The following is a 71,640-nucleotide window of genomic DNA, read 5'->3' as shown; positions in this document are numbered from 1 at the left end:
TTATACGTGTCTAGATTTTGATTTCATATGTATGTGTATGGGAGGCATGGATACGTTACGAAATCAGCTGGTAATTCCTCTTCATCACCTCTCTCTCACTTTCTTTGGTTTTCCATTGCGAGGGGATGGTTCTTTTCCTTCTGCCTTCAGTTACTTTTGCCCGAGGCCCTTAACACGTGGAGACTTAAAATAGGGTTGACGTTCAGGGAAGAGAGGAATGTTGACACGTGGGAAGTCCGTGTTCACAAGGGAAGGCGTCCGGTAAAGACGCTGCCCGACCGACGCTTTGCCGCACAGGCCAGTCGGCAGAGGGGGGCCCGCGACGCGGCACAGCTCTGCGGGCGGGCGCCGGGTCCCTTGTTTTTTCCGCCGTGAAGGTCAGAAAAGTCAATGAAACCACTTCAAAAACTTAAATATATTGTTTGGGTTGAACTCAGTAAATAGCTTTTTTATTACATGCTTAAAAATAATGCCAATGGCAGATGAACAGCTCATACTTCAAAAGTGTCACAAAAGGCCAAATTTAAAAAAGAAAAGTCATCACTATAACTGTCAAGCCTTTCCTAAGAGAAATGGCAGCCCCTCCCCGTCCCCCCCGCCCCCCCGCCCAACCTCGTACCAGTTTCCTACGGAGGCAACACAGTCCGACACCAAAGGGACTCCTTTGAGACGAGACTGGAAATCCCCTGTGGCCCTCCGGTCGCCTCTGGAGCTCCAGAGCGGGTCCTTCCTCACCACGCGTCCGTGCCACACTTCACAGAGAAAAAGCCCTGCACCTTGTTGTCGCTCTGTTTGTCTTGCTTCAGCTATTAAAAGGCACATAGTTTCAAACTTACTCTTTGCTCAACTTTGTTTATATGCTTAAAAGAATTACTATTTCTCTTTAATATTTAACATTTCTCTTTTTTTTTTTTAAAAAAAAACACTATTTCTGAATAACTTCCTATAGTAAGGAGTAAGGGATACCCCAACTTGGCCCTATAAGTCCCACCTACGCCAGAAGTTTCCTGACAGCCCTTAGCCGACCGGGTCTGTACCTCCTCACAGGAGCCCGTGTGAGATCACCCGTTCCCGTGTTCAGCTCTGCACTGCCCTGAGGGACATTGAAAGTGGGGACGGTCTCCTCAAGTGTGTCTTCATTTTAGGTATAGCACGTTAAAGCACTTGCTAGGTCTCTTCAGACTCAGAAGCGAGTGTTGACCAAAATGTGAGACACGTGGGTCGCAGAGCAGCCTTTGGGGGTCGACCCAAAAGACACAACTTCAGCACATGTAAGAAAGCCAGCTGCTATTTTATGCTTTCTCCGATGGTTCTCCTCTTCTTTTTCTCCTTTCTTCAGTTTTTCCAAGGTGTACAGTGTTCCATACTTGCTCTTAAAAAGTCATGTGGCATTCACACGTGTTGTGTTAGATGGGTTTTGTGTGCAGATGCAGTAAGAATTCCTTGTTCACTCACCAGGCTTTTTTCCGACCCTTCCCTCCCCTTAGGTCGCTTGATATACATACACCTCTTAAAAAAATGACACAGTAACAAACCTGGTATTTAGATCACACAGAACATAAACATTTTTCCTTAATTGCTATGAACGTGTGTTTGAGTGGGGAGGATGCAGGTCGACCCACGTGACTGACTAGCTGACCCCCATTGCTGTAATGTCATGTCGTTTATAGATTCTGCTGATGGACAGGAATGGATGAAGGCAGTTACTGTCAGCACAAAGCCTTAAAACCTGCTGACTTTAAATGAACCTGCGTGGCCCTGTGCCGGCCCGAGCCACTGAGGGGACTGACTGGCTGCCGTGGTGGGGGCAGTGCAGGGGCACTGGCCGGAACAGCCACCAACCAGCCAACACATGGCCCGGCTCGCGCTGCCCCCCACAACGCACGCAGAGCCATTCGATCCCAGTTGTTCTTGTCCCAGCTGGCTGCAGGGGGCGGGGGTGGGGGTAGGGTCAGGGGGACGTTCAGATAATCATTACTTTGGAATAAAATGCGAACCAAAAGAAAAAAATCCCATCGCACAAAGTAGGGAAGCCGCCTCAACCCTCGGTCCCACTCCTTTGCCTCGCCTCTTGAGAAGGAGTGCGACCCTCACTGTCCCGTCAAACACCACTAGGTCCTGGCTGTTCCGCGGAACTCGCACCAACTTTGCGCTGCCATTTGCAGAGTCAAGGGCAAAACCGTAGCGCATCCACCTGTGTAGTTAGATTGCTAGAATCTTCTGGAGCTGGGGCAAATTCAGTGTGGATTCCAGACTGACTTGGATTTTTAGTACCATTCTCCCTGCCTTTCTAATTTAAATGGACAAATTAAGCAAAAGGGTATGCTCACGACCGAGTGCAGATGCACTTATCAAGGATCATATCCTCTGAGCGTTCACTGAGGCATGGAAATTATTTCGGAGTAGAAATTTGCAACAGGAGGACAAATTCACCTCATTGTTCTGAAAAGAGAACTAGATCACTTTGGTTTTAGGTGATGTTTTCCCACTTTTACGATCGTGAAATCTTGTGCCTCCAAGGGCATTGGAAAATGACAAAAGCCTGTCTCTCAAAAGTCCTGGGTAACAGTTCGTTGGTTGTTTCTTTCAGATCACTCTCTTCCAACTCTTGTCGCAACTCTCACCAAGTGCAAATTGGCTGCTTGGGAGGAAGTTAACTTGCTCTGGTGGGAGGGCAGAGGATGAGGGGCAGTTGGCATAGGGGAAAAAAGTCTCAAGTCCAAGCTGAAATACCACATTATCACTTACTCTCTGCTAAATTGTTTTTGCATTTACACTTGAGGTTATAGTCTGTGCCTAGACCTAAAATGCACCAGCGGGGGGATTTTTTTTAAATCCTTCAAAATACCAGTTTTTTCCCACAAGTACAATTGTTCTTGTGCCTTCTGTGGCTCTCAATTCCATCTTTTTGACTTTATTTCCAATTACTACAGCTGCAATAAACACTAGATTTTTTTTTTCTGGCTGTTTGACATAATGTTGATAGCTATGCATATTTTGTGTCTTTTTAAAACAAAGCGGGAGAATACGTTTTTGAAGAAGAGAATTTTTAGAACAGTTTGATACCGCAAATTATTTTTTCCTCAATTGTTTGAGCAGCATTCGAGTTTTGAAAATTCTTGTAGAAGCCAATTTTTTGTAACTGTGGTGCAAATCTTGTGTTTTCTTAGCCTAATGAAAAGTAGTATAGAAGCAATATTTCATACCATGTGCTATGTATGTGTGTGCAGATGTGTGAACACAAAAGCACATACACACATATACACACATGTAAAATTATACATATATATGCGTGTGAAGTGGAAAGCTTACCTTTTCCTATCTAGAACTAAGGACCTATTTTAGACATTTGTTATGTTTTGTGAAAAGAATGTTCTATTTGCAACAACGAAACACTTAATTCTTACTGTATCTCTGGCTGTTTAATGAGGACGTTTCACATTAAATGGTAAAACAATGTGGAAGATGGTAGAAGGTAGTAATTATTTAAGGAAACGTTCACCCACATTTTCCTGAAGTTTGCTTTGTGCCTCCGAGTATTATTTAATTAAAGTGTTTTATGTTTGCAGAATCTTTGTTGCTGTGCTAGGGATGTGGGTGAATATCATTTTTAAGAATTTTAAAAACAAAAAAAAGCAAAACAAAAACACTAAAGCAAGAGGGGAACTTTTATAAAGCAATGTAAATATTTAACCTCATGGCTGCCGTTACGTAAGACATGAGATTTTAATAAATAACTACATTCTCACAACATCTGTTGAATTTATTACGAACATTACAGGGGCTGTGCAGACAGTTGAAAGCATTCTTGAAAATCCTGCTCTCTACTTTTAAAAGATAACAGTCTCTTTCATCAGATGTCAAGGGCAAGGGCAGTGCAGTTTCTGTAAATTTAGGAAATTTATTTTCTATGTACATGAAGACATATAGTAAGCAACCCCCCTCCCCCTACACACTCATACACACGTACAGGTTTATGGTCACTCATAAAGCTGAAGATTTGGGGGCTTTAAAAATAGAACACCCCCCTCCCCCGCAAAGCAATCAAATAAATTTATCAAAGAAAAAGCGGTTTACAGACTTCCCCGAAAGGAGTGGTGTACATGCGAGGACAGAGCCGACCTCTTTGCCGTGTATATTATAGAGTATTCATTGGTGTGAATAGTACAAATGTTTCCTTCTGGTACAAACTCTGTGTTTGCAAATGACAAGAAACATTGTTTTCAAAAAGCTCCCCTTAAAAGAATGTGACTGGTTGATAGGAGTAAGCAGTTACTGTATTGCACTTAAATGTTATGTTGAAGGAAATGCAGCTTTGTTTTCTGTAGATCTGTTGGTTGTAAACCATCTCTAAAAGTAAAGCTAAAATGCTCGTAGTCAGAGCTGGGATCAAAACTGGTATTTAACCTTTGCATCTTCTTATAATTATCCTTCTAGGAATATAACGGAATCTCGCCGCACCTGGGCTCTTTGAGTCTTTCAGCTGAGCCCTCTTGCAAATCTGACTCCCCCGCCCCCAAAATGCACAAACATGAGCGGACAAGGCAAACAGACTGGCCTTCTTTGGTGAAAATGTGTTCATTCTGTATTTTTAAAATACTGTAATCCACCACACCGCAGCGCGGGGAGTGGGAGAGTATTTTAAAACTGTATATTAACACGTCTAAATGAGAATTCGAGAAACAGATGCGTTTGGCCTTGGTCTCAGCGCTACCTAGAAGAATCAAAGTCGTGGTTTTCCCAATACTGTCCCAGCCATTTCTCATGTGTATATAGTATAAACCGTGACAAAACACTGCCTTTATATTATTTAGCAATATGTTGTAAATAGCATTATTAAGCTCTTTTTTTTGTAATAAAGATCCTTTGATTTGAATATAGTACAATAACTGAACTGATAAAGTCAATTATTTTTTTTTTAGCTAGAGGCAATTTCAATTGTGGATTTTTGTTGTTGTCTATTGTTCTGAAGACTTTGCATAATTTATTGGTTTAATTTATCCTAATTTATTTGATGAAGGTGTACAATTTTGTATTACCAAGGATGTACTGTAATATTAATTGATATGATTTTAAAAAATGAGACTCCCTGTCCATATTAAAAAGAAAATAAAAAGGTGCAGTAGACAATTGATTTTAAAGTAAAAGTAAAAAATTTAGTTTGGCAGCTACTAAATTTTAAAACAGGAAATAAAAGGTTGTTGGGGGGAGGGGGGAAAGGGGGTTTTACTTTGTGTGTTTTAAGCTTTTGTATACTCTCCAAACTTTTACCTTTTTCTTTGTACCACTTAAAGGATACAGTAGTCCAATTGCCTTGTGTGCCTTCCATCTTCTCTTAAACTGAATGTATGTGCAGTATATATGCAAGCTTGTGCAAAATAAAATATACATTACAAGCTCAGCGCCGTTTGATTTTTTTTGCAAAGCCTGACATTTAATTTTTGAACCTGGGTTGGATTGTAGGGCAACAGGCTAGTTGCAACTGTAAGATCAAGTATGGACTTTCCCTTTTATTACAGTTCTTAATTATACAAACCTAACATCGATGCACGCAGCTCCTAGGAATGATCTTTTCTTTATTTTGGGCACTTGCAGTGATTGGTTACATGCCCCTCTGAAACCTCTTCCCACAGACTTAACTTTAGCACTCAAAATTTAAAAACAATAAACGCTTTGGCTCAAAGCAATGTTGTGAGCTAAAGGCAGTTCAATCGCTAATGTCCAGTGATTTGAAAAACAAGGGAAGATGTTCCTAAAAGTCACAGCATGGCAAATGTGTTGCTTGAAACATGGGGAGGGAGAGCTTGTATTGTTTCTCTGCTCTGGTTGAACTCAGAAATAAGCACTAGTATAAAATTTCAAAACCTTTCTACAGTGTTCCTTTAGACATGATTGGCAACTTGTCTCATACCAAGAACATCGGTTGTATGGTTATTAAAAAAGTCCTGTGTCTCATCCCTGGCTGGCATAGCTCAGTGGATTGAGCGTGGGCTGCAAACCAAAGTGTCGCAGGTTCGATTCCCAGTCAGGGTACATGCCTAGGTTGCAGGCCATGACCCCCAGCAACCGCACATTGATGTTTCTCTCTCTTTCTCCCTCCCTTCCTTCTCTAAAAAAATAAATAAATAAAATCTTTAAAAAAAAAGAAATAAAAAAATGTCCTGTGTCTCTTTTGCTGTGGTTTAAAGTCAAATCAGAAACATGAAAAATTAGCAGGCATCATTGTGTCCTTGTGGTCGACACTGTTAATGCACCATCCACAGCTGTTCTTCCCTGTCTCCCGCATCACTGTGAACCGGGCCTTAAGCTCTCAGACTCCTCCTTTTGCTTTCACCTAAAGGGCAGAAGCTTTACATTTTGGCCCTGTTGGCATGAGGTTGCTTGGAGTCTTTGCAAAATCAAAACTTTAATGATAACAGCACTTTTTCAATTTCTGCTCTTCTCCTATCTAAAAGCTCAAGTTTAAATTCCAGTCTTCCTAATCAAATTATTCAAGAGAGTATGCCTGTGTCCCTCTATGCCAAAACATTTATTCCCTGATTGGAGAAAAAGAATAAATCCCCTCCCCAACCTGCTCTTGAAAGGGAGAAGGCATTTGCAGCAGTGTACTGACCCATCTTCTTGTACTTATTTAATACTGACCTGCTTTAAAACAGAATGGGCAATCCAGGCAGCGACCAAGTCACTGAGAAGTTACAGCAGGTGGTACTGTTTCTGCTAAGGGGCTTATTAAAAATGTAGCTTCGGGTCACTACTTGTGGGACTAAATTTCATGACGGCATTGGTGTGTGCACCACCATTCTCAATGCTGAGCTGAACCTGGATCACACAGCTCGTTCCATACGTCTGTCTCCACATCTGTCGGGTGTTTGTTACTCCTGAAAGGATTGCCTTCACAGGCTAATAATGAAGAGAAGGCTGGTTTTACTCACTCTTCTCTTCACTTTTCATCATAAATGCTTTACAAGTTTTTCTGGAAGACTGACAATTATAAATTATTGCATTTTCACAATTAATTTACTAATACATGTTGAGGTGATGGATAGAGGCACCTGAATAAAAATCAGAGGAAAATATCAAATATTTGCATTGTATCACCAGGTTTGGGGGTCTAGGCACACTCTTGTATTTTAAGAGACACAAAATACCAAGGAACTGTATGTAAAGGAAAACAGCTGATTTTGGAAAACAGACATTTTTGGAAATGGCTGATTTTGAAAGATTATTGAGGGAAGAAATGGTGCCACACCTCCCTTCACCGACGACAGTGTAACTCTTGCAGGGGGAGGGTCAAGACACTGGGGTGAAGAGAGCACTCGTACGCTCTTCCCGGGTTCTTCCTGGGTTTGGGAATGCTGGCTGCAATCAGTCCATTTCTAAAATCCTCATGGGGCTCAGCCAGGGAAACCAAGGTAAGTCACTTAACCCTTGAGCATCCAGGGGAATCAAAAGAATTACAAAGGGCTCAAGGATTCTTAGAATCATTTGAGCCACCATGTTGGTTTTGAAAGAGTCCTACATGGGGGAAAAAAAGACACGTTTATTAAAATGTTTATGCTCCTTCTAAGAAAGGCCGTTGAAGTTGCAGGACCAGGCCAGCACAAAATGCTGAAGTTGACCAAACGTGACTTTGGATCCTTTCCTCTCTGGGACCCTGCCCTGTTCAGTAAGCATCTCTGCCCTTTGACAAATGGTAGTGCTCTTGGGACGCGCCGGTCCTCCCTCTGGTCTCACGGATGAGCCACCTAGTAGAGACAACATCAGGACACCACTGTCTGTGTGTTTCTCTTCCAGTGGCAGATGCATAAAACAGGTACGTGGTGCACAGGGATACACTTTATGTGTCCGTACATTGCATCCAAGGACACCAAATGCGAGTGATGGGGGGCTGGAGGCCTTCCCCACCGAGTGATTAGAACTAAAGAAATTTTGGTGATAATCGAACACAGTGGGTTTCATTTTCTTCATCCCTCACAGGGGTGTCCAAGCTTTTGGCGTCTCTGGGCCACACATTAATTAAATACACAAACACTAACAAAAACTGATGAGCAAAAAACAAAAAAGGTCTTAAGTAAAGGCCTTAAGGTTTAAGGTTTTAAGGTGCTGGGCCATCTCCGTAGCCATCCTGGGCCACGTGCAGCCCACAGGCCCCAGGTTGAACACCCCTGTGGGTAATGTGGTATTATCTCAAGGGCCACCAGACTGGGACTTCTTTAACCAAAGGAGCTTCCTCTTCACATTGGAATGCAATAAAATGTTCATTTAAAAGGAGCAGTGCTTTGCTTAAAACAGCAACGATCTCATTGGGTGTGATAAAACAGGTCTCTAAGTATGAAAGTGGGTACTCAACAACAAGTTCTGCCAAAACTTCATTTAAAGAAAGGGGTATTCTGCTGAACAACCCAACAGTCATTGGGTAGAGTGAGGGATCTTTAAGGATGAATGTAAAAACTAAAATAAATGCTAGCTTAAGTGAGTTCTATCAAACCTTCAAAAAAGAGATTATTTTTATACTATATAAACAGTGCAAAGCCTGGCACATGGGTTTGGGGTGAATCACTGTTCGTTCCCTTTCTTCTCCAGTCACTGGCTTTTGTTATCATGCCATGCTTTCTTAAGCTGTGACCAAAGAATTACTACACCCAGACCCATCACCACTTCCTAGGACATTCATGTTTGGAGAACACAGAAATTCTTCAGGAAACAAAAGCTTCTGCCCAACATTTACCATTTCCCTAGGCCCTCGCCCTCAGCCTCAGACTTAGAGCTTCTGTGGCCATACCTCCAGCCAGCCATGCTTGGGTAGGCCCCAGAATAGGAGTGGAGCAGCTTAGGAAGATTAAGGTGCCACAGGAGACTGAAACAGAATCACTCAGGCTGCCTCTACCCTGGCAAAGGGGAGGGTATTATTTGCAAAGCCCCCTGCTGAGTGGCCCAGGTGCTAGCTAGACAGGCTCAGGAGATAGTTTGGCAGCCACCCTGGAAAAAATGCCTGTGTCTCTGCAAATAAATCCGCTGGTAGAGAAAGCCTGGGTTTTCCCCAGTGCTTGAGCAAATAGTACTCTGTGCTTCGCTGGTACTGGAAATGCCTTGGTGTGTGCAGCTCTAGACCATGCAAATGGGAGCTATGGATTTCTTGTCGTTGTTGTTACTCTTGGTCTGTTGGGAAATAATTCCAAAAACCAATGGCTTTATTTCCAATTATTCACAGCTGGGAAATCTTTGGTAACCAGAGAAATGTTTTCCCTGATTTCCCTTCACAGCTCGGCAACTGATGTAAGGTTGAGCAGGGAAGTCTTGAAGTCTGACACAGAGAAGGATGCATGATGAGGCACCCAAGCACAATGTGGGCATGAGACACGTTGGTGTCTGCATTCTCTAAATACTCATGAATAATGACATATTACCAGCTGAGTGTTGTTTACATCTTTTCTTCACTTGATACCCAAGAATTTGTAAAATGAACATTATGGCTAGATGTGTGAATAATCTCAGCAAAAATGGATGCATTTCTAAACAAAAAGAAAAGTAAAATTTTTTTCTGGAAGTGAAAAATAAATGTTAAGGAACCAAGGATGTAAAAAATATTGAAAACACTGTAAAAAAACAGAATAAAATAAAAACAAAAAAATATTCCTCTCTTTCTCCAAAGGCACCTGGCCTTTATAGTTTTATGTGTGAATTACATCAAATATCCAAAAACAGATATTGGATAAACAGAAAAATTACACACATTTATAGAAATTACCCAGTTTGTTTCATGAAGCTCACATTTATTAATTCAATGCAAAAAAATCCTAGGTAAAATATAAGCAAATCCAGTTAATCAGTATAGTTTTAAAAAATACTATACTACAAACAAGCAGGGCTCATTACTAATAACAAGCTGGGATGAAAGAAGATCTAGATTTCTGGGTAAAAAGCAGGGAAAGTTTTCTTCATATGTTGATTTGTTTTTTCTGCCTCCTAGCAAAAATGGAACTCAACCGCTATGTGCTACTGCCTCCTACTCCCTCCTTTTACTGGAGCCAAGTAGCCTTTGCTCCTTCAGCCATTTCAGTTTGCCAGGTTGCCTAATTCAGACGTCATGTCTCATTTAAATCTGTCTTCTTGGAACTCTGACTATTTGAAAAAGCCAGATTCATCTAACAGGGCTTAAAGATTCTCCTTAGTAATTAAAAGAAAAGAAAGAAAGGTGGAAAAGTAATGTAAATTAAAAATAGGCTTTTCATTCTACGTAAAAGGAATCATGAAAATTTCATTTTTCTGGATGACTGACTTAAAATAAAAACCTATTTGTTTATATCCTAGGAAGAGAGGACAAGGTCTCAGGCTCTAAACAGTGTTGACCTGGGCAGCATTGATCCCAGGCATTCTGGTGACACTGAGGAGAATTTCATTATAAGCAACAGGACATTGAAGAGAAACTTGGCAACATCTGGAACATTTAAAATGTGCATGCTTTTGTCTTACCAATCTACCTCTAGCAGCCAACTTTTTAGAAATATCTACACTTAGGAGCATGTAGCATCACAAAGCCACGTATTTGGTTTGGTTAAATGTGTGATTTTTTTTTCCTGCAATGAAGCATAATCTCTCCCTCAAGCTCCATCTTTGTCCGGTGACAGAAAACAATCTAGTCACTTTCAGACTAGCTCCCACCCCTTTCTGCTCCTTCCCTTAGGGTGGCATCTAAGTTTCTGGGTGTTAGTGAGGCGGCTTCTGGTTCTTGGCTCATGTTTGACAATGCTGTCCCCTCTGGTCCTTGAGCAGGAGTCCCGAGCCACCTGATTCCAAGCTATTCCAAGCTGTCATCCGGGTGCTGCGCCCGGTTTGCTAAAATAGCTGTCACTCTATTGGGCTTCTGGGGTTCCCACCACTTTCCACTGAGGCACCCACAGGCCATCCCTGGACCACTTTCTTCCCAATCATATTTCTTCCAGCGGCCTGACCCCATGAATGTTGGACTCTTGTCTCAAGCCACTCTGAATCTGAGGTCCTCTGTTCCCAGCACTCGTCAAATCTGCACCTTTCTGCAGCCGTAGCGTTTTTGTGCAAGGCATTTCTGCATTGCTACTGTATTGTAGGTCCCAGATAGGACATGGATACAAATCTCTTCTTCTAGACACTCTCTTCTGTCACCTCCACCCAAGTCCCAGACTCAGCCCAGGACATAAGGAGCAGGTCCTGTTGAAGGGGTAGGGTCTGATGAAGTCTCTCTTCCCTTAGCTATGTGCCTCCCCGTCCAAGAGAACGTCCAGCCAGTGAGGATGAGCAAGGCTGGCAGCTTCCTTGTTGCCTCTCTGTTCTTTGTTGTAGATGAGGCTTTCTGCCTTGATTCTTTTGAAATCAAAAGGAGTCTTTTGAAATCAAAAGGAGTCTTTTCTATCAAAAAAAAAAAAAGCTAGACTCTGGCAAAGTCTTGTCTTCCAAGACTCTTGTCTTCACGTTGAGTTTGAAGACCCTATTTTAAAAATTCAAGTCAAAACCTTGATTTTTATTTTCCGCATTTGCTCCCTGAAACCCTTCTAGAAGCAATGGTCACCCTTGACTGCACAAGGCAGAGACACAGGCACCGGTCTGAAGCGGGGACGACCTCAGTTAAGGTGTCTACATCCTGTGTGGCAAGTTCAAGGGTAGGCATCATGGGGTTATATGACTAATGGAAAATGGTAGGCAAACTAAATGTTCTTGACTAGATGAACTATTTTTAAAAATTCTGTTTCTTTATACCTCTTTAAGGTAAATTGGACTCCAGTAAAACTGACTTCAAAAATAACTGTTTCTCTGTTGCATTCCCATAGCCACACACACAAAATCTTTTATTTTTTTTACATTTGATGTGTGCTTTTAGTTGTAAGATTTGTATTTTAATTCCATGGCCTGTGGAATATTACACACCCATTAAAAGTTTGAGGCTGAGCTATAGCTGTGTAGTGAAATGGAAAGTTATCTGTGATATGTTGTTAACTTTAAAAGTAAGTACAGGAATATATTTGTATAATATAACTCTAGGGTTTTTTAAAAAGACTTGGTATATCTTTGTATCTACCATGTGCATACATGTGCGTGTAGACACACAGAATTTGGAGAACACACCACCACCACAGTAACCATTTTGCATGTTTGGGTGAAGACAAGACAGGAAGCATTTAGGTGAGCTGGTCATTTTCACATTTGCTTTTACATTTCTGAAGTGTTGAATCTTTCTCAACCAGCAAGCACAACTTTTTTTGGTAAGAGGCGAACCTACTGGGAGACAAAAGCACAGAGGGAGCGTGTGGCCTCCACCAGGGAAAGGAACGAGGTCTTGACCTGGATCGATGCTTCTGCGGTCCTGTTTGTGTTCTGCGGGGGGTGTCTGCAGCGCCGCTCAGCCCCCCTGGCGGGACTCGTGGCGAGGGCAGGAGGCACAGAGCCAGACAGACCTGCGAGCAAAGCCCCATCCATGGCTTGTTAGGTTTTTCGTCTTTTCGAGTCGTTGTTTGTTCTTTGCTAAGACTTACCTCTCAAACTTAGGGGTCAATGAGATGAGCTCTGTGATATGCACGGTGTAGAGTGTGCGCAGTGAGTGGCAGGAGGAAGGCGAAGTCAGAGGAAGAATGATTGTTAACCATGGGGAATGGGGACCATGGTCACCCCCACAGGGTGGTCCCCGACATTTTAAATATCACCACTGGTGCCTTATTGCCTTTTCTCTCCTTTCCTCAAGTGGACAGCCCACATCAATGCTGGCCGAGCACCTGGCAAAAGAAGCGACCTGGAGAGAGCTGCACACCCTGTCTTCGAAGGAGTATGCTCCAAGTGGCGTGTACCCGTGTGTGTTGTCGAGGAAAGGGGGGCATCAAATACGCAGAAGGCACATGCTGTCTATTTTCTCGGGTCAGTGTGATAATGGGTTTGCAGGTCCCCACCACAGGTAAGACAGGAGTGGGGAAAGAGGCAGAACACTTCATTTGGGAAGAGTGGAGTTCAGGGTGAGAGATCAGAAAAGAAAGTAACTTGAGAATCAGATGGCAGAAAAATCATGCGGTAAGCCTGGGTGGAGGGCAACGTGGGGAAGAGAGGGAGTGGGGAAGAAGGCACGCTCAGGTGCTGACACTTGTCTGCGCTTGGAGATCGAATGTGCGCCCTGCTGGGGATTGGGGTCTCGGGCAGGGGGTGTATGGAGGCAGAGCTGGGAGGCAGAGGGAATCTAAACCACACATACCCCCACCTGCCCTGACCTCTCACCCTGAAGCCTCAGGAAAAGGAAAATCAATGGGCTCCCCAAGTGCCCCGGGGTCTGTGGCTGGAATTTGACCCATGCGGAGTGTTTGCTGATCCAGAGCCGGATATGTCCAAATGAGCTCATCTTTACCTTGAGAGGAAATTATGGAGCCCGGACCAAGACAAAGCCATGTTTTATTCAATGAAAATTCACCCCCACACAGTGCACAAAACATCCCATAAACATCCACCTGAGCAACCTCCTCTCCAAAGGTCAATTCTGAAAGATCAACAAATAGGAAATTATGACCTTGCAGAACACCAAAAGGGTTATTCCAGAATATCTTACATTACCTCTCCGGCTGATCTGTAGACTCTTCCCCCACCTCTACCCCACCCCCACTTTGCAAATATTGACTAAGGTCAAGGGCAGTGGTAGAAGGTCTAACTTCAGAGTTAGCATGAGGTAAAATACTTAAGATGGTGCAATCCTGTCCTAATGAAGAACATATTTGATCCCAAGGTTGGTTATGGTCAGTTCTTGTCCCTTGACCCAGCTGATATTTGTTTTATCAAGTCAGGGACTATTTTTGTCATCATTGTTAATCTCCCTCTTGCCAGATCTGTTTTGGCCGAGGGCATGCACTTGAGGTATGCTAGAAGAATGGAGTGCACTATTGTGGGAAAGAATTATCACTAATTCTGCCTGCCTACAGCTTCCTCGGCCCTGTTCATCTGCTCTGGACACACGAAGCAAAATCGTAGCTGGGAAGTCCACGACCGGCTTCCAAGGAGCGGATTTAGGAGCTGAAAGAGCAAGACAGCAACGTTCTTGTAATGGCAGTAGGTCTTTATTCTGTTGGAAAGAATTTTGATTTACCCAACAGGAGACAGCTTGACAGAATATTTTGCTAGTAGAGAAACCCACTGCTGAGTGGAGAGGTCAAACTCATTTAGATTCAGCTTTGACCTCAATATTATACAAATCCTGTCTCGAGGATTTCTGGCGACCTGGCTCAAAAGCTCTGGAACACAGAATGAACTGGCACTTCTGACCCATGGATTTTGGAGTTAAATGGACCCGGGTTCAAATCTTAATTTCTCTGAGCCTCAGTTTCTTCCTGTGTGAAAACAGTCATAACAATACTCTTGCCAGGTTGCCCTGGGGGTTCAATGTGGTATTGTATCTGAAAGCATTTAACACAGTGCCTGTCGCTTAAGATGGGATTAATATGTTTTAGTCTCCTTCCTTCCGCTCAGCTCCTCCAGCTGCTGGTATATCCCCTTTCTCTGCTTCGTACATCTGACATCGTGGAACCAGGCCAGTGACACTTGAGGGGACACCACTGGCATGAGAGTGACTAGAGAAAAGAAAAGGTTAAACCATGTTCAGAACATCAATATTCGTTTTTAAGTGATTGGAATGTTAATTGAGTGAACTCCACTGACATTGGAAAAAAATGCAAATATATACATAAAGTTGTGGTTGTGCGACCACTTCCTAAATCTGGATACAGCCAACCAAGGTCTCCACGTGGGGAAATTTTTTATCTAAACACCATAGAGCCCATCACAGTCTTCTTGGGATATTAATGCTGTGTCTCGGTTACCCAGGGAGCTGATGACCCCCCTGAGCAGTTTGCTCCAAGGACAGGTGGTAGTCTTTCAGACTCACAGCAGCCTCAGCTGCAATGTTCTACCCAGAGGTCCATAGACTACCTCTTGTTTGAAAGTACTGTATCTCAAAACTCGAGTGGATATGTAGCCCTCAGCCACTTCTCCTCTTGGCATCATGGGAAAGGCTGGAGCCCTTTAAATTCCATCCCCTTGTGGGCATCCTGGTTCTCCCAGGTCTCTCATAACAAACTTGTTTCCTAACCTCTAGCCAAAATGGCTATTTGCAAAGTAGGTAGTCGAGTGTGTATTTTGTATAAGCCAGTATTCGAAGATTCACATGGAAAGAATTACTTCCATATGCAAGATTGTCAATTCTCTAATGCATCCATCTTGGGCAGAGGGAAGATTAATGTGAACAACAGAGCACTGAAAGTGTATTTAGGTTTGACTTTGGAGTGATAACACCTCAGCCTTGAGAGGAAGTCACGCAGTAACTCCTGAACTTGGTCTCCATTTCTTCCCTCTTGATGCTTCCCAATGTCATCGGAGCTGGACTGGAGGGAAGAATGAAGCAGAATAATGAGAATACTCAATATATATTTGGAAAGCTAACTTATATTTTCATTTATTTTTTTCTATATGTTAGCAATGAACAACTAGAACATACAATGGAAACAAAGTAACAATCAAACCTATAAATGATTAGACATAAAGCTGTAAAGCTGCGTTGTAAAGACAGAAAGATCTAAAGAAATAAATAGTGAAGGAAAACAATAACAATAATAATGATAATAATAGCAACAAACATTTGTTATGTTGTCATAATGTGTGGGGAATAATCTAGATGATTTCTTTAATTTCAGAAATCTTGTGAGTTATTAATAAAACACTCATCTTCATTTTTGAAGAAAGGGAAACTGGGCATATAAAGGAAACACAACTTTTTAATGGGAGGATCCAAATGGTAAATCATTTAATTGCTTAATTTGCTCAATAACTATACTCTGCAAATTAATGCAATCAATTTATAAAGCAATGCAATTCCAATCGAGTTTAAAGGATTGTTTACGAAACTTACTGAGCAATTTAAAGTTCACCTAGAAGAGAAAATGCTAACAAATAAGAAGCCAAGAAAGTACTGAATAATTAAAAAGAATCAATTTTTTAAAATTATTAAAATTATAATAAAGCTCACAAAGGGAGTGAGATACACTCAAGGACTTACAACAAAGCTCAGCGCATTGGAGTACACAATAAATATTTGGAGAATTAATGTCTATTTCTATCTATTTTTTCTGTGACTTGCCCCACTAGCCTTTGGTGTTATAAACAGGAAGCACTGAGAACAGAAGCATAATTAGCTAGCCACCCAAGGCCCATCATCAACCTTCCTGGATCCCATAAGCCTTGGGGTTCTTGACCAACCCCAAGGGAGAGAGAGAGTCCCTTCGGATAACCAAGATTCGATGTCTAGCCAGTTCTGGTAAATACAGGCAGGTGCACTTTACAAACGGAAATGTTCAGTTGCTTTTAGTGCTTGATTCAGAATGTTCAGAACCAATTTGTAATTTCAAAAAACCATGATATGATGGCAGCTCAGTAACTCCACCTGAACGTACACAGTTGCTTATTTAACACAGCTGCACTGAGCTCCCCTTAAGTGTCTGGCACCCTTAAGTCTGGGGGGAAATCATAAGACCCAGTCTCCCCTCATGGAGCTCTCAGTCTAAAGAGGAGAAACACACCAGAAGGAGCACTTGGGCCCTTTGTGCCAGCCAGCTGCTCTCCTACATAAAATTGCAGGCTTCCTGCCCTGGCCTGTGTGGCACAGTTGGTTGGAGTATCGTCCTATAAAACGAAAAGTCACAGGTTCGATTCCCAGTCAGGGCACATGCCTGGGTTGCAGGTTCAGTGTGAGGTCAGAGTGTATATGGAAGACAACCATTGCTGTTTCTCACATTGATGCTTCTCTCCTTCTCTCTCTTCCTCCCTTCCCCTCTCTCCAAGCATGTATATCCTGAAGTAAGGATTAAAATTATTATTATTATTATTATCATTATTAAATTGTGAGCGTTCTGCTGGTTGTTGCTCCAGAGTGACCCTGCAGAAAGGGTGGCCTTCTCAATTCAGAACTGAAAGCCAGGCAGCCTGGAGGCCTTGAAGTTAGAGTTTTGCCTGAACTGTGTGCGACGACCCCAACGCGGCCTGTGATGAGCTGCTGTCTGGGAATTCGCAGCTTCTCAGACAGCTGCTGACAGTCGTCTGAGAAGTCACTTCCCTCTGGGGGCACAGCTGCGCTAAGCTTCCAGGCACTCTTTTCTTTTATGCCTTCAGTCATCATTTGCTCTAGGTTTTGTGGAAACAGTGATGAGTAAAACCCCGGTGGAAGCTACACTCCAGCAGAAGAGACCATTAAGCCCCATGTCAGGGAAAGCAGAGAGCGTTTGAAAGCATGAAAGACGCTCTGGAACAGGAGTGCCTAGGAGAGGACGTTTCCAGGATGGCGCGAGAGGGAGGACTTCCTGTCTCACTGGAGAAGGAAAAACCACCAAGCTATTTTCTGTGCTTCACCAGACAGATTAAAGGAGATTTATATCTGAGGAGAGAAGGAAGGAGGTGCACACGTGACTGCTCTGCTCCATCCCAGACTGGGACGTCTTTCCCAAAGACTGTCTTCTTCTACGTGAATGGTCTCTTCATTCATCCATCCATCGGCCCAAATCGAGAAGCTGTAAGTCATTCTTTCTTAATTTCCAATATAATCAATCATAATTTGGCTATCAATTCACATTCCTTAGGTCATTCGAATTCATTAACTTTTCTCCAGACACAGTATTTAGTTCAGCTCTCATCTCAGGTTCTGCAATGGCAAGAAGGAAGCAGTATCATGATTGGGCTTCCTGCCTCCAGCATTTTCACCCCAACATTTATTCATTCTCCCGTCCTGTATCCTGAGGGATTTTTCTAAAACATTCATCTCCCCCCTGTTCAAAACACAGAGTTTTACCGTGACTCACAGTAAAGCCCAGATCCCTTGATGTGGCTCTTACTACCCCTATGATCTGGGGCTTCCTACATGACCGCATACTCGGCACTATACGTACTGTTAAAAAAGTATCTTAAGTTGTTATCATTGGCTTCTCCCCTTCCACCAACCGTGGGCTGTGGGAGAACATGCTCTATATTGGGGAGGTGGGTTTTTTTTAATCCAATTAACTTTTCCCTGCATTCCAAACCTGTTACCTACACTTTGTTCTCCTTATAAAAATGGCCATTTAAAAATGGAGTTTAATATGGTCTGTGAGGGTATGAACCTGCCATCTTCTCAGACCACCAGCCATCTGAATAAAGTGCCCATAAAGATTCAGTCGCTGTCATTGCTTATTGGGTTTGGTAGTGACAGGCAGCCTGAACGCTGGTGTCTTTTCTGCTTTCATGTTCACGTGCTGTTGACATGGTGATCACCTGCCACCCATGCCCTGTTCACGTGCGGCCCAGGCTCTGTTCATGTGCTGCTCGTGCTCTGATCACGTGCCGCCCACATGCTGATCACAAGCTGCACATGCTCTGATCACATGCGGCGCATGCCCTGATGGCATGCTGTGCATGCTCTGACCATGTGCCACCCATGCCCCATTCACATGCTTTTCACATGCTGATCATGGGTGTCCATGACTTATTCATGTGTCAGTCCTGCACCGTTTGTGTGTTGTTTGATAGGGGACTGAATTGGAAAATTTTAGTTTAGGTAATAGCTAATAAGCTTAGTCATCAAAGCACGTAAAAGCTTTGCTCCACGAACTGAGTGTGTGACCCGCTCTGATTCCAGGAGACCGCAAGCAATTCCATCTGTGTGCCTCAGGAGGACTGCAAGCAGTTCAATGTGGTATCTGAGCCGTTGTCCTCTGGGGCAAGATGACCAGTGCCCATAAAGATTCAATTGCTGTCATTGCTCATTGGGTTTGATAGTGACAGGCAGCCTGGACTCCAGTATCTTTTCCAGTTTCATATTTTGGCGACTGCGCTGGGACCGACTTTGGGACTCTCGGGTAAGTCTGGGTATGTGGCAAGGAGTCCCATCGGCTGCCTGGGCTGAGAGGCCCCGGGGGTTTGGATTCGGAGAATCCCAAGCAGCTGCCAGGTGACTTCACTCGGGGATTCTCCCCCTTACTCTGGCGCTTCTTGTCATTTAACACGTTTGATTGAATCGTTGTACTTTCTGGTTCAGGTTAAAATCCAGGGTCACATCTTAGGTCATTTGGTAAAGGTATCTTTCTGGGTTATAGAGCTTCATCTGAAAAAATGTGTCCAATCTGGTTTGGTTTGGGTGCCCTCTGTTTGGACCTCCACCTGGTAGAACGTGGGGGAAGCCTCCATTTCGGGAAACAGCGCTTTCGGGCCAGTTCTGGCTGATTTGTCGACTTACGAGCATATATCTAGAGCGTATGTGGCTTTATTGCAGTACTGTTCTGTTTGTGTCCTGTATAATTTAGACTCAGGAGAGCTCTGGTCACTGAATGGGTCTTTAAATTACTGTATTATATTGTAACTAGAATTGTTTTGTCAAAAATCAGGGAAGCGGCACAAAATGCCTTACCTAGAAGTTTTTTTGAGTTTACATGATAAAGATGCATGCAGAGTTAAACAAAACAAAACAAAACAGAAAATAAGTTAATGGCTCAGAGAAAAGGGAATTTGCATGTGAAAGATAGAAGCTCAGAGGAGAGGAGCGAGGAAGATCCAGATATTATGACCGCTGCAGGCTGGCTGGTCAGAGTTCCCGCAGCCCCAGGGGATCCACTGCTATGAGTGAAAGGGGGAGAGTGCGCCTGAACTGGCATCCCTGTCTTGAATCAGTCAAGGAACCAGATTCAGTGGAGGAAAAGCCCTTACCAGAGCAGGGCAGTATCTTTTTTGGAGACTTTCAGTGGGAGTAAGGCCAGAGGGCCAGCCTGCTGGATATTATCGGGCACATACTCTGTTTACTACATTGGATCTGTGAAACTGGAAAAGCTCAGACCCTTCTTATGGGCCTGATCCTGCTAAAATGACTGATTTGGTTGCATCAGTTTTTGCCATTCATCATCTCAATTGGGCAGGCTTACAAGTCTTATTGAATTCTTTGCTTCAACAAGGGGGATGAGCAGAGGCTGGTGTTGGATAAGGCAAATGAAGAGGCTCGGAAGTTGCACCAAGAAAATCCAGATGGGGCTCTGGGCCTTCCCAGGGCAATACCTGTAACTGAGCCCAACCAGGACCCTAATGGGGATGGCCTTTCTCTCTTAGAGCATTATAAGGGATGCCTCCTTGAGGGACTGGGGAAAGGCATCCCTGAGCAGAAAAGTCTGAGCATGGTGCAGGCTGTGCAACAAAAGTCCACAGAGGACCCCTTCCTACACCAGGAAACAGTTAAGGAGATTCCTGGGGATGGCAAATGACTGCTGCATTTTAATTCCAAACTTTGGGTTCACTGCTAATCCACTGTGTGAGGCTCTGAAGGGAATAAATAAAAATAAAGGATCCCAAAGGAAGAACCTGTTGAAAATATGCCCAGATGGAAGACTCATGTGACTAGGAAGTGCTGTTTGTGGTCACATGCTGGAACCCAAAGCCAGTGATAACGTCTGCGGAGACGAGCTGATGAATCGGAAATACAAGTCCCCAAAGCAGGCCCACCTCCTCTCTGTAGCTTTTCTGACTTATCTCTAGCAGAAATAATTCCTCCTTCCTTAGTACTTCCTATATATTTATATTCAGCTGCTTTTAAAAAAAATTTTATAATTGTCTACAGAATATATCCAAAATTTCTAGCTTGGCAGAGAGGACTTCAACCAAATGAGTTTCCAAAGAAGCTGAGCTGAGACGGCAGAGACACAGGCTTTGGGGCTTCATCAGCTGTGGCTTCAACTCCTGATCTGCTACTTAATGCTGTGAGGTCTCCTGCTGGTGACCTGACCTCTTGGCCTCAGTTTCTTCATTCTCAGACTCCTTCCTTGTAAGATTAAAGACAAAACAATGTGAGACATGTCAGGTGCCTCACATGCCACCTGGCACATATTAAAGATGTAAGACACGCCTGTTCTCAGCACATGAACAGGGCATGGGCAGCATGTGATCAGGGCATGCACAGCTTGTGATCAAGGCATGCACAGCTCATGATCAGCACGTGATCAGGGCACGGGCCCCACATGATCAGCAGGTGATCAGCACGTGAACAGGGCATGTGCCACACATGATCAAGGCATGGGCGGCACATGATCAGAGAATGGACGGCATGTGAACAGGGCATGTGCAGCATGTGATCAGCACATGAACAGAGCGTGAGCCCCACGTGATCAGTGGGTGATCAGCATGTGATCAGGGCATGGACGGCACGTGATCATGTTACAGGGTGCAGCCAAGAGGGGGGACCCCAAATAGGCATTTGAAATGGGGTCCAGAACTCAAGGTGTCCAGGAGATTTTAAGATGTCTTCACCCCCACCCCCCAGGTGTGGGTTGGGGGAAGGGACAAATGGAGCAGGGCCATTGAGAGCTGTTTTGGATAGCAACAGCCTTGTAGCTAACCTCTGGTGTGGTCATTTAACATATCTATAGCCTTTGGCTGGTCGCTTAGATATGTTAAATAGCTGTGGCCATGCTCTGAGCCAGGGGAATGGAAGTAACTACCCCACCAAGGCGTAACTGGGGGGCAGGTCCCCCGAGTTACAGCACCTGCATGGGAGCTTGGAGAAGATTGGCTCCATGACATGGGGCCACACCTGCCCAGACTCATGATGGCAGCCCAATAAAGCTGGAGGAGACAGCAGATTGAGGGCAAGTGTGCCCGAGTGTGGGAGGAGTCAGAAATGGGGCTGCAGAGAAAGACTGGCACGGGGATTTAAACCGAGGGGCGGCAGCCATTGAGAGGGAGAACCATGCAGCTGTGGAAGTGCAGAGAGGATCACAGCCATTGAGCAGAGAGAGAACCACGCGGCCTTGACAGAGTGGAGACTCCCGCAGCCCTGAGAGAGAGAATCACCATGCGGCTTTAGCAGAGTGGTGACCGCCTCCCCCCACCCCTTGCAGCCATTGCTCAGGGGGAGAAGCACGCGGTTTTGGCTGAATGGGGACTCCCGTGGCCCTGGGAGAGAGGACCATGTGCCTTTGCCAGAGTGGGGACCCCCGCAGCTTTAGAAGGGGGAACCACCACCTGGTTTTAGCAGAGACCCGGCGACTCAGCGGAGGGTGCCGGGAACCCAGGGAGGTCTCCCAGTCGAGATGGAGGACTAACTGGGAAGAACCAGAGGACTGCCTGAGCCGTGGACTTCTATTTCCTTTCCTGAGATACAGTACTCTGGACTGGGCAAAGGGGGAAGGAAGGAAGGACTGTGTCTGTTTGTGGGTGTTTTAAGGGACTTTAGGATTTTTTGATAAAGACATTAGGTCACTACTTTAAGTTTGTATAGCATTAAATAAACATTTCCTTTCCTTTTCATGAATCTCTGGCATTGAGAGACGTCTTTCCTCTGGTGGTGGACATAACGGACCTGGGGGCTTCTTTCAGTAATAATATATTGTCCCAGGCCCCCCCTTGTTTTCTCTGTAACAATCAGAGCATGGGTGGCACGTGAACAGAACATGGGCCGCATGTGATCAGCGGGTGATCAACACGTGATCAGGGCAAGTGCCGCACATGATCAGAGCGTGTGTGACACGTGATCAGCACATGAACAGAGCATGGGCCGTACGTGATCAGCAGGTGATCAGCACATGAACAGGGCATGGGTGGCATGTGATCAACATGTCAATGGCATGTGAACATGAAATCAGAAAAGACACCAGCGTTCAGGCTGCCTGTCACTACCAAACCCAATAAGCAATGACAGCAACTGAATCTTTATGGGCACTTTATTCAGATGGCTGGTGGTCTGAGAAGATGGCAGGTTCATACCCTCACAGACCATATTAAACTCCATTTTAAAATGGCCATTTTTATAAGGAGAACAAAGTGTAGGTAACAGGTTCAGAATGCAAAGAAAAGTTAATTGGATTAAAAAAAACCACTCCCCAATATAGAGCATGTTCTCCCACAGCCCACGGTTGGTGGAAGGGGAACTATATAGGAAATATATTGCTTATAGTTCCTGAAACATACCCTGTTATTTCATGCCTCAGTTCATTTGCATACACATTCTCTCTGTCCGAATGTTTTCATTTACTTTATTTGCTGCTTGAACTCTTTGTTCCTCTTTAAAAACCTATTCAGTTATCTTGAATATAAAAACCTATAATATAATACCAACCCAAACTATCGATCAAGTAGAATAAAGACTATGATATGCACTGATTCAAAAATATATTTTTATTTACTATTTCTGAAGAATTTACCTGAGATATATTCTAACAGATGGTGAAAACTAAAAAAAAAAAAAGAGGAAGATGTGGAATGAAGAAAAAGTAAAACAGACTAGGCGTTATATAGAAGATGGGTTGACAGCTATGTAGCAAATGCAACTAGTTCAGATTAGAACAGAACTCAATAGTTTCCAGAAAGATTTCATTAGAAAAATTTAAAAGATTCCATACAATGGGCAGAATGAATCAGAAGCTAGAAAATGTTCATGAAATAATAATGAACTTATGTGTTCCTTGTCATAATAAGAATTAAAAAACAGATGGAAACTTCAGGAGAATAAAGAATTAACAAAACCAAAATGCAAGAGAGTAAAATGGAATTTAAAAAAATGGGGCATGATTTTAAGCACTGGATAAATAATGTGAAGAAAATCCATTTTGGAAAAACACATACCGTGCAAACAGTAACCAGAAGAAGGCTGGTGTGGGGATGTTGTTAATACCAGACACGCAGGCTGGTGAGAAGATGAAGAGAAGATTGATGTGCTCCAATGAATGTGCTCTAGGAACATCCTGCCCCCAGTCACCTGGGGTCTGTACAGGAAGGCGAGGAGGGCAGGACATTCTTGCATATGATGCTAACCCTGAAACAGTGCCTGAGCTGTGGCAGGGAGCCAGCCACCAGTTCTCGAATGAATGACTAGAACCAGTGAAGAAGGAAATGTACTTCTGACACTGCTTGGCTTAGCAATGTCCACATTTGTGTCATTGTAATGATGTCAATGCGGTTTACTCTGGGTTACCATTGAGAAGCAATAGATGGCTGTAGCGGATGACTAAAAGGTGGTTACAGAGAAGAACGTAAACATTATCTATCAACCATGGCAGTATAAAACCAGGGCATGGTTGGTCCAAATTAGGAGGTACTGGTAAAGAGAAAGTGGGGGTATTAAGGCCCTCATCTTGGGAGCCAAAAGATGCAATCCATAGGTGATACAACTAAGACCAGATCTTTAAAGGTGACATTTGATGCTATGAAAGAAACTAGTAGGACTAGAAGCACCCAAGGAGCTGTTGTCAGACTTCTTTCCACTAAGTACAACCTCTAAATGATCTTATCCAGTTGCATGTCTTGAGATACCATCTGTACTGACAACGTGTAACTCCAGCTGGGTGATGCCCCCGATTCTTACGTCCATTGTCTATTCAACATTTCCACCCAGGTGTCCAGTGAACATTTCAAGTTTAATGCACCCCATAGCCCATTTAAAGAAATTCACTCTTGAAACAATAAGTCAATTCAAAGCACTTCAAATCGTGACACAATCTCCATATAAAACTACTACGAGACAAAGTGAAATCTTCAAGCACAACAAACATCTAAAATCTTCCCCTTCTCCATCTCAGTTCCTTTTAAAATCTCCCACTTATCAGCATCAACTCCCTGCATTGCACCAACTCTCAGCCCCTACTTTCCCTTCTCAACCTCCTCACATTTCCTACAGTACTGCATTCTGGGAACAGTCACAGTCGTAACAACAAATGCTTATGTGGAATTACAGGGTGCCAGGCACTGTCCCAGCCACTTAAGTCTATCAGCTTATTTAATGTCCAGCATTGTGCAAGATAGATACTATTATTACACCCCATTTATGAAGACAGGGACTTGGAAACTATTAGCCCAAGGTCACCCAACTAAGCAAGTGGTGAAAGTAAGATTTGAACCCTGCCTGTCTGACTCCAGAGCTTATGCTCTAACCACTGTGTTACCTGGCCCATGAAACTCAGCTTTCTTTCATCTTCTCTGTCATATGCACATCCCCTGGATTTCTCAATGAAGGACAGCGTGAGAGCTGTCTCCACAAGCAGTATATATTCCCTGCTGGAAATACGCGGGAGGAGAAAAATTGCAAACACTCATAATACAGTTATTTTTCCTGAAAAAAATCCTAATAATTTTTGCCCCAATATGAGTAGGAGAAACAAATTGTGGAAGAAATTGTGTTTCTGCACACTATAGAAATGCACAAACTGAAAGAAGTCCTAAATTTCTCTGGACTAGGGGACCCCAAGCCATCAGTGTTGTGTTTTACCTTAGGGGACCATGGCATGCTACTGCATCGTCCACCTGCAAGGTCCCTCGAGCATCACTGAGGATACCAGCTACATCCTAGCCTCTCAGGGCCCTTAGGTCTTTGGAGATGCCTGCTTGCTTCAAGTTCTGTGCATCTGGCTGGATTTGCGGAGCATTTCCAAAGACCACAGGTCAACGCAGAGCATCTCACAGCTGCCTGTCTCGATTGCACAGTCTCCAGGTCTTCAACACTTTCAGTTTCAAGTGGATGGAGGTGCTTTAATGCGACTGTTCTTGGCCTTGAGTTCGACTTGGTAACTTGTCTCTGGAGTTCTCAGGGAGGCTTTGGGACCACGTATTATTGCTAAGTCAGTGCCTCTGCGGGAGGATGAGGCCTGAAGCTACTATCTATTCCACCTTTTTGCCGACATCATCATCATCCTGAGTATTTTTGTTAACTTCGCTTATGTCTTTGGCAAACTTTAGTAAGTGTCTTCTACATGCAAGTTCGAGGCTAAGTGGTGGTAAGTAGGAGTCTCAAGAAATTCAAAAGTTAGATCCAAATATACCGGACTCAAAAGCCTTCTGTTACCTGCCACATGTGCCATGTTGTTGTCCACTGTGCCACGAAATTTGTGGGAAGTTGTCACCCAGCCACAGAAAATGAGGACACACTTCGATGTCACTGGCAGTGTCCAGCAGGGGTCTGTGGGCACCGGACGCTGTTGCTCCTGTGAGGAACCCCTGTAGCCCTGGGAGTCTCAGCCCAGGAGGCGTGTGTCTCTGAAGGCAGGTTAGGCACCCAGGGGCAGGAGATGGGCTAGGGCTCCCCAGCACTTTGCGGAAATGAGAGTAGAGAGGGGGACACTCAAGCATGCAGCAGGATCTGGACATGGTACCAGACCAGGAAGGCAATGGACTGGAAGGGATCTGGGAAAGAGAGGAAGAAATTATAATGAAGGAAAGTCACCCTCATCCTTAGCATGGTCTCTAAATAAGACAGAGTTGGGTTCAGATCCCTCAACCTATCTCTTATTCTGTGCTCTCAAATAAGTTACTTGAACCTCAAGTTCTTCATCTTTAAATTAGTCCTTAAACTACCTCCATTACCAGGTTGTAGCGAGAATTAAGAGAACGTGTACCCTAGTACAAAGTCAAGCACACAGTGGACACCCCAAAGGGGGAGTTCTTACTATATGATAATAAAATATTGCAATATGTATTAGTTTTCTTTGGCTGCATTACAAATTGTCACACATGTAGTGGCTTAAAGCAACACAAATTCATTGTCTCATGGTTTCATGGGCAGGAGTCTTGGCGTGGACTAGCTGGGTGCTGTCACTTTAATGGGAGCAATTTACCCAAACGCAGGACACACAAATCAGGCCCACTTGGGAAAGTTAAGCTGTTTCCATGTCCTTTCTTCTGAGGTGGTCCCAGCTAAGGTGATGGAAACACTTCCTTTGGAGATTCTGGCCCTCATTGTAGGAGTGATGGTGGTGTGGGGTAAGGAGGGGGTGTGAAGCGTGATTAGCCATCATCACAAACAGCTGTCAGAGGAAGGACAGGGAGCACAGCCCAAGCCAGGGCCAAACACCCCTCTAACCCCTCAGCTCTGCATTATGAAGTGTGTGTCTTAATGGAGCTCTCTAATCCAACGGCATCAATTCTCCAGTACACACAGGTACTCTTTCTGCCCAAGTTCACTGCTATTTGTATTTTTCATGGGTTAACAGAGCTTCTTTCAGAGCTGGTTTCCCTGGCCACGTGAACGTTCACCAGTGGTTATGTAGCTCCTGCGGGCTTGCAGGCCTTCGCCTAGAGCGTCTGGGGAATGGGGAACACCCAGCGGAACACTCAGAGAGAGGATCCATCTGCCCTGTTCCAAGCGCCAGTGTCTCCCCAGTGATCACTGCGGTAACTATGCACCCACTGCAGGGCTGAGCACAGAGGCTGCCCCTCCAATCTTTTTTTTTAAAGATTTTTATTTATTTTTTAGAGAGGGAAGGGAGGAAGAAAGAGAGAGAGAAAGAAACATCAATGTGCGGTTGCTGGGGGCCATGGCCTGCACCCCAGGCACGTACCCTGACTGGGACTCGAACTTGCAACACTTTGGTTCACAGCCCGCGCTCAATCCACTGAGCTACGCCAGCCAGGGCTATGCACCACCGATCTTGACTGGAAGGTTAGTTCATCAGCTCACCCCCCACCGCCCTGCAGTGCCCACTGCCTTGCCAGCACTCCGCGCTTTCACGCTGACACTCTATCATCACCCCTGGAGCTCACATCTACCAGGGAGACTGTTGCAGCAGGAAGGCCCGGTTATTCCTCGCCGGTGGTTAAGTTCATAAATCTGATGCGTGACGGGATTTGAGAGTAAACCCAGGACTTCTGAATCCTTGTCCAGCCTGCTCTCTTGCCCACTCTGTTTTCTTTGACACATCTGTGGTCACTGCCATCCACTGTCCCCCTTGCTCTTGGTAACCGGTTAATGTATCGCAGTTCAGAAAATTGAGACTCCAACCACAGCAGTCTCCCAAGTGTGGCAGAGGTGCTGGATGGGAGGTGGCCAGAGAAGTTTGGTTCTCTGTCCATCGTATGCAAATCAGGGCCAATCGGGTACGTCGGAGCCCTGTGCAGTCACTCGGTCCCACGCTTAGGAGAGCCCGTATTTGCTTTACAGCTCTGCTGTCTCCCTCGTGAAACTCATCGTCATTTTTAAACAAAGGGCCACACATTTTCATCTTGGACAGAGACCCACCAATTATGTCACCAGTCCTGTCTGCAACAAAGACAGAGTGGGCTTTAACCTTCACGTGCAAATTGAAGAGAGAATCTAGCTTTGTTTCCTTATTGTCTAATCAAACCTCAGACACTTATGATAACTTAGCATCGTTACCAGGTTTACCCTCAATTAAACTGGGTCGATCTTTTCGATCAGTAACCCAATAAAATTAACAAAAAGAAGGGTTTTGTTGGGGCAGCATATAGAACGTCACAGGATAGCCTTCTGCCCCAGGAAGACACCTAAAAAGTCCTCTCTGTCTCCCTCGTCCACTCCCAAGCTGAGCCCATCCGCAACTATCCTACCCACACCCCTTCCCCACCGAAACACTCTCAAAATCTCCTCCAAACCATCTTGGCACGCTGGCACTTTCCCTCATCTCCTCTGGCTCATCTGTGTTTGTTAAATATGATTTCACACATAGTAAGCTCTTCAAAACAAGAGTCTTGGATCGCGGGGACAGACAGTGGGCTTGTGAGTCAGTCTGGGCAGGAATGGGAGCGCTGAGGCTGCCCTCGCCCCCACCCCTCCCCCCTCTCTCACCCACGTGTGCACCGTAACACACACGAGGGCACAGGGTGTTGAGGAAGAAAAGTAATCGAGCCACAGGAAGCTTTGGAGAGGAGGCCTGGTAGCTCACCTAGACTTGAGAGCTTGGATCCTGAAGAAGGCTGGAGTGGAGGCTGTTGAATCCACATTCTTCTTCTCTCAGCATGTCTGCATCGTGGCACTACACTCAGAAACTCACTGAGAAACCCTGTTATTGGCCAGGACCTGATGGCACCACGATCTCTAAGTCACTGATCCACAAAAGTCCCTGGTTCATAAAAGGAAAATAACCATCTGTGGGGCAGGGGCAAGGGGTGGGCATATTCCTCCAGCCAGGTGTTCCGCTGGCCTCTCGTCGTTTAACAAGCACATCCTCTGACACCAGAGCACCGGTCTAGGACCTACACGGAAGAAAGAGAGCAGATTTCTAATTCAGAGCTCCCGAGGTACAGAGAGATTTCTCCTTTCGACCTAAGACACCCACGCTCTCTCATTCTGACCTTGACCATAGCAACCGCATGCATGTGAACAGCACTTTGTACTTTTCGAGACACTTCCTAATCCGGCATCCTGTAGGATTTTCTCGGCACCCCGGAGAGGCAAGGAGGGTGGATGCTCCCCCCACTTTTTACAGGAGGGGCAGCTGCATCTCCAGCGTGCTCGCGCCAGGCCAGCAACCTCAGCACATGTGTGGCGGCACGTCAAAAGCCACAGTCCTGCCTTCTCTTTCAAGACTGAGTTCTCATTGCAAAGCACAAACAATGAGAAGCCTTTCTCCTTGAAGAAGACTTTTTCCTTAGACTACGGGGACATTGGCAATCGCTGCCTATTCGCCCCTAACTTTGGGCACAGGCCTGCCTCTGATGAGGCCACGCACCTGCTGATTGACACCATTGTTGGGAAAGACGTGACCCGCCGAGTGGAGAGGGGAGTTTTTTAGGCCGGAGGAAATGAGGCTGGAAAGGGAGGTGGGGCTTGGAAGAGCAGAGAGAGGCCCTGATTGAAAAGAAAAGGGAAAAAATTATCCCAATTCTAGCACTGCTGGAAAATGGGAAAGTTATTGCTGCACAAAGACCCTCTCAAATGGCCTGCCTTCCAAAATTTCTACTGCACTCTCTGCAGTTACTTGTGTATGGCAGAAGCAGCATCTTTGTATTATATGAACAGTCTGCTTCATAATCAAATACCATCTGTCGCTACATCTGAACTTGTTTTCAACATCTGTGCGTTCTGGTCTTAACAAAGCTTTAAAAACTAATTCAAAAACTTTCACAGATCACTGACTAAATATGTACATTGACCGTCTTTCCACATTGGTTTGCTCTGTTGCTTCTATAGGTGCCTCCCTCGGCCCGGGAAGACGGAAGACATATACACTTGGAGCCTCTCATAAGCTTATTTCCTAACGGCCTTGGGTAGCCAAGAGCAAGAGAGGGACACTTGCTCATGCACCGAGAGGACCCATCATATTCTTTCTTGGTGCCAATATGGTCCCTTCCTGCCAATGAGAAACCTGTAAGTTGATCAGCTACCATACCCCAATTACTCAAAATGACACTACAGATAAAACGGCAACCAAGGGGAGAATGAACTGGATGGCTTCTACGCAGCGAAAGTGTGTTTGAACAAATGGTGAAGTAAAACCGTGAGAGCTCTCGGGAGGATAAGGACGCTGTTACTTTGCACATGCTTCAGAAATGTGAAGTACATCTTTACAGAACTTTCGGCCAGCCCCCTGGCAGATGTTGACCCGTTTTGCTTATGTATACATCAGTTGCAGAACACTAAAACAGAGATTGGAAATTTTAATTTAGTCAAGGCAGTTGGGCTAAAATGATGGCTTTTGTTGAAACCATTAAATAGAGCTGCCTAATGAAGTACAGTACGGGGCTGGCCAACAGAGCCCTGGTGGGAGCCTGCCGCTTCCAAGCCGGAGAGAGGGGAGGCAGCGGCCACGGGCCTCCGAGTGCGGGCGGCAGAGTCCTTGGCCGGCGAGAAAGGGCTTGGGGTGGTGCGGGCGGAGAGGAGGGGGCTAGGAACCATGAGCAGAGGGGAGGTCTGTCCACAGCCTCGACCCCAGTGGAATCTCAGCAGTGCATGAGAGTGTGTGCAGGCATGTGTGTGCAGCAAGGGCACACATGCCTGTGTGCATGTGCATGCCTGCATGTGTGTGCAGAAGCATGTGTGTGTCTGTGGTGTGACGAGGGAAGGTTTTATCTTGGAAACATTCTCTTTTAAGTTGCAGCTGCCCACTTGCAAGGGGCCAGGAGGGAAGTGTAGTGTGAGCAGGTGCACGGCCCCTTGAAGGTGATGCGGGTGAGTTTGAATCAGAGAAAGGGAGGGCGCTGGCAAGTTGTAAGCCTGGGGAGCTCGTGGGAGGGGTGGGAGGCTGCCGGGTCAATGAGTCCGGTGATTGATTCCGCTGCTTGAGTACACTTGTCCTTCCCACAGCTGCTTGACGGCACGTAGCCATTAGGTGTGCCCTGGCTAGTCTTTCTTGCCCACTCAGGGTCAGCCGAGGCCAAGCCAAGATAACCTCAGTATTGATAGAAACCCACTTTAGCGGGATGGGGTGGACTGATAATTATTTAGAGGACTGGATGTTGACTTCCTGCACAGTGATGAGTATATTATAGAACACCAGATTTTGTGTGTATTTTTCAACTGTTTTCCTCTGTTGGTGGGAATTTTTTATCACACTATCACGTAATGTTCTTGTAGTGATGAATGTGTAAAAGTATACACACAATACTATATTTTGTGAAGATTGTTATGATGGTGGTATAATTATTTAAAGCATATAAATAAGTGAAATTGCATTTAGTAAACACCTATTCTTGGCCATGTATTACATGAAAATAGAGACTCAATCCTTGTTCCTGTTATGGGGGATAACAAAGTATAGCAGTTGATTTTTGTCAAAAGACTTCTATTTTAAAAACCACCAAAGGCATTAGTTAATAGCTATTTGAAATGATCATCTGAGGTTAAGTGGGTGCTGGTGTATTTTTTTCAAGCCGGCCTAAGTACAAAACAAACAAACAGCTCATACACACAAACATGTCTTTGCTGTTTAGTATTTGGGATGGACGTATAGCATGTTGTATGACTTTTGTCGGCGAGAAGACCAGACTCCTAATTCTTCAGGTGAACCCGGCCAAAGCCCCAGGTTAAACCCTGAAATTTCTGTGTTCCCGAACATATTCCCAACCTTCCGGGGATGAGGATGCTGCCTCTGTGACCCCCAGCACCTGCAGCGTTAATTTCCCATACAGATGACGTTTAACGGACACAGGCGGTCACTCCCTCAAAGCCGGCGAGCACTGCCGAAGGACCGCGAGAGTTCCAATTAACTCGAGCTCTTTCGTGATTACAGACATATATTAATGCCACCCAGTGAACATGCAGAATCAGGTCTATTTTGTTAAGAAGTATTCATGTTTCACTCAGGTGAATGTTGAAATAAGTTTGGATTTCTTCAGAATGTATTTACAGACAGCCTGGGAGAAACAACGAAAGAGTTCTGGGTGGACCAGCGAAACCAGATTGGAATGAAATACATCCTAAAATATTGATATTCTGGCTCTAAAAAAAAGATTCTTTCCCCACCTAGGTGAATGAGATTTGTCTCTGATACTTTCCCCACTGCTTCTAAATATCCAGATTTATCTCAAAATGAACAAGAGTCCAGGAGGTAGGGAGAAAGGGAGAGAAGGTAGAATTCCAACTAGATACTGCATAATTTTTGTATCCACAAAAAAAGACATCAGCAGATGCATTTTGGAAAGCCAAATTATTTGAAGGGGGTGAGAAGGAAAATCAGGGCTCGGTGGACATTGATGACCACCCTGATGTACAGTTTACCATTCATTTCTCTTTTTTCTAGGGTATAGTGTCAGTAAATGCCACTGCTCTTAAAGGTTTGCCAGTATTTCTGTGAGAACCCTCTATCGTTTCTGCTGGGGGCGTGCTATAACTTGGCAATTTGTGAGCACACTGGGCTGAAGCACGGGATGCACATTGTCAGCCCAGATGCAATTTTCCATTGCAATTACCAAAAATGAAATCAAAGAAGCTGCTTGGGATTTTTGCTTACGGGGCCAGTAGAGAGAGAAGAACATTTGTGTCGCTCTTCTCTTGCTGCCCATGTCGATGCCTTGATTTTGTTCATCCTCGTTTCGGGTTACTTTTCATCTTAGAAAAAACTAAAGTTTAAACACACACCAAAAAGATCAAGGTAGCTTTCATTATAGAGTATGTCTTCATTATGGCACAAACACGGTTTAAATGTGGCTTTACCTGCTAGGAGTTGGAGGCAGAACGTGGGTGCTGTCCCCAGGTATAAGACCGCTTTCCTTCGGGTACTGCAGAACTCTCTTCATTACTACGGTGTTGTTGCCTAAGTTCCTTGGGGTTCTCTGAGCGCCCTGCATTTCAGTCCGTGTCAGTCCATTGATGGCCAGAGACCACGTCTATGCAAATCAGTCTGGGCCGGGCCTCACGCAGTGTCATCCAGCCTGGCCGCATCCACGTCTGTCCAACAGCAGCAGCTCTGGACTGAACAGTCACATTTCTTTACAATTGGCTCAAGGGATTTTTTAACTGAACTAACCAAATGAACATACTCCTCTGACTTTGTAGGCTTGAAGATGCACTATTTCAGCCATGCGCCCTCTCACACCTGTATTGGATGAAATATGAAGGGTGGGGTCACGGAAGCCAGCAGGAGCTTAGTAAAGACTCTTGGATCCGGAGGGGAAAATGTTTTTGTTGATATCAACAAAGTAGACCACAACAGGAACCTAAACAACAAAACAAAGAAACAAGCAAAATATAGTCAAAGACACTGAAATAGAGGACAGGCTGACAGTGACCAGAGGGGAGAGGGGAGGGAACTTCAGGGGAGAATGGGAAGGGTTTACAGGAACAAATATAAAGGACACATGGACAAAAACTAGGGTGGGGTGGAAATGGGAGGGAGGTGGGGAGGGCTGGGTGGGTGGGCTGGAATGGGAGTAAAGGACAGACAAATGTACTTGAACAATGATTAAAATAAAATTAAAACAAATAAAGTAGACCATGTCATAGAAATAGAGCTTCTCTTCAAAGGTAAAGCTTTTGCTTGATCACTAAGTCAGTCTTTTCTCAAACTGAGGGTGAAAAACTCCAGGAAAATGGATAGGAGGTGACTTCCAATGAGGCTGAAAGTTCATGGGCGGCACACAATGAATAATGGTTGGATGATCAAAGGGTACCAGGAAATGCCTGTGACCTTCGGTAGAGTTTACTATCACTACGGCTCCTCCCAAGACAAGAGCCGTCATTTCCCCAGGTGGGGATTCTGCCTCGCTCTCTATATTTAAATATTTATGCGAAAGGATCACGGTTCAAATGCCTGGAAACTCTTGATGGTCTGGCCTCATGGGGACTCTTCCATTACGGACTGATTCAAATCTTTATTGTTTTAGCATCTTTTCCTTTCTCCATCCTATTCTTAAAAACAAATGAAAAGGAAAAAAAAAGACAAGCAGAAGACTGAAGAAAGAAAGAGGGGGGAATGGAAGGAGAAAAAGGAAAAGAAAGAAAATTCAGCAACTCTTGCACGTAGTCAGGGACTTCCATTTCATTTCTGATTTCAAAGATGCCTCCTCCAATCACCTTGCTCTCCGATGTGCTGAGCTGAAAGGCATTTGAGGAGGAGCTGAGCGAGAAACACCGTGGCATTGCTGACCAGACGCACTGCAGCATCTGGGGTGCTCCTCAGAGACCTGCGGCCAGGCTAACCTGGCCTCACTTTGCTGAACTTGCAGAACCTGGAGGGTGAGGTCACATTTGGCCGTGACTATAAATAGACACCAGTGACAACGAAAACCAAAAGGGAGCTTTGCCCGTGATCCACAGGCTGACATCTCCAAACAAAGGAATTAAGCATCCATCATTATCTAGAAACCTCAAGAAAAGCAAAACACTCTGGAAGGTAATTTTTGTGTCCTCCCTTTTTATTTATTTATTTATTTTTTTGCTTTCCCTGAAGTCCTTTGATCTTAGAAAGAAACCCCTCAGCTTCCAATATCAAGATGAGAATGGAGACAGAGGAACTCCCGACGGCTTGGGATTTCCTTATAGCAAGAGGAATCGTGTCACACCTCCAAGCTGCACAATGACTTTACCCCAGGAGCAGCTCTCTGCAAAATGTTATCTGCTGACAGGGAGACCTAACACGGCACGCTACACCCCTACCCACACTCCCCTTAGAATTCCTGAGCATCCACATAATTCAGCTTCCGAGAACCCACCCTTCACTCGCAATGTAACAGAACTGAAGGAGAGTAAAACAGCCCCCCTTGCTTCCAGCACAGCCCGTAAGAACAAGGGTCTGGCCATCTGCAGCACCTGTTCATAGACAACTCAGTGAGGGTATTTGTCTTCCAAATCACAAAGAGAATGCACATGGCAGCCAAGGTTCTTCCATGTCATGGAGTGGTGGGACTGGCCGCCAGGAGTCCTCTCCCCTGCATGTCCCCAGAGGCACAGCTGCCGCTGCTCCCTGAGACCCTGAACCCCGCTCACCTGGACAGCAGCGTCAGCCCGCATCGGCGAGAAGACAGGAGCCCGAGCCCTAAGTTCTAACGTGAACCACAGTATCTGAGCAAAGTCTGTTCAGTCAGAAAATGAAAGTAAACCTCTAAAACAACTGCCATCTGGACCAGGGAAACATGTCATCCCTCAGCCTATGCACAGCCTCAGTGTTTTTCTTTGCACAAATTTAGCGCTCTGCCCCCCTCACACTCCCCACAGCCTCGCCCCCTCCCCTCGCTTCCTCCCCCTTCACCCTCTCCATGGCTCTGTCATTTGAGAAGCCCTGTCTTCACTTTTCTGTGTATTGAATTTTTCATATCATTTGCAGGACGTATCCCATATTTGTTGTGATTTATGCAATATCCATGCCTCCTCTGACTTGGGAGAAGGCTATCACCTTCCCCTCCTGCTCTGGGAAATTCTGCCAAGTCCACATTTTGTGAATTTTGTCATAATCCATGTGCCTGAACAGTCAGGGGAGACTGTCTCAGGATTCTGTGGGTCCCCGAAGCTGCCTCCCACCCATCATCTTCCCACTCGGGTTTAATCCTAAGAAGGAGGCAGAACAAGCCTCATGGCGGACCCATGGAGGGCCCATGATGTGACCTCACTGAGAGTGGGAGACTTGTTCATTTCTTGTTCATTCCCTAGGAATGAATGTATTTGGATTTGCTAAATGTGTACAAATGTATTTCAAGTTGTCTCGACCATGCTGGGGACATTCAAGAATTAGAGACTGAAATGCCTTTGCCGTTTGTATTTAATCATGATGGGTCTTTTCGTAGTGGGTTTTGGCTCCTTCTCCAACAGGGCAAAGTATTCCTATTGAGAGAGAGAGAGAGAGACAGAAACAGAGACAGAGGGGAAGCAAGAGGGACAGAGGTAGACAGAGAGAGGGAGGGAGAGAAAGAAAAGAAAAATAAGCAAATACCCAAACAAGCAGTGTACGTCAGTTTTCTATGAAGGCAGTAAGAGTTCTCAAGAAACCAACAATGAAAAGGAAAATCTCATTTGGATGGAAGCAAGTTTTTATGAGCTTCAGCTCTGTACAGAGTCCTGCTGGGGAAACCAAAGAATAAGGCTCAGTCTGTCCCTTTTAAAGAACCAAATGATGCCCATGACAATTAGCAAAGACACAAGGGATCAAGAGAAGCTTTTTTTGTTGTTATAGGTTTGCTATCAGCCCTCTTCCTGGAAGGTAAATTGCTTGAAGGCAAAAGCCGTTCACGACCTTAACTGCAATGATAGGGTGGTCCAGGAAGTAGATTTGCAATGAATTAAACAGATGATTTTTCACTGGAACGGACAATCTCATCGGGCAGGTCAGGCAACTCTCTGTGATCCTAGGATGGAGAGACCCTGGGGAGAGCACTCAGGACCTCCGTCCAGCATTCCCACCGTCCGGTATTTCTTAGCCTCTGTCAGAAGCTAAGGAATGACTGAGGTGCCACCACAGTCCCCTCACGGCCAAGTACACACAATAGTATTTTTTGCCAAAGTGACACCATGATGTGCAAACTCAAGGTTTTCACATACTCCTGACGCTGGGGTTTGTGGTCCATTCGAAGCCTTTGACGTGGTTGAATCTCCAGTCCTCCTGCGTCTGGTCCCCACTCCGGCTTCTCTGTGGCTCGTATTCCTCGGCCATGCTCCTTTCTGCCACGTCCTCAGAAGCAGAATCTCAGCATCCTGAGCTTTCCGTCTGCCCTGACTGCTTAGAGTCACAGCACTTCTTTTCTCCAGAAACTCCGCCCACCCGTATGAGCTACGTCAATGTCAACCCCAGGACCGACTCTATGACCTTGGGCGGGTCTCTCCACCAGGCAATACCTCTATATTTCCCTCTCTAAAATCAAGAGAGTACTGGCCACCTTTCCTACCTCTACCATAGGATTTTGTGACGTTCAAGTGAGACGTTCACATAATTCACAAAATTATGTGAATGTGTAGCAGAATGATAGAATGTTTTCCAAATACAAGGTGTGACTGTTATTTTGGGCTGCCCGAGGATTTATTTTGTGAAATCGAAGCTACCCCTTGACATTCGTGGGTCTTTGTTTGGCCCGCCTATCAAGGCAGAAATTTGCTTTGAGATCTTGAGCAAAAGATACTGTCATACTACAAATTACCATGATCTAATTAGGCCTCCCTCCATAAATCTGTCACTGGAAAGCCATTCAGGCCTGCTCAGCCCGGCTCTTGATTTAAACTGCTCCAGGAGTCTAGCCGAAGATATATCCAGGACAGAATCCAACACAATATTCCGGTCTCCTCCCACTGCTCCCCTGAGGATGGGCTGTTCACCAATTTTGGCCACAGTCACGGTTATGTAGAAGAGAGATTCATTATAGTTTGGGCATAGATCTTAACCAGTGCCCATGCAACCTCGTGACAACATTATTTAGCATTCAGATTGGATGTGAGCTCTTATTGGGAAGAGAATATTGCTGAAGAGTAGCACTGCTGGGTCCTCGAAGCAAAGAGAAGCAGATAGGAAAGATGCACATTCTCTCCATTGAGCTGACGGGCGTCTGCAGCATCCCTCAAGTACAATGAACACTTTGCAATGACATATAACACAGAACTACGGCTTTTAAAAAATGCTGGTGCCGGCCAAACCAAATAATGTCCATTCCTGGTTGTCCTGAACGAAGAAGATAAAAAAGAGGTACGGAAAATCCAAAGCAGCGGCTGATGCAAACTCAGTTACGCTGCACTTTATGAAGTGTGTTTGTACTTACATGTGTAGTTACGGGAGTCTCCGGGGCTGTGGGAATCCATATGTACCAAAGTAGCAGTGCCAGTGTCCTCCCTCAGGAAAGTCTGGGGGGCACGACAGCTTCCCCATCTTTCCTCTTCTCAACTCTTTCTCACCACTGCCATTTCTGATCTCCCACCCTTGCCCCACCATCCCAAAACAACGCCCCCGCACCGACACTTCCACCTTAATATCTTTCTGCACCTCACTGCAGGCTGTTTGGGTTTCAAAGAAATGCTCTGTGTGCAAAGCAAACAGAAAGCTGTGGAATATCAACAAAGCTTTATTAAACAGCTAATGGACTTATATTCCCCGGAGGAGCCGATTCTGGGCTGAGAGAACCCGATTCGATGCACACAAACTCAGGGAGATGCGCCTCCCAGTGCTTCTGGCACAGGTGGGCCCGGGAAGGACGCAGAAGAGTCCTGTGGCAGAGGCAGGCAGCCTGTGATGGATGGCAAGGGGGGCAGGAAGGGTTGTGTGAAAGTCCCGGGAGACAACCCATTACTCTCCGTCGGGGACCGGGCGAGGCCTCAGCCCTCTGAGCAGCTGTCAAGGGGCAGGAGGAGTAAGACGTCAGAGGCCCTGGAACTTTGCCCCCACACTCATGGAGGCTTTGCTAGGCAGCCCTTGGTTGTAATCAGCTAAGGCCAACACGGAGATCCAAGATCTCTGGGTCTGCCTAGTGCCGAGGGATGAGGCGATTAAGGGGGAGGAGGACAAGGAGAAATAAAGCAGGAGGATCAGAGGAAGGAAGAGGGAGAGGAATTAACCAATAAAGGGCCATTTGGGCGTCCCCTGTCACGGGGGCTCAGATTAATGGGGGAGGTGAGTGCCCACACACATCAAGGGGAGCCTGGCGGGAAGGAACGTCTGAGGAAGCGTGAAGTGGGGGCTTGAAACCGTTCTAAGGAAAGGGGTCGCATGGATGTTTTCAAAATAAAATAGGCTCAAAAGGGACAGTGAACAGGATAGCGCCGGAGGTCAGCCGGCACATTCGAGTGTTTTATTGTTGCTATCAAAAAGATGCTCGGAAAGGAAAAGGAAGAAGGAAAAACCCTTTTAAGTTTTGAGTTCCTTTTTTCTTTCCTCAAAAAGAGGCATGTGAAAGACCGAGCTGAAGATTATTTTCGTCTATTTTGGGCAGTGATGATGGTGTCCGTGGATTCCAACCAGCCCAGGAGTGGAGCCGGAGCTGGAGGCTGGCCGTGGTGATCTACGCACAGGAGCCACACACAGCCACAGTGGGGACGTGGCAACGGGGGCTCGTGGCCCTTCCACTCCGGGCGAGTGGACAGAGACGCAGGCCACGCTGCCATGTTTGTGGCTGTTCCCGTCAGCTCTTTCAGTCTCCAGGGGGAAATAACATTTGGGAGGGGGGAGTAAAGAAAAACCCTTCCTAAAGAACAGCTCTGGACTCAATGCCAACCTGAGACAGCTGCTAATGTTGAACAACAACATCAAGGACCTACTGTCCCTTCCTGCCCCTCCTCCTCCTCCAACACCACAGAAAGAACTGTGAAAAGACCAAGAGTTGGTGGGCAGCCAACAAGAACTAAAGAACTTGCAGCTGGTAAAACCACCTGTGCCTTGTCAAATTCCAGCCAAAACAATCCCTTCCCCCGAGTCTCCTGCTCAGGAGGGGAGAAAATCGGATCAGAAGATGAGAATCAAGGGGGTGGAGAGTGAGTCCAGGGGCTCCAGACCAAGCGCTCAGCCAGTTGGGGAAGAGAATATCGGGGAACCGTGTCCACGGGGCCGACAATTCGGTACTGTGTTCTTGATAGAGAAAGAGAGCAGTGGCTGCGTGCAACCGAGCCAGGCAGCCTGCACTCCGAACTCTGCTGTCTGGAGGGGCGGCGTTTTGCCACACCGAGGGCTGGTGTCTGGACCCGGGTGGCAAATGGTGTAAGGAGGGCTGCATGAGTTCAAATGCTGGGTGCCCGTGGGAACATTCCAGAAAAGGCTCCCTCCCCTTTCCAACTGCAAAATCAAAAGCTGGCTGAAGGTGAAACACTCCCCAATGGCATTGCTTAGCTGACATGTATGGTTTACCTGAGAGATATTTTTGTCTTTTTTTCCTTCAAAAGGCAAAGATCCCATGATCAGGCTTCATAAAAGCTCCGTGAGCCATGTGATGAAGAAGACATTCAAGGATCACAGGAAAACAACAATCTACCAATGAGACAGCATCTCGGATGCAGATGCTAATATGGTTGCTGCCTCTCTCAACCCCAGTTCTTGTCTTCCACTCGCTGGCGATGAAACTGCCTGAAGTTTAGTTATCATTCCTCTAGCAGCAGCGTTTAAAAGTAATCACGCATTCATTTGAAGCGATAATACATGCCGGTCCTAAAATTAGAAAGTTCTCCTTGTCCTTTGAAGATTAGCTGAATCTCTAACTAATGTTATCATTGGCCAGGTAATGTTGGCATGGACCAGAATTAAATTTTTGTTGGCATCCCCTGCTGAAATCCACATTGCAGTTAATAGTCATTAAAGATTAGTAGGTCATTCCCTGTGTTGAAACTTCATTTTTGAAGTATTTATCCATTTCACTGATGATTGCCACCCCCATCTGGCTTTTTCTTTAGAGCATCCAAGAGAATACTGTGATCAGAAGGGTGGTGAAGAATAAATAAGCCCATGGTCAGTGTCCCTGTAAACGCCGAAAGCAACATCCTGTCACTTGTCATAGAAAAGATTGCAATTGGTGAAAACAGAGAAAGAGGGTTTCTTTTTATTCTAGTATTAAAACCTTCCATTTTATATACAAAATTAAATCATTACTATAACAGGGTCAAATACTATACATTTATTAAAAGCACAAGGCTTTTACGGTAACAATGCTTTGGTGGTATTCCTGCCAAAAGTATATAACTTAAATCTCATCATGAGCTAAATTAACACCAAACAAACCCAAAATTGTTTTTCTACAAAACTGGCCTGTACTCTTCAAAAAATGTCAAGGTCAGGAGAGACACAGAAAGGCTGAGGAGCTGTTCCAGATTAAGTGAGACTAAGACACCATGACCTCTAAATGAAACACATAATTCCAGACTGGGGCCTGGACCAAGAAGAAGATGGCAGCCACAAAGGAGTTCTTGAGAAATTCGGTGAAATTTGAATATGGATTCCAAAATAGTATAGTACTAATGTTTAATTTCCTGAATAATTTGAATATCTTACTGTGGTTATGTGATATCTTTGTTCCCAGAAAGTAAATACTGAGATATTAAGAGGTACAGAGGTACTACGATTCCAACTTACTCTCAAATGATTCAGAAAGAGAAGACGATATGCATACATCTATGTACATATTTGTAGAGAGAAAGATGATAAAACTTTGAGGCAAAATGGAAACAATTGGTTAATACAATTAAGCATGTATATGGGAGGGCATGCACTATGCTTGCAACTTTTCTAAGTTAGAAATGCTATTTAAAAAAAAAACAAAATTCCAATTCTCTGTCTCAGAGGTAACTGTTTACAAATTTACAGTTCAGTGCATACCCTCTGCATGAAGCAGAGTCTAAAATGGCTCCGAATGCTCCAGTCCCCTGGTATTCAACCTCTTGTATGATCTCCTTTCCCTTATGTGTGCATTGAAGCTGGCGACTTGTTTCTAATGAATGAAATACTGCAGAAGTGACGGCTGTCAGTTCTGGAATTAGGTTATAAACAGGACTGTGACTTCCTTCTGGCTCACACTGTCTCTCAGGCTCTTCTCACCGGTCTGCTCTAAGGGAGGACGGCCACCATGTTTCAATTGTCTCGTGGAGAAGCCCACGTGGCAAGGAACTGAGGGTGGCCGCCGGCTGCCAGCCACTGAGGAACTGAGGTCCTCGGTGGAATGGCAGACAGGGGCTGAGACCCTGGCAACAACCACATGCACAAGCTGGGGAGCTGATCCCTTGCTGGTGAGCCTTGGGATCACTGTAACCCCAGCCAACACCTGGACTGCATCCTCTTGAGATGCCCCAGGCCAGAGGCCCCGGTCAGGCTGTGCCAGGAATCTTGACCCACAGAAACTGTGAGATAATTCGTATTTGTTTCCTAAGGCACTAAGTTTTAGGGAAATTCATTATGCAGAAGTAAATAATATATACTCTCCAGGCTTTTTCTCTTCTTTTACTTATTTTTTTCTTTTCTTATAGGGGACGAGGTTAACAGTATCAAAGGACAAACTTCCAGGTCGTTATATAAAATATTATTTCATTATTTTTAGCAGTCAGGGTTGTTCAGTATTGTTAGAGTGTACAGTGCAAAGGAGCACGTGACAGAGTGGGTGATGGGAGGTAAAATCTAGCCCACGTGCCATTTACCAAATTGTGCTTCCTGGCATTCGGTTCTGTTCACCCAGAGGAGGGGCTGTCTTTTCCTAATTTATACCAAGGTCCTTCTGGACAAGTGGCAGCCCTGTTAACAGCTGCATAATATTCCATTGTATGAATGTACTATAATTTACTTAACCAACTTCATCTTGCTGGCTATTCAGATTGCTTCCTGTGCTGTTATTGCAAACAACCCTATGATTTGCTGCAGTGAACAGCCTCATATACAGATTTTTTATTTCCATACAAACATTTCTGTAAGAAAGATTCTAAAATGGGATTCCTAGGCCAAGGAATTCCTAGGTCATCCTTAGTGCTGATAGTACCTGAAAATTAACCTTATGAAAGACTTTTTTATTTGTTTATAATCTTAGCAAGTATAAAGAAGTTGCTTATTTCCTTATCCCCTCACCAACACTGATGAAATCAATCTTTTAAATATTTGCCAATCTGATAAGTGAAAAATTTTATCTCAGTTTTACAGATCATTTGTAGAAAATCAAATATTCCTAACTTTCTGTTCCCTGAGTCAGGACTTTTCTTAGTAATACTGAGTCAATCTTTTTCCCTCAAATATGCAAGCAATGTTGAATAAATCTGTTAGAAATCAGAGAATCAGACCCTATCCAACCAAAGTCCATTCACTCAATAAGAAATATAAGATATAAGATATAAGAAATCTTAAGAGGCTGCCTTATATCTATAAGATATAAAGATATAAGAAATATCTTATGTGAAATGTGAGGAGGAGGGAGAAATACATTGCTAAGTGAGTGTAGTTAAGTATACAGTTTCAGCCAAGGTCTTAAAACACTTGACTTTCTGATCACAAGTCTCAATAAAAATATTGTCGACTCTTCATTGTCCCCTTTACAAATAAGATCACTTTCAGTCAATTATTTCAATACAGGTTGTGGGAGCAGAACCAAATACTATCAAGAATCCCAAGGTTGAGGGCCCATGGCACTGTGAGCCTTGCTCTTCTACTAGGTGTGTGTATTAGGCCAAGTCAGACACCAAGACAGGATTACAGGTGCAAGCATTTTATTAGGGGAAAGACCTGTAGTAAGAAATGGTGAGGGAACCAGGGAAAGCTGGGAGAACTGCCAGGCGCCCATGCAAGTCTGACCCCAAGGGAAGACGAGAATGAGGGTAGCTTGTGTAGAAACACCCTGAGCTGCCCCGCAGTCTCAGGAAGGGTCAGTGAGACCTCGGAGAGTCCTTCAGCCAAAGTCGGCCATCAGAGGAACCCATGTCTCCCAGGGTCCAATCTGCCTTAGTTTCCCTGCCACACTCAGTCGCTGGCTGGGAGAAGCCTATAGGAAGCACAGCCTCGGTGCGAATGTGGCCACAGATTGCAGGGCACGGCGGCTGGAGGCCTTGGCCAATTGCGCTCTCTGGAGTTGAAGGCCCACTAGGCTGGCGGTCAAGGCCACCACCACACATTGCCAATGAGCCCATCTGTAGACAAGGCCTGGGTAGCATTATAAAAATAGAAAATATAGGCGGAATTTGTGCTTAATTTTTGGTCTCTTGCTTCAATAAGTTCTATGCAACTGCTTACCTGACTTCCGGATAATGAAAGAAAGCCTTCCCATCTGTTAATGCTCACGTCCCTTCCCGAAGTCCCACGGGTCAAAGATGAAGGCTTGTCAAGCAGAGAAACTGCTGGCATTCTGTGTGCAAGCAACAAGGAAGTGAACAGGACTTGGGGGATGAAGAAGAGAACAGAGAAAAAGGAGAGAGAAAGTAGAGAAAACCTAGAAATCCTGGCAGGGGTCAGGAAGAAGGCCCCAGTGAGAGTCTGGGTGAAGAACATTGAAGAATAAGAATGTCGAGTCATCAGAAAAAGGGTTATTTTTATTTGAAGCGCCAGCATCAGATACACAAATTGCTGATTTCCTACTAGGTTTTTAAATGTGAGATTTGGGGGCAGGAGGGGGTGAATACTACTGCTTCTGTAAATATGTGTCTTCGGTGTTGTATTTGAGGGTCTTTTTCTATGTTGAACTTTAAGGAATAGTTCAAACTTCTTGGTTAAATTAAAATTTATTTTCGTCATATATTCTTTTAGTGGCTCATAAGCCAAAACTTGGAAATATCTCAAACTGAGCTAATACCATCATCATTGTTCAGTCTGTGTATGAGTTTGTACCGGTCAAATCTTCGCCTCGCCCTTCAGATTGTAAACCCTTTAGGAATAGCTTTAAGAACGCAAACATTTTCTGTGGCCCCTGCGTTTGTCACAACACGATTATTGTTTGATTAGGATCAATGATGTTTCCATCCTGACAGTCTATATACAAAAGTAAAATATTTTGTACACATGGTGCTACGAATCCGGAAGGCTTCCTCTTATCTATTTCCTCTATCATATCTCTGCTCCACTTGATACTGTTGATCAATAACTTATTGAACGAGGCTTCTTCCTGGGCTCCCATTGTATCGTCTTCTTGGCTCACCTCCTAGTTCCCTGCTTCCTCTTTCTCTGCAACTATCTTTGGCTCTCTGTCACCTCTCAGTTTTGAAGATCACACATCAGCCTTTCTGAAGCCTTCCATTGCATGGCTTGCATTATCACCTCGAACTTAATGCTCCTGTTTTATATCCCCAAATCTTCCTTAGCTTTGAGCTTGGCGTTTCGAAGTCCTCTAAGATGTCTCCTCTAAAATATCCTGTCATCATCGCTCACGTGATTAGCTCCAAAGCATCCTCTTACTGTCATCATCAGTGGCCCTACTGTTGTCATTCGCTCCTGTAGAGGAAACTTTGGTATCTTTTTTTTTTACATCCTCACTCGAGAGCATTTTTTTTTCATTGCTTCTAGACAGAGAGGAAGGGAGAGAGAGAAACATCAATGCCAGAGAGAAGCATCAATTTGTTGCTTCCCATATGTGCCCCGAGGAAAGGTCATACACACCCAGATGAACCCACAACCTAGGTATGTGCCCTGACCGGGAGTTGAATAGCAACTTTTACAGGATAATACTCCAACCAACTGAGCCATACCAGCCAGGGCAAAACTTGGATATCTTTGAATTATTCTCTTTTTATTCCCCTACCCATATCTGACTGTTTTGCCAAATTGTACTTTCCTGTTCTTTGGGAGACGATATTATCAGCTACCTGTCTGATCCCAAGCTCTCAGCTTAATGGGATTACGTGGTCCTTTAAGCTTGGCTTAAACCCCCTTCCTCCATTTAGGAGAAAACTCAGGGTCCCTCCCCATGTTTCCAGAGTTTTCTGGGGACCTTCCATTTCAGCTAGTCATTCCGGTTACTATTTGCTGCTTCTAATGAATTTTCAATCTCCCTCATTGCCCCGCTTTGAGGCTACTCACACTGTGTACCCCAGCTGGGCTCCGAAATGGGGTGTCACCCCTTTGCTTTACCTTACTCCAAGCACCTCTCTCTTCACAAACCATAGAGAACAAACCTCACTAAAGATTTTAATAGTAATAAAAAGGAGCCCAGGTGACTGCCCTCTGAGCAGGTAGCAAAACTAAATATTCAACTTCTCTGTTTTAAGAGTTACGTATTCCTTTGTGTCACCAGGGAATAGTCAGTAACCTCTCCACACCCCACCATGTTTCTGAGGCCCATCGATCCCCCTGTCTTCTCCCCAGCCTGCTCACTCTCAGCCCCCAGAGTCCCTACTCACTTTTTATGCAGATAAACTGGGAGCAACTATTGCAGGTTCTTAAAACAGTTTAGCTAGCACTCTGTAATTCAGTATTCAGTGCAAATGGCTATCCTGTGAAGACTCATCCCGACAGGTGGGTCCCTTGGAGATAAAGGTATCTGAGGGGGGGAGAGCACTCCTGGCCAGGAAGTAGTGAGAACAAAGGCCCTGAGGTACAAGTGTTGGGATGTGTCTGAAGGAAAGTTGGAGGCCAGCTGGGCTGCAGCCAAGGGGTGGGAGAAGGAAAGGAGAAGGAAATGAGGTCAGAGAGGTGAGGCATTGGTGAGGCATCTGGTTTCGCTCTGAGTGAACTGGAAACTCTTACAGGGTTTTGAGCAAAGGAGTGATGTGACCCAATATGTTTTCATAGGAGCATTCTGGCTGCAGCACTATAAATAGACTTGGAAGGAGGTGAGGACAGAACAAGGAAGAATGGACTGGATGCCACTGGACCTTCCTAGGTAACAGATGACGGAGTTTAGATCAAGGTGGTGGCATGCTGGTGGTATCCAATAGTGTACTTTGAATATAACTGAAAGGCAGAGCTGCAAATATTTGCTTGTGAATTCAATACGGAATAATGAAAGGAGGAAGAGAGAGAGCAAGTCGGAGGAGAGTCCGAGGATTTGGGCCTAGGCTGCATGCTTGGAGTTGTCATGTACTGAGATGGAGAAGACTGCTGGAGAGACAGCTTTGGCGGGAAGGTCACGTGAAGCCTGAGACGCCCATTAGACGTCCAAGTGAAAATGTCAGGTAGGCGGTGGGGTCTAGGGAGACTCCTGGGCAGGAAAGCTGGCTTAGGCTGCCGTCATGAAATGCTACAAATTAGGGGACTAAAACAACAAACACTTACTTTCCTGCAGTTCTGGAGGCTTGAAGTCCTGCCAGCACTTTGGTTTCTCCCGAGGCTCTCTCCTTGCCTTCTCACTGCGTCCTCGCGTGGCTGCTTCTGTAAGTGCACTCATCTCTGGTGTCTCTTTCTACGTCAAAATTACTTCTTATAAGGACACCTGTCACAATGGTTAGGGCCCACCCTAACAGCCTCATTTAACCATAATAACACCTTTCAAGGCAGTAGTACCTACCCACAGTACCCCAAATACAGTCACATTCTGAGGTACTCGGGCTTAAGGTTTCAACAGGTGAGTTTTGGGAGGGCACAGTGCAGCCCATAACAGGGAGGCATCAGCTTAGTGGAAGAGGTTAGAAGGGATCACTAGGGCCGTGAACATGGAGAAAGGAGAGCAGAGGTCCACAGATGGAGCCCTGGTGTTCTCCGATGTTTGGAGGTCAAGGTGATGAACAGGAACCAGAGAGGAAAAATGAGGAGTGGCCAGCAAGTTGGAGAAAATACAAAACTGCACGTTAACCTGAGAAGTTAATTAATGAAGGAGATGCCCAAGGAGGAGGAAGTCACCTACACTGCAAAAGGCGTCTTAGGGCCAAAGAAGATGTGGACTGAGACGTGGCGGTGGAATTTAGAAGCAGGAATGTGAGGAGGAACCTTGCTGAGAGCAGTGTCGGCGGTTTGGTGGGGAGACAAGCAAACTGGGCGCAGTCATGATTGAAGAGTAATTGGGACATTGAATATCACCAGCTTTTTGAGTTTTGCTGTGAAAGAGGATAGAAAAATAAAGCAAGAGATAAAAAATACTGATTTGAAAGGCATATACACCTCTGTGTTCATTGCAGTGTTATTGACAAGAGCCAAAATATGGGAGCAGCCCAAGTACTCATCGACAGATAAGCATGTAAAGAAGATGTGATACATATACACAATGAAGTATTGCTCAGTGTTATTTGGCCCTAAGAAAGAATAAAATCTTACTGCTTGCAGCAACACGGGTGGGTCTAGAGGGTGTTATGCTAAGTGAAATGAGTCAAACAGAGAATAATAAATACTATGTGATTTCACTTGTGTGTAGAGTTTTATGAACAAAATAAACAAAACAGAAACAACCTGGTAGATACAGAGAACAATCTGATAGTTACCAAATTTAGGGAGGGTGTGGGGGACTGGGTGAAAAAGGTGAAGGGAGTAAGAGGTACAGATTTGTAGTCACAAAATAGTCACGGGGATGCAATGTACAGAAAAGGGAATACAGTCAATTATATTATTAAAATTATGTATGGTGCCAGGTGGTACCACTTATCGGAGGGGATCACTTAGTAAATTACATACATGTCTAACCATGACACTGTATACCTGAAGCTAATATAAAGTAATATTGCATGTCAACTGTAATCGAAAAATAATTTTTTTTTTAAAAAAAGCAAAAGCTAACAGGTGGAAGAGGTCAAGGAGAGTTTTTTTAAGATGGAAAAAACAGCAGTGACTCTGCTGATGGGAGTGACACATCACAAAGGAAGAATGGGTGATGAGGGAGAATCGCTGGGGTGGTGTCCTTGAGCAGCAAGACTCAAGGCTGCTCCCCGTGTGAAGCAGCAACAGCGAAGGGGTTTTCCTTACCTGGGAACCTGCGCAGTGAAGGAGCAGCACAGTACGCAGGCAGGTGGGCGTGGCTGTAAAGGTTACGGAATTTCCCTCCTGAACACAGGTGGGAGGGGAGATGTTGAATATTGAGGAAAAGGGAGAGGGTGTGAGATAGTTGTTCAGGTGAGAAGGAAAGTGAATGGACTAGGGGATTACAGTAGAATTGGCAGCCAACACTGAGAGCCAAGTTGAAGTTAGTCGTCCTGAATTTAAATCAAGACCACTCACCATCATGGTCAGGGTCTCCAGACAGTCAGCTAGCAAGGTGCCGGTGCCTTATAGGTCGGGAGCTTAATCCAGTCAGGGTGGGGGTTTTGCCAGACAGGTCCAATGAGGAGAGCCGGGGCAAGGGAGTGGGAGTGTGGTATACGGGAGTTACTGGGAGGATGGTCCTTCGAACCTCAACTGGGGAAGAAGAGAAACAAGCATACACGTCAGCCACAGTAAAATGGTAGTAGAATCAAGGGGTGTACTTGCTGGGGTTACTGGAATTGCTGGTGTCAGAGTGCGGGTGCCCCTCCCTGACCCAAAGGGACAGGTTCCTAGGAAACCTGTAGTTAGCCAAAATGACGTTAACCAAAGAAGCAATTGCCATTCATTTATATGTCTCTATTTTGTTCACCACGGTAAATGCTTAATTATATCCAGTTTTATTAGCTCTCTTAGGCTTTCCTGAGACCTTGAGACACGCCTTGCTACCGTGTGCACAAGATAAATGGAGATAAAGCACAGGCGCTCACAGCCACAGTTCACAGTTGTGGGGGCTTTGTGCTGGGAGGCTGCGTGCAGTTAGTCCCCACCCTGGGAGGGGGGTCACTCTCAGTGCCTGGGGTGCAAGTGCCTGTGTCACAGCTCCCTGCAAAACAAATGCCAACCACTATTTTCACCTTCCTTTTGGTAAAAGTGAAAATTCTCCTCATATTTCTTTCAGTTAGCAAAAACAGGTACGAAAGGTTTTGGTCAAAGCTAAGTGGCATAGTGCAAAGTTTCGAAAAGTGGGGCTGCCTTCACGAAAAGGAGAGAGCTGGAAAGATACAAAGGGCTGGTCGGAAAGCTCTTTTCTCCCGCCGTCTCCTGAAAGGCAGAAGCAGGGGATATGATTTTTATTTATTTCTCTATCCCCAGAAGTGCCTTTACAAAGTTCATATAATAGACATCTCTTGAGTGAACAATTAACTGTGTTACCAATTTGACAATTATTTTCAGGAGAGGGGGTGAGAACTACTAGACAGTAGAACTGCGCTAACAGAGGAGCCAGATCATCTGGGTTCAAGTTCAGACTTTGCCTCTTGTTCTCAGTTCGGAGGCTCATTTCTTAACCATGGTGAGCTCTACTTGGCTCATCTGTAAAATCAGGAAAGTAATAATTGCCCTGTGGTTATTGGAAAGATCAAATGCAATAAGATATGTGGAAGTGCTTTGTAAATTAAAAGGCCAATTAACAGTGACCTGAAATAGCCTGAAAACCATGAATCACCCAGCAAAGAGAGAAACACAGGCCTCCAAGGACTTTCGGGGGGGACCTCTGCCCTCCTTCTGACCTCCACAAAGAAGCCAAGCATCATGTGCCAGCCCCCGGCCCTGCGTGCAGCTTTCCCATTCTCAGCCTCTTTTCTCCCCTGTGCTCTAACCCTCTGCATCCTCCAGGAAGGAACAGAGGGAAAGGAAATGGAAGAGAGAAAGTCAGACATGGGTGGAAGAGAGTGGGATGGAAACACTAACTTTCTCTGAGCGCCTATTTTACACCAGGCACCTTGGTGAAAATCTCATCGAGTCCCCGCTCCACTGTTATGTGGTATTATCCTCCCTATAATTCGACATTATAGATGAGGAAATGGACTCAGAAAGTTCAAGTTATTCAACCCAATTTTTACAATCAGAACATAGAGAATCAACCCTTTCTCTTTCTAAATCCAATGCCCAGAGCCTTTCTAATAAATCCTGGGGTGTGCAGCTCACCAAAACGCTCTCTTCTTCTGCACCCGAGAAAAATTCTCTTTGGGAGAGTTTCCTGAAGTCGCGCTCTCATTTGCTCTGTGATGCTCAAGCTTCTAGAGTAAGAGGGGCGTGTCATCGAAGAAGAGAACCATTTTAAAATACTAAAATTACTAACATTCTTGGGGCAAGGAATTAAAACAACTTAGATCTTGAAAGCGAGCTGTCTTACAAGTGCTTCTTAGCTTCTCATTGGTTCAGAGCTTCCCCAATAAAAGGTCCACGGCGACACCACAGAGGGGAAAAGACCAGTGGGCTCGCATTCCAGGCTCACACGACCAGGACACCTCACTGCTCATCCGTTATTGGACTGGATCTCTCTTCCTGAGCAACCATCCTCCCTGAAGTAGGCTGGCTTGAAACAACAATGTTATTCTTTCTTGGTTTTGAGGGTCGACTGAGTTCTGTTTGGTGGTTCTCACCGTTTTTTCCTGAACTTATAGCCAGGTGTCAGCTGGGCCGCAGCCGCCTGACGGCTCAATGGCAGAGCTAGATGCCCCAAATGGCTCGCCCGCCTGGCTGGCATTTGATGCTGACGGATGACTGGGAGTCAGAGCACCTACATGTGGTTTCTTCCAGCGGCCTGGGCTGCTCACGGCCTGGCGGCTGGGTTTGCAGAGGGATTGTCCTAAGGGTGATGTCCCAAGAAGTAGGAGACAGAAGCTCCAGACCAGTCAGAGCTGGCATAGCATCACTTCTGTGGTGTCCTATGGGTCAAAACCATCACAGGTTCTATCCCGATTCAACAGGGTGGAGAGATAAGCTCTACCTTTTCGTGAGGACGAGGCAGTCACATTGCAGAAGAGTGGGGGTGGGCGATACTGTTCAGTTATCTTTGGAAAATACAACTGGCCACGGTCACTGGTTCATAACATACCCAATTAGAGTGGCCTGTGCGTCAGGTAACCCTCCAGCCACTGCCAGACTCTGCCCACATCTCACGCCATTGCTTGTGACGCTGCAGCTGTACTCTCTCCTCTCTCTCTCTTTTTTTTAAATTCCTACCTCAGAGTTTTGGGACACCTGCACAAAAATGCATTTCCTTCTGTTCTTCCCAGGCAGAACTCTTAACATTGAAGTCTCAGCTCAAATATCCCCTCCCCTGGGAGACCTCTCCCAACTCACACATGCCCCCATTTATGTCGCCCACAGCACTTACGTGTTTGCTTCCTCGCCCTCCATCCGTCCACCCCTGCAGCTCGAGCTCCATGAGAGCCGCCGTGACCTGGTCTGTCCTGTCCACTGTGTATCCCCAGGGCTGATACTAAGGGTCCACTACAGAGTGGTCATTCAGTCACTTTTTGTTGAATGAATGAATGAATGAATGAGCAAATGAATATCCCTGTCAAGTGACAGCCAAGGAGCTTAGACTCCTCTAATGACAGAGCATTTTAACTGCTTCTGTGGGGAGCCATTTTATCTTTGGACATATCTTAGATAATTTCTGCTATTCACGATGAATTTACCTAACAGGTCAAAACCTCTAGTATTCATTTACTAAGATGAATTCAGGGCTTTATCAAGCTGCACCTCTGAGTGCAAGAGCTTCATGGCTCCAAACCCCAGGAAAAGGTCAGGGGAGACAAAGGAAAAGGAAATCCAGGCATCCCATCATCATTTGGTCACAGCAACGATCCTTTCGATTGTTTTATCAACCGGGGTTCTACATAAAGCTCGCTTTAAAACACTGTGCCACCGCTGCAAGACCCAACGATCTCTCTGGCTCTGTTCCGTGCCTTCGTGAGGACGTTTCTCACCGGGTGGCCTTCCAGCCGCCTGCTGCGCAATCAACACGGCCTGGACGCCTGTGGAAAATGCAGATTCCCTGGCTTCTGCTGCACTGAAATTTCTGGCCCTGACACCAGGGACTCTGCATTTCCAGGAAGCACCTCAGGGGCTCGTCAGGTGCTTGAGAGTTTGTGAATCACTGCTTTCTGATGTGAGAACATCTGACAAAATACCGAAATAAACCATCATGCAGTGTCAAACTCTTTTTCCTTTGGGATGACCTCTTGCAAAAACTAATGTCTTTTCTAGTATATACGGAATTTTTGGAGGAGTAGGCGTGGTTGGCTGACCTCGACATATCCAGAATTTGGACTTTTGGCTCCTTGCTGGAGCCCTGATCGCCTAAGGGACCGAGACTAGAGCATACGTGTGTTATCACACACGCACACACACACATGGGCACACGGACATTTGCTGGTGACCAGTGTCACAGCCAACCTACTGCCTCCCTCCGCTGGGTCCTGCCAATTAGGAACTTCTTGAGTGGTTTAAGAGCAGGGCCCTTAACATTCCAAGCATAAAGCAGCTAATAAGAGTATCATGTTTAACAAAGTAATAAAAAAAAGCAGAGACCGAAAAAAAAGCTGCAAAGTTTTCTTTGTGATCATTGTTTAACACTGTATGTAATTAAATATTAATGAAAGTATGCTACTTTCATTTTGTGAGCAATTTAATTCAATTAAAAATAAATGGGTCTCCTTGGCTCAGCGGGCAGACTGACATACAGAACAGCACTGCCCTTCACTTGGTTTCCTCTGCCTTTAAATCCTGCTCAGAAAAGCTACTGAAATCTAACCCCGGCTTACTTGATTAACCCGTTCATAACCAAGAGCCAGCCTCAGGCAGCCAGCTGGGTGTAGCGCTCTGCCACTCACACGGGGCCCAAGGCGTAACATGGTTTACTTAAAAATGTATATTTATCATGCATTCTACGTGGCATGAAAAGACATTAAAGACATGTCTTAGATATCAAAACTGTAGCTATCTCAGGGGGTGAAGTGAGCATTGACTGGGAAGGGGTGGAAGAAATCTGGAAACAGGCTGAATCTTGATCTGGGTGCTATACAGTCTGAACTGTACATACGCGCCTACACTGAGCTGTACTCTTAAGGTTAGTGCGCTTGCCCTGGCTGTGTGGCTCAGATGGTTGGAGTGGTGTTCTGTGCACTGAAAGGTTGCTTGTTCAGGTCACGTACCTGATCAAGGTTGCGAGTTCAATTCTTGGTTTGGGCACAAGCGAGAGGCAACCAGTCTATGTTTCTCTTTCACATTGATGTTGTCTCTCTCTCCCTCTCTCTCTCTCTCTCTCTCTTTCTCTGAAACTCAATGGAAACATATCCTTGGGTGAAGATTAAAAAAAGATTACTGCATTTTACCGACTTGACTGCAAATATTTCATACCTCAATAGGGAAAAAGAGACACTTTTTCCCCTGACAAGGACCTCACAGCCTGTCTGGTCTTATTGAGCATATGAGAGGCCATACTGGCATCCAGAGCCTCCCGGCTTACGATATGGCTAGGGAGGCACCTGAGAATTCTTAAGGGCACTGTTTTTGAGATAAACACACACACAAATCTTAAATCACCTCAGGATGAAACTGACAAAGAGGCGATTATTGCAGCTAGAGCCCAGGGACACGCACAGGACAGGTGCGCCCCAGGTGGAAAGAGGAAAGGGGGCCCCGAGGCACAGATGCTGGCTCGGAGCAGAATCGAGGAGCCAGAGAACCAGCAGGCTCAGGGGTCAGTTAACTGGAGGTCAGCTCCTCCTGAGTAGGGGCACCTAGGGAGCGGGCAGGAGGTGGGTGGGGGTGGCAGGGGGGCGACAAGGAGGATAGATGCACTTGACCTGGCCCAGGTTCTAGCCCGGTTCCGGGATAACTTTCAGGGGCGGGCTTGTTGTCACGGGCCATCTGTGCTCTCAGGCCTGGGAGGTAATGGATCCGGGCGGCCACCGCGATAACTGGGGCCGCTCTTTCATTCCAGCAGAAGAGCCGTTGTTGGGAATGAACTCCGGGATTCCAGAGGCCCTGTCTAATAATAACAATGTTATCAAGGCGGCAAGGCTAAGGCAGCCGAGTGCATGTGTGTGCGTCTGGGTCCCCGGGGGCCCGTGCCCAGCCCTGAAAGGAGAGCTGGGCCCTCGTGAATGGAGAGGAAAATGCCAATCTCTAGACAAAAAGTTTGCTGCTAAAAAAGAAACCTTGGCCAACATTTTACAACCTGGACGCATTGTTAATGTGCTGGTTTATCTGGCAGGAATAGGAAGCCGTGTTTGAAAACAATGTACTCTTTTTAGGTGCAAGGTCAGCGTTGGTTGGACCTCGGGTTGACTGCCAGCCCCCCACCCATGGGAGAAGGCTCCAAAGAGCAGCCAAGGCACTTCCTGGGCGGAGGGAAGTGCGTTTAGCCAGGGACAATGGAGGCAAGATGGTATCCTGGACACCCTATGGGGTGTCCTGTGCACGCAGGCCTCGTTGTGCCCCTTGGAGCAGAACCTGCAGGGAGAGGACACCTGGTAGCATGTGGCGCTAAGGCCCCTGGTCTGGTACGGAAGGAGGGAAGGGCCCTGCAGACCCTGCCACCTTGCTTTGCTGGCCGCAGGGCAGGTGGGCAGCGGCCCTCAGGAGAAGCCTTCCCAGACCTGCTCCAGCCTCCACTGGGTCCTCGGAGCCACAGCAGGTTGAGTGTAGGGAGAACCCGGAGGTGCCTCCTCTAGAGCTTGTTCCCAGTGGGAAAGGAAATCCAGGTGGCTGCCCGCCGGCCCTGAGTATGAGTGTGGATTCCACCGCTGGAGTGACCTGGGGGAACTTGTGCAAGAGATTTAACTTCGCAAACAAACAAACAGACCCTGAAACTTCAGTTTACTCACATGCAGAAGAACGGTAATAATACCCACCACACAGGCCACTGCTTGGATTAAATGAGATCATGGAGGTGAAGAATTTAGCACCTTTGAAAAAGGGAAGGGCTTTTTCTTGTGCTGTCCCCGGTGCCCAGAACACTCTCCTTTAGAAAGTCTTGTTCCCTTACCTCGTAAGGGTCCCCCCACAGTGCTCACCACTATCTCATACACTGCACCTTCTATGTTTTTTAATCTTATGTATTGTCTGTCTCTCCCAAACCAGAGGAAAGCTCTGTGAGAATAGAGATGTGTGTGCTTTGTCTGCTGCTGAATCCCAGAACCTAGAATAGTGTCTTGCATATAATAGTTGCTCAATAAACATTAAATAAAGGCCAGATGATGATGATAGAGACCAGAGTGTAAACAGTCCCGGGTTAATCTCCTGATTTCAAATTTCCCAAGGTCAGCACTGCGACTAGGTCATGAGCAACATGCATGTAGGAACTAGGGCTTGTATCACACTGGATTCTCCATAGGTAAGGTTGACAGATTTAGCACACAAAAATACAGAATGTCCAGTTAAATTTAAATTTTTCTTCCAGTGTAAGTACATCTCAAATGATACATGAGACATACTTATAAGAAACCATTCTTCACTGTTTATCTGAAATTAATTTTTAACTGAGTGTCTTGTATTTTATCTGTCAACCCTACCCTTAAGTGGAGTAAGCTCAAAGTAAGTCATTGCTGCATGAATAATGTGTTCAAAATCCGGAGAAATCAGTAAATAAAAATAGGAAGGTCAGGCCCTCTGGTGTGCCTGGTAATTTTCAACAGCTGACTTATTGAGGCGGGGAGGAGTCTTGCTTTATAACATTTGTCAATTCCCATGGTGTAAATACTCCTACCACAGCCCATTTCAAGCTACTAGTGACAATGCAGACTTGAAAGAGATGAGCACAAATTAGCTATGGCAAATCACTATGAGCCAGCTTCAGCCCGGACTCCTAAAAGCCATAGGACTGAAGAAAGAGACCACAAAGAAGCAAGAAAAATGCAAATGAAATAACCCACCTCCACGACTCCCTATCAAGACTTGGCTAACCCCTTCCTCAAACACATTATCACAACCTCACACCAATTCTAGGAGGCAAAAATTATTAGTACCACTTTTTTAACCGAAGGGCAAAATGGGGTCAGAGAGAGTTTAAAAATTATTTAGTCACACAGCTATTAAGCCAACCAAAACCCACTCTCCCTCCCCAAACCAGTCAGCCTCTGCAGTCACTGGCTATGGAAGCCAATGGGGTTTCAGAGGTCAGAGGTCACCAGGTCAACATGTCTTCTCTTCGGGAGAGAAAACTGAGGCAAGGAGTAAAACGTTAGCAAGCCCCCGGCAGAGCTGGGATTAGAACCTGTACCTCTTAACGTCCACTCAGTGTGTGTGTGTATATATTGTAAGGAAGTTCTGAAAGTGTGTTAGACTAACGTGAAGAGCCTAAGAAATAAGCATGGGCACCCCCACATGAGTGAATATTGGGTGGGTATGTGTCAGCTGAGTCATATATTTTAAACTATGCTGTGAATGGAACTAGGGTTTCTGCCTTCTCGATCCCACTTGGGTGATTTGAAAACTGCAACCAGGACAGAGAGTACTGCTTCCCGAGCAGCAGTTGGGGCGGTGGTCATGGGAAGGGGAAGAAGGGAGGACACGTGTCTTTAGGGAAGATGAACAGCATTGCCTCGTGAGTTGAAACGAGGCCCAGAGCTCACAAAAGCCCTCTTTTCCTCCCGGGGGTGACGCAGAGGGACCGGGCCTCACACAGAACCTGGGCGCTGCCGTAACCGTGGGCCTCGGGCCAGTCCCTGCCTCTCTCTTGTCAGCCGGGCCCCAGCTTTAAGTCAGAAATATGACTTTTGAGGCCTTTTCCAGCCACGGTTTCTATGATAGTCTCTCTTAAACCCCACCGTTTCCTTCCCTCTGTCTTCTCACTTTCTTCTTCCTCGTCTTCCGTTGTGTCTCAGTTTTTTAAAAAAACCCTCTTCCCCTGTCCTCCCCTCCACTCTCTCTCCCACCACCTCCTGCACCCCAGTCCTGCTTCTGTTTCTCTTTTCTTCTCACCCTCTCGACCCTTGTCCCCTATCCCCCATAGACAGACCCCCGGCTGAAACCAACACCGCCCGTTAATTAGACAAAAACCCTCCCAATACAACAAAGAAAGAAAATAGGGAAGCCAGGAGCAGACGCGGCCTGGATGCAGAGGCCGCTCAGAGCACGTGGCTCCCCCGTGTTACTCTTCTGCTCATGTGCACTGTGTATCCAGGGTGCCCTTCTCTCCTGCCTGGAGAGCATTTTGCCAGCTACTCAAACAAAAGATTATGCAGATTATCGTAAGTATGCAGGGAAAAAAATCATCTTAACTAAACATCCCAAAACGCAAGCCCCTGAATGGGAAAACTAGGGCATGCCAAGGCCGGAGAGCCCCCTAGAATGAGAGTGGTGCTGGCCTTCGCCCGGCCCCCTGGCAGGGTGCAGCGCGGGACCCTTAGAGGCCAGTGTGCTCCGGGATGTCCGAGCTTACTGCAAACTCCGAAAGCAAACGAGAGCCCTCAAGGCTCATTAGACCTATTTATATAGTTCTTCATTGGGAAAAATTAAATCTTCCAAACACAGATAAATGCACCCCTGTGACAAATGAACTAGCCAGTCACGTTTAAACCCCAGCCTCGATGCAGACAAATGTACGGGTTGAGCCCCTCCAAGCAAGATAAACGTATTTCTTGATCTCAAATTCCCTTTAGCTGGGAGAAAAGGAACACAAGGGCTACCCCAGGCGTGCAAGGGTGGAGGCCTGGTATGGGGAGAAGGCTGGAAGGAGGCAATGTTCCCCAGAAGGTAGGACAAGCTGGTGAAGGTCACCTTCCCAGTCAGGGAGCCAAGCCACACCTCTTCCTGACCTGCTCTGCCCAGGCCTCCTGCTACACTTGAGGGTTTCTCAACCCAGCTGAGCTGGCCACCAACTACCTTCCACCAACGCACAGTATCCTCGGAGACTCCACTGGCCCAGCGTGACACTGAGTGCCCTCAGAATGGCTCTCTGCCTGCCCCTCTGGATTTCTCAACAGGCCCTATCTTTTCCAGGAAACACTCCTTTTCTGGGAAAGGTTGGCAGCATCAGAGAATAATCCTGGCAGGAGATGGGCAGCCACATCCAAGGACCTCTAAGAAGAGATAGTGATAAGATAGGAAGGAAGAAAGAGCAGGTTTGGCTGACTGTTGGGATCTCTACTCCTGAAGTGACTGCTTCGTGGGAATCGCACTGTCCAGTACAGCAGCCGCTGGCCCGGGGGGCTGTTGAGCCCTTGTAATATGGCTGGGCTGAATTGAGATGTCCTGAAAATGCAAAATACACTGAATTTCGAAGGCTTGGTACAAAAAAAATGTGAACTATCTCATTGATAATCTTTGTACACTGATTACATGTTGAAATGATATATTGGGTTTCCTGGGTTAAATAAAATATACTCAATATTATTAAAATTGACATCCTCTGTTTTATTTTTTCTTTTTGTAATGTAATGACTAGAACATTTTAAATTGCCTTGGGCTCTTGTTTACTCTCTTCTGCTGGACAGCACACCTCTGGAGAATCTTTGTCAACGCATTTCAATCCCATTTCTCTCAAGAATGCATTTTTAGACTTTGCCACTAATCTTTTCATAGCTAAACCAATGGGGACTTGATTTGTGCTTGTTTTGTCCCAGCACAGGGTGCCTAAAGGTAAACTTATCTCAAGCTAGGAAATGGAAAACTACACTCAGAAGTTCTTCACTTCAGCATCAGGACCTCTTTAGTTTTCTAAGCTTGCTGCCTTTCCCTGTCATCTCTCTTTTTAAATTGTATTTTGTTAATTATGTTACTACAGCTGACCTAATTTTTTCCTCCTTGGCCCCCCTCCACCCAGCACCTGTCAATCCCTCAGGCAATCCCCACATCACTGTTCCCGTCTATGGATTATGTGTATAAGTTCTTTGGCTACTCCCTTTCCTACACTGTACTTTACACCCCCATGGCTATTCTGTAACTACCTGTTTGTACTTCTTAATCCCCTCACCTCTTTGTCCATTCCCCCACTACCCCTCCTTCCATCTGGCAACCATCAATATGCTCTCTGTATCCATGATTCTGTGTCTGTTCTTCTAGTTTGCTTAGTTTGGTTTTTAGAGTTAATAGTTGATAGATAGGTGTTTATTACCATTTTATTGTTCATAGTTTTGATCTCCTTCTTTTTCTTAAATAAATCCCTTTAACATTTCATATCATAATGGTTTGGTGATGATAAACTCTTTTAGTATTTTCTTGTCTGGAAACTCTTTATCTGCTCTTCCATTCTAAATGATATCCTTGCTGGGTAGAGCAGTCTTTGCTGTAGGCCCCTGCTTCTCATGACTTTGAATATTTCTTGCCAGTCCCTTCTAGCCTGGAAAAGGTTCTTTTGAGAAATCAGCTGACAGTCTTATGGGAACCCCACTGTAGGTAACTAACAGCTTTTCTTTTGCTGCTTTTAAGATTCTCTCTTTATCTCTAACCTTTGGCATTTTAATTATGATGTGTCTTGGAGTGGGCCTCTTTGTATCTACCTTGTTTGGCACTTTCTGTGCTTCCTGGACTTGCATGTTTATTTCTTCACCAAATTAGGGAAATTTTCTTTCATTATTTTTTCAAATAGATTTCCAATTTTTGTTCTTTCTCTTTTCCTTCTGGCACCCCTATGATAAGATTGTTGGACCTCTTCACATTGTCCCAGAGGCTGCTTACACTATCCTTGTTTTAGGAGGATTCTTTTTTCTTCTTGTTTTGATTGGGCTGTGTTTTGCTTCCTTATTTATGTTCCATATCACTAATTGATTCTCAGATTCATCTAATCTACTTATTGTTTCCCTGTACATTGTTCTTTATCTCAATTAGTGTATCCTTTGTTTCTGACTGGATCTTTTTTATGCTGTTGAGGTCCTCACTAAGTTCCTTGAGCATCCTTATAGTGAGTGTTTTGAACTCTGCTTCTGATAGATTGCCTATGTCCATTTTGTTTAGGCTTTTTGCTGTTTTGATCTGTTCTTTCACTTGGGCCATGTTTCTTCATCTCCTCATTTTGGCAGCCTCCCTGTGTTTGTTTCTATGTGTTAGGTAGATCTGCTTTGACTTTGTGTATTGGTAGTGTGGCCTAACATAGTATATGTCCTATAGGATCCAGTGGCACAGCCCCCCCAATCACCCAAGCTGGGTACTCAAGGTGTGTCCTTCGTGTAGGCTGAGTACACCCTCCTCTGGCAGTTGACCCTTGGTTGCTGTTAACAGGTTAATGGGAGGAATTCACTCAGGCCAGTCAGCTGCAAGGACAAGTTGTGACCATTGACCAGCATCCTCTGCCCTTCAAGGATGACCAGCTGTGCAGGGACAGGGAGGGTGGTGTTCTGACATGGTCTATAGCTGTCCACTGAGTGCACAGGCCCTGGGGTTTCCTGGGTGGTACAGAACAAAATCAGCCCCTACCTGTGTTCTGCCTGGGGCCACCCTGCATGAGGTATAAAGCAATCTGACATGGCTGTTACTTGTGCTGGAGTTAGAGATTCCCAGGCAAAGCCAAGCTGTGAATTTAAGCTGGCTGCTGCTAATTCTGGGTCTGGGGTCAATTAGTAAGCCGTACAGGGGCTGGGGGCTTGCTGAGGCCAGCTGTTGCTTATTTTAAAGATTTAGGAAGTTGTGAAGCATGAGCCAAGACCAGCCATTCATATGGCAAAGTCATGCTTAACAGCTTGGCTGGGCCCATAAGTTGGGTGGGATAGAGTCTAAGGGGATCTCCAGGGCAGGGCAAACAGTGTTAGCCAGGTTGATGGAGTCTCAGATATGACACCTGCCTGCTGGCTCTGTGGTTCTGTGTGGGGAGGGTTCAGAAAAGAGACAATGGCCTCTGCCTGCCTTTCTCTCTGGGAAAAAGCTGTCCTCCAGCTCTCACCTTGATGCCAGACACTTCCCCTATGTTCAGTTCCTCCCTGTATGCTACTGGTGCCTTTGAAGCTGCTATCCCAGTGCTGGAGCTTAGAGAGAGTGAGCCTGAGTAGGTGAGTCCCATGTGTGGTTTCTTTAAGAGAAACTGCTTGGGACTCCAGAAATTTCTTCCATCAACTCAATCCCCACTGGTTTTTGCAGCCAGAACGTGTAGGGACTTATCTTCCTGGCACTGGAACCCTGAGCTGGGGGGCCCTGGTGTGGGGCTGTGACTCTTCAGTCCTGAGATATCTCTCTCAAATTTGTGTCTACCACACGTGGATGTGGGACCAGCCCATTCAATGTCTTTGCCCCTTCTACCAATCTGGGTGGATATGGTTTCTTTAATTCCTAGTTGTCAGACTTCCACTCAGCTTGATTTCTGAACCGTTCTGAGTGATATTTTTTCTATAGTTTAGTTGCAATTTTGATGTGATTGTGCAAGGAGGTGAGCCATGTTTAACTATGCCACCATCTTGACCGGAAGTCCCCAGACATCTCTTACTCTTGCCGCAGAACGCCAGCTCTTACATGCTAGCCTTTGGTTTAGAAAAAGCAGAAACAAAAGCTGATAAGAATCTGAGAAAACCACCAAACCAATTCAAATTGGTCCACTTGGCCCAACCCCGGCAAAACATAGCTACGTCAGTCAATTCATTTTTTAAAAGCAATAATTCTCATTTGTTTTCATATAGTAAATAATACTTATTCATTGCAGAAAAATGGGAAAATAGAAGCCAAAGGAAGAACATAAAAATTACCCACAATCCTAACCCTCAGGCTAGCCATTGTTGATAACTTAAGGTATATCTTGTCAAAATTTTATTTTGAACAACAAAAATAATATTTATAACATTTATTTAGTACTTACTATGTCCAGGCAGTGTGTAAACACTTTTAACTTATTTTCTTTATAATAACCCTAAAGTAATTTCTTTTATTATTATTCACATATTACAGTTGAGAAAAAGTGAACTTAGTAAGGTCAAATAGCTTGGCCAAAGACAAACACATAGTGGTTGGCTGAACCAGTAAAACACAGTCCAAGTAGCCTCTGGTCAGTGAACCTTCAGGCTCTGGCCTCTGGGTGAAAGTCCTCCGAAGAGAGAGACACTATGCCTTTCCTCATGAACTTGTTCTTCTAAAGGCATCCATCTAGCCCTCCTAAATTCACAGTGCCTGCCTCAGTTCATTCAGGCTGCTATAACAGAATACCATAAGCTGGGAGGGTTATAGATAACAGTGTTGGCCTTTGGGAGGTCCAAGATCAAGATGCCAGCAGATTCAGAGTCCGATGAGGATCAGCTACCTGGTTTATAGACGGCCACCTTCTCTCTGTGTCCTCACATGGCAGAAGGGATAAGGGTGTGCTCTGGGATAAGGGCATGCTCTGGGGTCTCTTTAATAAGGGCACTAATCCCACAGAAGGCCTCTACCTTCATGGCCTAAGCACCTCCCAAAGGCCCCATGTCCAAATACCATCACACTGGGGATTGAGCTTCATGAATTTTGGAGAGACACAAATGCTCAGTCTATAGCAGTGCCACTTTCCATGCATGTCCTAACCTACAAGTCCCTGCTGTCTATTTATGTATTTACTCATTCAGTAGATATTTACTGGACACTTACTTTGTGCCGGGGACATTCTAGGCAACCAGAATGCAGCAGAGAACACAAATGACAAAGTTCCTTTGTTCTCGTGGAGCTGTTATTTCAGTTTAGGGAAACAAACAATAAATAAACAAGCAAATAGATATTGTGTCAGATGGTGAGACAAACTAGTAGGAGGAGACAGTTGAGCCGAGTGAGGGGGGCACAAAGGGAAGGGGAAGGGAGCAGTGGTCAGACCCATGAGGTACATTCCATTACTATTTGCAGCTCCTCGTGCCTTGCATAGAAGAACCTGGCTAAGACAGATTGTTACTTTTTTTAGGGTAGTCAGGGAATATCTCACAGGTAAGGTGACATTTGAGCAGAGACCTTGAGAGAATTTGAGCAGAGACATTGAAAGTGACATTTGAGCAGAAACATTGAAAGTGACATTTGAGCAGAGACCTTGAAAGACCAGTAGGGTACTTGGGAGAAATTTTTCAGGGCTATATGTGAGGGTGAATGGTGTGTCTGAGGAAAGTCACAGAGCCGGGGTGGCTAGAACAAAAGGACCGGGGTGGACAGTGGAAGGAGATTAGGTCAGAGAGTTTTCCAGGAGGAGGATAGATCCCACTGGGCCCTTAAGGCCACTGCAAACCTGGTTGGTACCCTAAGTGAGATGCAAAGCCACTGGAAGGTTTTTAGCAGAGAAGGTGTAACTTACCTGCTAAAGGGATCACTCCAGCTATTGTCTTGAGACTATATTTGGGGGGCAAATGTTCAATTTTGAAGGTAAAACCAATAGGATTTGCTGATGGATCAGATGTGGGTATGAAAGAAATATTATATTATGGTGTATTCCAAGTTTTTCAGCTTTGAGCAACTAAAAAGAGGGGTTTATCAACAAATAAGATGGGAAAAACTACAGAAAGGTTGTGTGTGTGTATTTTTTTTGAGAGAATATTGAAATCGGGGACTTATTTGGAAGTTAAGCTTGAGATTCCTATCAGTAAAAAGCTGTATACACTCTCAGTTCAGGGAATAGTCTGGGCTTAAAATGTGAATTTGGAAGTTCTTGGAAGATAAATGGTACTAAAAACTGTGACCCTGAATGATGTTATCTTGGCAACAATGAACCACAACGGAGATCAGATCTTTGGAGTAAATCTTTGGGCCTCCAGCTGGTAGACCTTACAGAGGAGGAAATGGCAAAGGGACTGGAGGGAACAGCCAGGGATGTAAAGGAATAACCAGGACAGAGGGGTACCCAGGCCAGGTGAAGAAAGCTTTCAAGTGGAAGGGACTGGTCAGCCCTGTGAAATGCTGTTGATAGAGTATGATATGGACGGAGAATTGGCCATTGGACTTGGCAATCAGAGAGCACATCTATATTACCAGTGAAAACAAGTGAGAAAGATCATGAGATCATTGCAAAAGGGTTCTGGGTCAAGGGACACAATGAACTTACACCTTTTCATCCTTCTTGTATCAACCAAGAGCCAAGTGGTAAGAACCAAGTCCTTTGACTCTTAGGGACTCCAGAGGGTCAGTTAACCTAATTAAACTGTTCTTACTAGTCTAATTTGGCTTCTATATGATGGGCAATTTCATTACCACCCTAGAAATACTGATGATGGAATCATGACCAACTAATAGTTTTTGAAAAGTTAGTAATGACTGGTGGTGAGTTTCTCATCTACACTCTTTGGACCCAATGGCACCTGTGAAAGCTTTGGTGACTTGACGACTCTTGGAGGCGGGAATACATTTCCCAGCCTTCGACAAACTTGTAAAGCAGAATGTATTCAGGCTCTCCTGCCTCTACGCTACAGAGGATTTATCTCAACAGCAGAATACGATACAGCATGCATGTGGGCGATACCCTGCCACACCAGAATTAAATCGCCTGGATTCCATAAATAGACCTAATAACTCCCCAAACTGCAAACCAACTCTAATTGTTTCATTTTTCCTCTGACTTTTGCCAATTATAAGATCTGACCTTTTCTGTCCAAGTCCATCTTACAGATACATCAGAAGTCCCACAGACCGTTGGCCCTCTCATGACACATGTACGTGATGTGCTGAGCCCATTTTCTTGCCTCTAACCCATTCTGCAGAGTCCAGCTTGGATCTCAGGACCCATCTCCCAATCTTCCTTTGCCTTCTCCTTAATAATTCTTCCCAAAGCTCTTAAACGTCCTTGGCTAAATCAGTTCCAAATCACAGGCAATGGGGATATGACTCACTCGGCAAGGCCACCCTTGGAATTCTCTCAGTCCTTCAGTGCTAAGAGCAGGAGGCTGGCAAGCTTTGATCCGGATGGTGATGGAGGACAGTGTCCAGAGCCTGGAGGAAGTGCCAATCATAGGCATGCTTCCTCCCTCCCGACACAAGAAAAGCTGGTTCTGAAAAGAAGATAGACAGACCAGCTTTATTTCATCTGGAGCCTTATCTCCTTAATGCAAAGGCCTCTAGAAACTTTCCAGAAGCACGAAGAGCAAGAATACAGACTTTTCTCTAAAAATTCACTTTGAGTAATTAACAATTTTGTCTCTCTAAAACTCCACGTGCTTTTTCGATGAACTGGGTTGCTTTTCCACCCTCTGGAGAGGCACAGAAGGGTTCTCTTCACCCATTGCATCCACACTGCTTTAGAAGGCTCTTTCTCCATGAAGGGCAGCTCCTTTCACCCATGTTAGTATTTATTTACATACGTGAAGCCTTTGAAATGTTTGAGAGCAACTGTGAACCTCCGTCGCCCATTGGTTAAACTTCACAATCTACCTGCTCTGTAAAGAAGTTTCTCAAAGCATGGGCTGCATTCATTCATTCAACAAATATTCCAAGGCACCATTCCAGGCCAGGGAGAGTATAGCAGTGAACAAAACAGATACAAATTCTTTTTCTCATGGAGTTTGCATTCCAGTGGGACAAGACTGAAAACAAACAAAATCAATGAGTGGAACATATAATTAGTTAGATGGTGATAAGTGCTTTGGAGAAAAACAGCCAGAGAAGGAGGAGAGGGAGTGCCCTGCGTGAAGGGGGTGGAAAGAGGGTTTTCATTTGAAAAGGGGTGGTCGGGGAAGAGTTTATTGAAAAGGTGTCATTTGAGCAGAGACTAGAAGGTGTGGGGGTGTGAGTTTTGCAGAAATCTGGAAGAAGAGCCCGTCAGGAATGAGGAACTGCATAGAGCAAGTCCTGAGGCTGGAGTGTGTCTGGAATGTTCGAGGTACAACAGAAAGGCCAGTGTGGCCCGGGGACAGTGACTACACAGAGACTGGCTGGGGTGAATCAGTGAGGATCCAAATCATGCACATTCCTGCCGGCACTTGAGCTTTTCCTCTAGTGAGATGGGGGCCCACTGGAGGATTTTCAGCTGCCGGGGGGCATGTTCCAACTTGTTTTAATAGGATCACTTGGCTGCTGTATGAAAAATAGTTGATTTGGGGGTAAGAAGACGATCGGGGACACCAGTGAAGAGACTATTGCAATAATCCAAGGGACTGTTGATGAAAGCAGATCACCCATCAAAATTGCCTGGAGCTCCTGTATGAACTACAAATTCCAGAGCCAAACTTAGATCCCCTGGACTAGAAGGTGGGGAGGGCGGATCCTGGGACTCTGAAATTTTCACTGGCGCCCTCAGGTATTGCTTAGGTATGCTAGGGTTTAAAAGTCCTTCTTTTATAGTGTGCCATTATCATTATGTCTCAGCTCCAAATTCACCCTTCACTACCTGCTCTGTGAAAATAGATCTGAGCCCTTTCAATAATTTTCCTTTGCCAGTGGACACAGTGTTAAGCTTTGTCAGCAGAGAGCACTGGAGAGACATCGCAGTGGGAAAGCGGCCTTCATGCTGGGTCTGCTGTCCTGGTTCAGCTGCTCTCACGGCACAAGCAGCTTCTCCGTTGGCCCACTCTGCACCATGCAGGGTTTCTCCAGCACGCAGCTCCCGCAGAGGGGGCTGCTGCTCCAGTGCCAGGCCCCTGTGGCCTCTCAGGTAGCAGCTGGGTGGCCTCTCAAGCATCCAGCTCCTTTGGTGCATAGCACCCTGTAGCACCCACCCCAGTCAGCAGCTTCCCCCACCTAGCACCTCAGGTAATTTCATAGTTAAGATCCTTCAGAGAGAAACCATTTCCTGGACAACTTTTCCTACGCCTCAGAGAGCTTATATATATCAAGTTTCAGAGGGGTCATTTCCAGCAAGTTCCATTGAGACAGCTACTCCCCTTCCATCCAGTGGGCCACAGCCATGCTTTCTCCGGCAATGTCTGGACTTCAGCCTGGGTCGGGGGAGAGGAGAGAGCTCCCTGAGGCCGTTATCTCAGCCCTGGATGTAGTAGCCACTCCTTCTGTCTTCTGTTCCTATATCTTTAGAGGTGGATTCTCTCTTCTGATTGGACCCTGACTGATACATACAACATCACACATCTGGAAGTACCAATATACCAATATGCTCCCCACAGAGCAGATGAGCTGTTGTGTTTTCCCATTTTTCACCTGATTACAATTAGAGCCACTGTGGCCACTTGCATTAGATAGTATTACGAACGCATCTTAACTATAAACTTTTGAATCACACACACTTCCCACTACCTAGCTCTATACCTTAGGCAAGTTACTCAAACTTTCTGGAACCACAGTTTTTATCATCCGTGAAAGCTGCACTTTTGTGGGGAAGCAGAACTTACTTCCACAGGGCTGTTACAAGGATTAGGTGAAAGTATCCACTTGGTAAAGAATTATGCCTGTGGTAAAGAACTTCACCTGGCACCTGTGGATGCGATGGTGGTTGCTCTTGCTAAAAGTGCCAGACCACGCTCTCACCTGCTTGTCCCGTCGATGTGCTGGTAGGTTGTGACCGAGCAGAGCGACCAGGTGGGGTCCCAGGAGTCAGAGCTCATGCCATTTCCATGGGTGGCCGTCGTGTCTGACAGCTTTCCTCCTCGGCTTCCGTCCCTCCTCTGGTCACCCACTGCAGACCTGAGGGGTCATAAAGAGATGTCGGTACATGAGACACATGAGCCCTAGACTCCATTTATCAGACAAGTCCAGAAAGTACTGTCTGTGACAAAAAAAATATAACGTGAACCATACGTGTAACTTAAAAAGTTCTACTAGCCACATTTAAAAAAGTAAAAATACAGAGGTAAAAATAATTTTAACAATATAGTTTATTTAACCATCTATATGTAATATAGATGTTATTGTTTTAAAAAACAATCAATATTTAAAATACCATCGAAATGTCTCCCGTTCTTGTTTCTGGTCTTTGAAATCCAGTACACGGTGTCCACTGACCACACTTCTCAATTCAGGCCACCCACACCAAGCGCTCCACGGCCACCCGTGGTACGCGACCACTCTGGTAAATAGAATAGTTCTAGATTATCTAGCCTGGCCCCTCGTTTTAAGAAAAGGACACAGAAGCTCAACGAAGTTTTATGAATTGTCATTTCTAAGTCACATAGCTAGAGGGTGGCAAAATGAAGACCAGAATCCAAGGCACCTGACACCCGAGTTGAAAACCCAACCCTGCCCTTTACTGGCTGTGCAGCTAAGGGCAAAATGTCCTCACCTCTCTGAGCTTCAACTTCCTGTTCTAGAAGATGGAAATGATAATACATTCCCAAGAGTTTTGTTGAGGGTTAAATAAGGGAATGGATATAAAGTACTTAGGCCACAGCTGTCATCGGCTAAAGGGAGTAATGTTGTCATAATCAACTGCACCAACCACACTGCATTCGTCCAACCCCAGCCTCATCTAACAAGCGGCAGAGAAGGGGCGGCCTCCCAGAGTACACCACTGGCTTTGGACGTGACCTTGGTCTAACCAGCGGGAACAGTGTTTTGATGCTACAGGTGCCCAACAAGGTTTTAGCACAGCTCTTCCTCTATTTCCAAGGTAGAAAACAAAAAGGTGAGCTTCCTTTCAAGATTCTCTTTGTAAAGGAACAGTGAGGATTTTTTTTAAAGTTTCAGCAAGAACAAATTTAAGAGAATCACAAAGTGCCCCACCCACCCCAGTCCCTGGTGATTTCAAGGTTCCCGGATTCACCTAGCTTCCCCACCAGAAACCACAGTGCTTGCTCAAAGGGAGATAATGTCATTTGTTGACATTTCCCAGGTGACAACAAAGTCAAGTTCTCTTTTAAGGATCTGAGTCTTTGCATATAATTAGCAGATCAAATTACCCTCAGGGAATTGAGGCTTGGCGTTCCTCATTGTCAAGAGGAACCACAGCCTCTGAGAAGCAAGGAGACTGAGCCACCTCCATTTCTCCGGGCCTGGGCCTGTCTTCAATTAGGGATCGCAAATGGAGCAGTGAATGAAGGAGGCGCAGAAGGTCCCAGCCCCTGTAACTCCCTTCCCTTAGAAACTGACTTCGGCGGAGGAATTCTGAAAGTTAAGAACAAAACTGAGATCGACGAATAGAGCATTGTCGCTTTGAATTAACAGGTGTCTGTCACACATTCTGCCATTTGTAAAACGCTTGGCTAAAAATTATTTTTAAGTTTCAAGAAATTTATAGTCTATTTTGGGAGAAAATGTGGCAGAAATAGGTTAGCATAATGTAGATGGCAATATGATACGTGTTATACATTAGATTCATGACTGATACATGATTATTCATAGAACATAAGATTGTTAATGAAAGGAAATACGGATTTGCTGTGAAGTACTCAGGAATGAAGAGGTGGGAAATCACATCAGGCTGGAAGGATAAATAAGGTTTCAGAGAGGAGGCAGAGTCTGAAACATCTGTTGAACTTAAGTGAGAGGGAAGAAAATGACAGAGGCGAGTGTGGAGTGGTGGCTGGAGGTGAGACTCGGCGGCAGAGAAGTCAGGCCTGTCCAGGGGACCCAGGAGATGGGTGAGGCTGATGGGAAGTAGGACGTAGGAAGGAGAGGAGGGTTGTGCCCTATTCTGTCAATGGGAGGTTCTACTCTTCACTCCCTGCCGAGCCCTGCCCTGGGCCTTAGAGCAGACGGCGTGTGCAACGCTCCCAGAGGACCCCCACCGCAGCCTAACCAGGCGCCAGCCTACAGGAGTATGGTCACACGCCACAGTTTGCTGTGTATAATGCGCATTTTTTTGGCCCCAACTTTTTTGCCCAAGGATGTGCATTTTACATGCATAGTACCTGAAATACCTTGTACGTGTTATGTTTTGTCATTATTTGTTACATAAAAGTTCTTGTACCATAATATGTTCAAATATATATGCTAAAATTCCTTTATCATACTAAAAAACACAAGTATCTAGGTATGAATAAATATTAAATTTAAAAAATTAAAATGAAATATTTTTTTCCTGAAAGTTTGGACCAAAAGCGTGGGTGCCTGTTATACACGGGGGCACATTGTACGGGGCAAAATGCAGCACTTTAATTTTGTGGTAACCAGCCTTCCCACGGAGACAGTTGCGGCCAAGGACACCTTCCCTTTGCCCTTGCACTTCTGACCACCCAGCGACTTGCCCACGATGGAGTGTGCACTGCAGATTTGCCCTTGAAATACAGAATCAGTACGGGGAACAAGAAGAACACAAGTGAAAGTGGGAGAAGAGACACTGGGGGGTGGACTAAAGAAAGAACACACAGGGAATCACTGCCCCTCGGGTTCTGGGGAGTCTGAGGACTTTTAACAAATGTGATCTTGTGGCGGCTGCACTCTGAACTTGGCTTCCTGAAGAAAGCATTATGATAGGTCTGTGACACCCATGAACTTGTGAGGAAGCCTCCTCCACGAAGCTAGAGGCAGTCTCAGCTGTATTGATGTTTAATTCACCAAAGGCATGTTGTCTCAGCTTTTATTATATTGACAGCTGCTTACCCTGGCTTTGCAAAATAAATAACCAGGAGCGGATGTTAACTACCTCAGAGGAGCTGATCCCAATTCTGTCCTGCCCTTTAAATACCTTTTTTATGCCCCCTCTTTTAAATAATGTTTGTACTTTCAGATGTTTCTTTCTTTTCTTAGAGTTTTTCTTGAAAGTCCAGCACACTTCAAAAAAAAAAAAAAACCTTGAAAACAAATTTGTCCATTTAGTTGCCTTCAGCCTTAAAAATCTTCCCAGTGAATCTTCTTTAATTTCCTAACAAATTTCTTAGCTGCCCGTGAATGGTTCTGACAAAGAAAAATCAATGTAGAGTGTAGTACAAGGATTCCATCCCACGAATGTGCCCAAGTGGTTTTCCATCCTCAGACGTGGATGCGCTTGGGCCCTGAGTGCTTTTCCTCCCAGCAGACAGCTCCCAGAAGTCCCACCTGAAACTTAAGAAACTCGGATGTCAGCGGAGGGCTGTCCTTCCCTTCCTTAGGGGTTGCCTTTCCCTTTCTTTGCTGGGGAACTGAAACCAGATGAGCTGCTGACATCTGGTGGTTGCGAAGCAGAGTGTAAACTTGGTTTTAGAAGGATTTATACCCCAGATTGCAATAAACTCCCCAGCTTCCCCTACCTGGAGGCCTCCTCTTGACCTAAGAGCATTTTTGTATGCAAAGGGAAAGCAAGAATCCCAACTTAGAGGCAAGGGGAAGAATTCTCCATGGCCCTGAGGAGGGTTGCACTCACCACCACCACGAAAATCAGCCCTCCTGGAGTGATCCAGACTCTTTGGATGGGAGGCAGATTAGACTTGGTCCCAACATACCTGATGAGTCAGGGACGGTGAGTAACATTGGGGAATCCCTTTTGGCTAAAGGTGACTGTTCTGTTGCAGCTGGAAATAATTCTCCTGTGTCCAGTTGCCATTTGCCACTCTAGTATTTTGGAAAGCTCTCTACTAGGAGTTCCGTTCGTCCTCTGCCTCTCAGCACCCTGAGAGAGGCCAGGAGCTCTGCAAGTGCAGTGGAGCCCAGCTCTTTGCTCACAGAAGTTTTTTGAACTCCATCTGCAGAGAGAAACGTGGGATGTTTGCTCAGGGTGGGCCACAGGCACCCACCAATG

General features: G+C 45.4%; 1 protein-coding gene and 2 long non-coding RNA genes across 11 annotated transcripts in view; 1 reads left to right on the top strand and 2 right to left on the bottom strand.

Moving 5' to 3' along the window:
* Positions 1–599, top strand: part of PROX1 (prospero homeobox 1) — a 51,417-nt gene extending 50,818 nt beyond the window's left edge. For all 7 annotated transcript variants that reach the window (XM_045838828.1, XM_045838827.1, XM_045838833.1 and 4 more), the window contains one exon: positions 1–599. This exon is cut by the window's left edge. The gene's annotated coding sequence lies outside the window, so the exon portion shown is untranslated.
* Positions 600–15,582: 14,983 nt separating this feature from the next.
* Positions 15,583–33,302, bottom strand: LOC123818542. Of its 2 annotated transcripts, none has more exons than XR_006785644.1 (3): positions 32,870–33,302; positions 28,662–28,971; positions 15,583–17,686 (listed from the first exon to the last, which is right to left on the bottom strand). It is a non-coding gene; the product is annotated as an uncharacterized LOC123818542 (long non-coding RNA). The 2 variants fall into 2 exon arrangements; XR_006785643.1 differs by lacking the exon at positions 15,583–17,686 and adding an exon at positions 24,206–26,166.
* Positions 33,303–46,779: 13,477 nt separating this feature from the next.
* Positions 46,780–71,640, bottom strand: part of LOC123818541 — a 25,330-nt gene continuing 469 nt past the window's right edge. Inside the window, exons 1-5 of one of the 2 annotated variants that reach the window (XR_006785642.1) lie at positions 71,266–71,640; positions 67,518–67,673; positions 64,934–65,092; positions 48,645–48,821; positions 46,780–46,902 (exon numbers count right to left, since the gene is read on the bottom strand). The exon at positions 71,266–71,640 is cut by the window's right edge and continues 469 nt beyond it. This is a non-coding gene — a long non-coding RNA (uncharacterized LOC123818541). The remainder of the gene's footprint in view (positions 46,903–48,644; positions 48,822–64,933; positions 65,093–67,517; positions 67,674–71,265) is intronic. The other variant, XR_006785641.1, reaches the window with a different exon arrangement.

This window comes from Phyllostomus hastatus, unplaced genomic scaffold, assembly GCF_019186645.2.
Source record: "Phyllostomus hastatus isolate PE091 unplaced genomic scaffold, TTU_PhHast_1.1 phas_contig_283, whole genome shotgun sequence".
Lineage (NCBI taxonomy): Eukaryota > Metazoa > Chordata > Mammalia > Chiroptera > Phyllostomidae > Phyllostomus > Phyllostomus hastatus.
Note: the sequence above shows the minus strand (reverse complement) of the source record. Positions and strands in the feature narration are given on the sequence as shown.